Source organism: Mastigoproctus giganteus, chromosome 5, assembly GCF_048544385.1.
Source record: "Mastigoproctus giganteus isolate SK-2022 chromosome 5, ASM4854438v1, whole genome shotgun sequence".
Taxonomy (NCBI): Eukaryota; Metazoa; Arthropoda; class Arachnida; order Uropygi; family Thelyphonidae; genus Mastigoproctus; species Mastigoproctus giganteus.
In genome coordinates, this window is record NC_143579.1 from 133,000,306 (window position 1) to 133,072,394 (window position 72,089).

Consider the following 72,089-nt stretch of genomic DNA (forward strand, 5'->3'; position numbering starts at 1 on the left):
ACTAAAGGGAATTTAAGCGATTGATGTATATTCTCCGAAAAAACGACAGGGGGGCACGTGCCTCGGTGCCCCCACCCTGAATACTGGTAATCTCAAGGTAATGGAAACATTTATGAAAATGGGAATGAATTAATATTAATGTACTATTAATATTAATTACTAAACCAAATGTTTCCTTCATGAATATTCATCTAGACCCCTCCCTGCTTTCTTTGAGGCCTTTCCGCTACATTGAGGTGGATATTGAAGTGATTATGACAACATTTTGCTAGTCAAAATATAACAAGCGATTTCTCGAAGCCTAGGTTTATAATGTATCTGCTGTTTGATATAAACAGGAACAAACTTGCATTAGCTCCAGTCGTGCTTAAGACAGCTTAGAGGTTTTTCTCAGTTTTTCTGGCTGGACTCAGTTATAGGCTCTGAACTTAGGTTCCACCGCTAACGAAAATTCTGCATCTGCTTTCCTGGGTATCAAATAGTGTTATCTTTACTCTGAAGGCTTCCAAATTGGGTTACCTTTCAGTCTGCGTTATTTCATGTTAAATAGTGCCTGGCTTGTTCAAGCGCGACCGAATCCTAGGCTACAAGTGCAGTTCCTTACACGAATTTATCCTCAGAATTGCAACATGTACATTTTTTGGAGGGAATTCGATCAACGGGCCAATAGTGCACTACCACACTAAAATTTCCGAAGCATATATATATAATCTCTTCTCGACCCGTACTTTCCATCCAAAGCTGCTCCTTCACTTTGCCTTGTCATTCTTCCTTTCCCTTGTCAAAATTTCTACTTAACTCCAAATTGCTTCATTCGATTTTTCCTGCCCCTGTCAACCATGACCAATTTGTCCAGGACAAAGGAACCCCACCTGAGGTAGATATCGCGTTGATAAGGAAAAATAAAAGGAAACTAAGGAAAGGACGATTAGATGACGATGGTCGCCTCGTGTACTGTGTGTACTAATTGCGTCAGATAATATCTGGCTTACAAGGTTTGCCTGCTCACAAGTGAAATGCCAAGTTATTGTTCCCAAATTATTCTATTTACTTCAACCTAAGGTGTTTCTAACCTTTTGTTTCAATCACCGAAACACACTGAAAACTACTCGAGAAAGCATTCACTTTTAATCAGAGATTTACTTTCGTCCTCCCAGTACATTCCTCATTAACCTTATGTTAAAACTTTTTATTTCTAATTCCTTAATTAAATTTAGCTGTTACTTAAATTTACAAAATTATATTAATTTTTAGTAACAGTGTGCTCGTAAAATTCCTGCAAATTCTGTTTCTTTAGGGTTTACTTTGAGTGTGTGCTTATTATGTTCATCTATGCGCGTTTGAAATTTTCTTCCGTATTACCTTTGTGTACTATACCACATTTACAGGTATTTTTGTCTATTATGACTTCGATTAGGCTCTAGTGTCCGATCTTTGAACTACCCCTGCCTCATTAACCTGCTTAATTTTTTTACTTTTTACACTTTGCCGATACTTTTATGCATGGAATCCTCTCGTTTATAATCCATATTGCGTGTTCTGCTATGGCTTTTGTTAAAATATTTTTCTATAGTCTTGTTGATCATATTACTAGGGTAGCTGTTATTTAATAACAATAATCCTTTAACATTGCTGATTTTTTTTTTTTTTTTTTTATCGTTATCGAATATTTTCAAACTTCTATTCGGCAAAGTTTGTTTTAATAAATACCTGTTTTAATTTTGTGCGGGTGATTGTACGCGAAGTTCATGTATCGGCCTGAATCCGTTGGCTTTCTGTACACCTGACAGCATAACCTGTCTCTCTCTTTAGTCACTGGGATGTGCAAGAAAGGCAATCACTGGCCTCAATTTCAAGCTGAAACTCAATGGTCTGATGAATTTTGCTTATATAATCTTTGAATTTATGCAATTCTTCATGTTTCCAAATTATGAAACCATTCTTACTAAACGGACCTCATAGGTAAGGCCTTAAAGTGCCCCCCCTCAAAGTTCTCCCATGACAAATCCATGATAATCGATGATTAATAATGCCTTACATTTGTATGTATATTTTATCTTTGAACTTTAAATAACCTGGTTCTAAAGATAATTTGATTAAATGTATAGGGATTCTGTTAGGTAATATCTTATTGGTTTGTGGCACTTTTACTTCCCCTACATGCGATTTTTCTTTCTTTCTTTGATGCTTAGAGCTTGATGTATCAGAATGTTAATAAACACGTAATTAAACTGGCTGAAGTACCAAATACATACAAAAAAGATATTGCGCTGTAAAGTCAAGTGATTATAAAGAATGAGATCAAGTACTTGCGATTGGATGCAGATGGCCATTATAGTTTAAAATGGTTTTGGTTTGAATGCTATTGTAGTGGCAAAAAGATATGTGGGAAAAGGAAATCTTGCACACACTGGTGCGAGATATACGTCGGAAACTTTCTGCAATTAACAGTACGGTTTTTTTTTTCCTTTTTAACTTGCTGTTTACTGCAATGTTATTTGCAAGTTCATAATCTTGGATCAAATGCTAGTACATAAGTGTCTCTGGACTATGTATATATTAAGTGCAATAGCATCATTAATACACAGCCATTTCTGAATAAACAGAATATTTATAAGGCGGCATCGTTTTAAGTTATATCTCATATTGTGAATACCTTGAACTGACATTGCCATGACATTGCACTACTTCGAATAAGTAACGCTTGACCTAAGGAGAAGACTAATGTTACTTATTCTCAGATAGGTACCACCACCCAGACGGAACAGTTTTTGAAAATAGTATTGGATAAAGATGTCTGTTATCCTCAATATCCCTATTAGACTGAGCAAAGAAAAAAGAGGTAGGAAAGTGACAGTAAGAGAGGGAGAGGAAAAGATGCCGTAAAAGAATGAAAGGGATTTTTTAGTTGTGATTCACCTGAACTCAAAATTCCATGCCCCGAATGGACAATGCGTCCCCCTGACGGAGACTAATTATTACCCAATCGGAGTACTACAAGGATGGTTAAATTGTACCCCGGTGCCGTTTCTGGCTATTTGGCCTTCATCAGTGGGTAGGTAGGCTTGCTGGTTAGACCAGACGTGTTTTCCAGTTTCCAGATATTTTATATGGAATTTAACTTCAAGTACCCTATATGGATCCTGCTTTGGGACTAACTAGCGGCCTGTATGGCTGGGGGAAAAAAAAAACTCCCTGTAATGAGCAGACAGGGACAGACACCCTTATCCGCTCATATCTTTACACCTCAACCCGATTGGCTGCTCACTCCCTCACTGATACACTCCGAGGAAAGCCCAGTCCATGTGACCACCTGGTTGGCGGCCGCCTGGATGGGTTCTAGGGTCATCGCCCTCTTCCACACTCCTGTTACTTCAGGCAGCCTTCAAAGCTCGGCTGCCGTTCATCTGGGAGAGAAACCAAATGCCTGCAGCTGACTTAGTCCCTTTCCTCTAATAACTAATCTAATCTGTTTGGTACATACGCTTCCCTAGCCTAGACTGATCATTACCATCTAAGCTGCACATATATGTTGTCATCTATTAGCCGACATAAATGTGTGGGGAAACACCATAATTGTAAGAATCTTTGCTTACCAAGTTGTAGTAATTCTAGTAGCAAAAATCTTGCTATTGCACCATGCATCATTCGAAGGGTGCATTTTGACACCTCCACTATAGAGCCTTCTTTTCTTTTCCTGATTTTCCAAGCCTGATATTTACCTTCATTTAAGAGGTATATCAGGATGCGCGTCGCTCTAGAAATCGGGGCCGGGAACTGTAAGAATAGTACTTGTTCCCTGGTCAAGCGTGGTATTCCCATCATTTTTTATACACTAAGCCAGATGCGCTGAATAACCGGACAAGAGAAGAATGCATGTTCCACTGTTTCACAGTAAAAACACTCAACATGCCTTACAGTAAAAACACTCAACATTCATGTGCCCTCGAAATTTGGCTTTGTTCTTCTCCACTGGCAGGTATCCGTGTATTATTCTCCATGCCAGATCTTTCCGTGACTCATAACCTATATGATGGTGTAGGTTGCCCAACATCTGAGTCACTTCGAGTCTCAGCCAACTGCTTGGCACCGGTACTGGCGATGTATTCATGTCGGATGACTTCCAGTATATTTCCGAAATCTTAAGCTTGGTTCTCATGTGCAAACCCCCTGCAGATAACTCTTGTAAGTGCTTGATTACCAATTTGTAAAAGGGTGTTATTATTTCTGTTGGACCAGTGTGTCCCTCTCCTAGTAGTTCAGTAAACCTTCCCATATTGTACTTTACTAAGGCAGCCGCAGCATGGGCTCCCCATAGGGCAGTCCAAATGTGCTTTAACACATGCCCACCTTAACCGTGGTACTCCATAACCCCCTTCACACTTCCTGCAGTATATATAGCCTCTGCTGCGTCACTTCTTACTGTCTGCTGTTCCAGAAGAACTGAAATAGACTTAGAGTTAGCTTTTTCTGCACGCAGTAATTAAATGATGTAATTGATACGGTATTCATCGGCATCAGGAATCGTTCACATAATACACACCCTTCTGGAGAAAGATAGCATCCCCAGATTCTACTCTGGCAGAGCGTCCTCCCAAGAGTCTAGTAATTGCCGGAACGATACTACCGGATATTTCACAAAAGGGACCCCTAGAATGGTTATAGGTGCTGTTGAGAATGCGAGACCTGCTGGCAATTGTACTGGAGCCTCAGTTCCCCACTGTTGACATTTGGTCTTGCTTTTGTTTAGACATAGGTCACTGGATAAGCTGAAATGACTGAAGGTTTCTAGCGCTCTTTGTAGAGAACTGCTATCCGCCAAAGTTAGGATCACGTCATCCGCATGTGCTACATATTTGCAATCAGAGTGTGGGCCAGGAAGATGAACCCCGCTGAAGTTTTTAGAAATAGCTAATTGCCTTAATATGAGTTCTAATGCCAATGAGAATAGTGCAGGGCTTAGTGGGCACCCCTGTCTAACTTCCCGTTCCTGTTTTATTTTCTCCGAGCTGTAGCCATTAATCAAAAGAGTGGTTTGTGCCCCTTTGTACAGACTTATAATGGCTATTCTTAGCAAAGAACCCATTCGGACTGTATGCAGCAGATTTTTAAGGTACTCATGGGAAAGCTTATCAAAGGCCTTTGCCAAATCCAGTACAGCCACCACTACACTGCATTGTTTCTGCTTACCGTATCCTTTCAAATCTTTTAGAAAGAACAGATTTGCCATCACAGATCTTGTTGGAATTGCATATGTTTGATTGGGACCTATGATGTGCCCTAAATGCCTTTTGAGTCGAGAGTTTAATACTTTGACATACAACTTATAATCTGTATTAAGTAGTGATATTGGCCTCCATTCGCCCACTTCTTTCCCCATTTTACCCTGTTTTTTGAGAAATATGGTTTGGGCTTCTATAAATTCTTCCGGGACAGCCCCTTCCGAGAAGAATTTGGAGAAAATGACAGCCAAGACTGGCCCAATTTCCTCCCAGTACCTCTCATAAAATTCCACTGTTAGCCCATCTGGACCTGGCGCTTTACCTCCTTTCATATCTTTCAATGCTAATGATAGTTCGCTCAGGGAGATAGGGTGATCCTGTTCATGTCTATGAACTGACAAGAACCCTGTCAATTCCCAGCTCTCTAGTAAAGCTGGTCCTTTAAATGCTGTATACATTTCCTTGTAAACATGTACAAAACGCTTAACGATGTCACTAGTGTTCTGATATTGGTGTGGGCTTACCTGTATTTGATGGATTAAACTGCTGTCTCTGTGTGATCTGTTGAATTGCTTGAAAAAGAAAGCAGATGACTTATCAGCTTTCCTGTAACATATGCGCATCTGGATAGCTTCGTTTTCTGCCTGCCTCTCTAATAGCGACAGGATTTCTTTTTGTATTTCCCTTTCTCCCACTTCATCCTGACAAGACTTTAGGAGCCTCCAAACTTCATAGAGGTTCCTTAACTCTTTCTTACTTTCCGTGTTCCTCACCCTTGTTAATTTTTGAAAAACTGTTTTTATTGTATTTTTATAATTCGCCCAGCTTCCTTCTGTCCAGTGATTGGAGTCTCAAATGCTGCGTTAATCTTTTAATGCCCTGCGGGTCACCTTGCAAGAGCACCGGTTTTAATCTCCAGGTGCCCTTCCCCTGTTCTACAGTTAGGCTTAATGGAAAGTCCATTATAACTAATTTGTGATCCATTATTGCGCGGGGCCCCGAAATATTAATGTCTTACCCGATTTATTTTGTCTGCTATCTTACTTGGGACATAGAACCGGTCAATGCGGGTCCCTACCGTTCCCCTAGACCAGGTTGCTCCGTGACTTATGGGATATTTCTTTCTCCACATATCTATCAGGTCGTGTTTTAAGCACAAGCTGTTGAGCTCCAAGGAACCCCCTGGAGCCTCTTGTTGGATCCCCCGTACCTGTCTTATCTTTAACTGGGTCTATCACACAATTCCAGTCTCCTCCAAGTATGATCAATCGGGCCCTCCACCATAAAAAGATGTAAACTACTAAATATCCGCATCCGCTCTGGAGCGGTGTTTGGTGCATATACATTCAGTCTTATTGTGTGAGACCCTATTCTCCAGTCAATGCAGACTATTCTCCCTTCTATGTCCCTTTGAAGATTGCAGAATTTTCCTATAACTGGTGGTAAGACTATGATGCCTACCCCCTTGGCATTCCTTGAGCCAAAACTGCAGAAGCTTAGACATTTGTATCTGTTCTGGAATTTTCGCACTTGGACACTGTTAAAAAAGTGACTTTCTTGGATGAAAGAAATTCTTACCCCTAGTAACAACATGCTTCTCCATACATAATGCTGGACATGCCCTTGAGCAAAGCCCCTTATGTTCCAAGTAGCAACGATTACCATGTAGATACAATTCGTGTTCCCTTAGAAATCTGATCTATTGTGTCAGAGATATGCTTAGAGCATACAGGGTCCTGCCTAACTCTTGCTCATGTCCTAATAACAATGAAATTCGGGAATTGTTTAGCTGCTCCACTATTCCCAGTAACGTCTGTCCTAAGTTTCCAAAGAATGTCTCTCCACATGAATTGGATGTTGTTTACTTTGCCTCTTGGGCATGCTATAACACTATTTTCGGCTTCCCTAGCCGCTGCTCCCATTCTTCTAATTTAACAGTTAATGTTTCCGATCCTACTGGCACGTATTTTTTTAAATGCTCCATCCCCAGTAATTTGTCACTACCCTCGCCTAATATCCCTTCTCTTTCGGAGTCATCTGAACTTAGCTCATTCAGATTTTGTATTGTGTCCTTTCCTTTTTTCTACAATTTGCCTCTTTCTTTTTCCTTCTCCCTCTAGACTTTTTTCGTCTTTGTTGTCCCCCCCTCTTCATACTTCTTGCTATTTCCATCGGTTCCATTAAAGTGGGGGTGTCTTGACTTATGTCTATAACCCTTTTTCTTCCCCTGTTCCTGTAATTAGATTCACTGGTTCAGCTGACAGTATTTTTTTTATAACTCCCTGTGGCCTTAAAATGACCACGTCACCCTTTTCCTTCCCCTCCTCTGATGGCATCTGCATATGACCTAACTGAGCAGCTTCCCGGTTTGTGGCTTGTCTCCCTACATTTATTGCATGCTTTGGGGCAGTCACTACTGATATGCCCCACTTCTTCGCAATTAAAACAACTCCCTTTTGTGCAATTCGCGCCTAAATGATCCAAGCTGCCACATCTTAAGCACTTCTCTACCTCTCTGTAATTCAGAAGTAGTTGATTCCCCATTACATAGATATTTGGAACTGGCTTTCTCATTTCCATTTGCTCTGTTACTTTTCCCGTATACAGCTCTGGAAAGCCCTCCCACGCGTGCGTGTCTATTCTCGAAACTTTTCCATATGCTTCTAATGAAGTTTTTAGATATGTGTTCGGCATTTCATTTGGGTAACGCTCTATGGTGATATATTTCCTGATACTACCCACCAAATGGGGGTGTATCACTTGGTTTTCAAAAGGGAAGCCCCTCAGTAATGTGTCTCTTGTCACGCAGTCTTTACAAACTATCTGGTATTTCCTCATGGGCAGGAGAGTGAACACCTGTAATCTGGATAAATTTACGCTTTTCGCTAAACCCTCAATTACTTGTCTCGGTTCATACTCTGCATCCAGAGTGAATTTCAAGGTTCTCTCACGTATATAAAAACTCATTTTGGAGAAGAGAAAAAAAAATGTAACAACGGTCTTGCCCGCAGGCACTAATCCCACCCTGGAAACTTTCGCATGATCAGTAAAGAAAACTTGACGTTAGAACTTACGGTATGTAGAAGGACCTTGAAGCATCACAACCTCATCAGGCGATTATTCGAAAGAAGAACGTTTATTCGGCCTTTCTTTGATGGGTAGGTAGGTACTCAAGTGATGCTGTAATGGCAAAACAGTTATGAAGTATAACTCCATAATATGAGAGATGCCTGATGGTGTATGATGTATTTAGACTAAGATGCATTTAGGGCTAAAGCCTCAAGCTGCGAGAAAATTTAGACTATGTATATATTAAGTGCAATAGCATCATTAATACACAGCCATTTCTGAATACACAGAATATTTATAAAGCGGCGCCGTTTTAAGTTATATCTCATTGTGAATACCTTCACAACGAGTTGCCATGATATTGCACTACTTCGAATAAGTAACGCTTCACCTAAGGAGAAGACTAATGTTACTTATTCTCAGATAGGTACCACTACCAAGACGGCACCGTTTCAGGGCTATTTGGCCCTTCTTCGGTGAGTAGGTATCACTGCATCACTTGGGTACCTACCCATCACGGCACCGTTTCAGGGCTATTTGGCTCTTAGCATTAGCATATGATGCAAGAAAGCAAGCTTATGCAGCATCAGCCAAAAAAAAAACAAAAAAAAAAAAACTCTTCCACTTCACCCCTCCGTTCGTTCGAAATACCTGTTCAGCTGAGCCTTAAATTTATTTAGGCTATCAACTTCCACAACAAGGGAAGGAAGTCTGTTCCACCAACCAACTACCCGCTGCTTCGTTCTTCGGTAAGTGGGTATCACTGCATCACTTGGGTACCTACCCACTCACCGAAGAAGGGCCAAATAGCCCTGAAACGGTGCCGTCTGGGTGGTGGTGGTACCTCTCTGAGAATAAGTAACATTAGTTTTCTCCTTAGGTGAAGCGTTACTTATTCGGCTCATAGTTATATATCATTAGTTATATCTCATATTGTGAATACCTTCACAACGAGTTACCATGATATTGCACTACTTCGAATAAGTAACGTCTTCTCCTTAGGTGAAGTAGTGCAATATCATGGCAACTCGTTGTGAAGGTATTCACAATATGAGATATAACTTAGAACGATGCCGCCTTATAAATATTCTGTTTATTCAGAAATAGCTGTGTATTAATGATGCTATTGCACTTAATATATACGTAGTCTAAATTTGCACGCAGCTTGAGGCTTTTGCCCTAAATGCATCTTAGTGTCTCTGGACATTAATAGAAAGAAAATATATTTCTATGTCCAGCAACATCCATCATAGACAATACCAGCCACCAATAGATTATGAAATCAAGTCTGAAAGATGGAAAGACTGCGCACGTGCGAAACCGAAAACAATAGTTATTGTCAGGACGTGCAGTAAAGTTGTTGTTTTAGGCGCATCAGTAACTTAGGCCATATTGCACCGTATGTCTGTAAATTGCATGTGTTCTGTGGTAGAGTTGCTTTTGCTGGATGAAACCCCGTGTTTCCGGAAGAAAAACCATGCCTGAGACTGACTAACTCAGTCACGTTGTGAAAGGGACCATTAAATATTCCTCGCGTCATACACAGGAATCGAACTCGAGTCTTTTCCACTCGGTGTGGGGAGCACGGTGATTATACCAACTGTTCTGCCCATGAGGACATTGCCAGAACAGTCGTTCAGAACTGCTCTGAAATAACGTGGTTGGAGCTAAATGACCTTGCTCTTAGTTTGCCAATCCATATATATCTACAACTTTTCTGTAACAGCACCCTAGTCATACAGTCTTGGGGAAATGGGGGACTGGGAATAAAGAGAGAAAAAGAGGAGAGGATATCTACGCTTCTAACAACAATTATCCGTCTTTAAGTACGCAGTTCACTGGGAATCAAAAAGTTTGAAAATTTGCTGAGCGGCGAGTCATCTGACAGAGATTTCTGGATCCCAGCAGTCAGAATTTCAAATTAAATGAATGAATTTTATTTCGGAACGGTTAATAAAATTAACAACGTCAACGCGATATAAGCGAGTGCATAAGTTTTAAATAAACACAGACACAAAGGCTGCGTATACTGCATTTACACGGGCTACCTTCACATGCAGCAAACACCCTTAGCTTATCTTTTAATGTGTTTCACAGCACATTTCAGTTCTCTACTATATTCCAGGGGATGTCATATTTTATTCTAGCCATATTACCCGGAAGTTCTTTTTAATGAGGTTAATAACCAAAGATTATATTGATCGACAAGAACGGGTGTAAGCCGCTAACTGTTAAACCGTGAAAATGTCCAATCGATCACTTATAATTCGTAGTAGCACTTCATTTGTCTTACTTTCTTTGGTTTTCCTAGAACTTCCGTACTACTAAATCTTGGAGCAGTTACCAATAAGCCGCACCACGACCTCCATTGTTATAAAACGACGATACCGGGACAACGCGGTGTGCTGGGTATTGCTTCTCTACTGTTGCGAGTTCCGCTACGTGCCTTCATTCTATCAAATCTTATCGTCATTTACTCTGAACACAACCTCGTAATTTGACCCGACGCCGGTTTGAAGTCTTAAAAAAATAAAAAAGGAAGCTCTTTTTCAGTACAGTTTTTTAGATCTGTGTAATTGTTAAATTAAATTAAAAAACAGTTCGTAGTATGCGCACAAAATATTTTTCTAATAATTTTATGTTTCATACCGAGTATTATAAAGGGAATTTTCTTTATTTAATAACTGAAGATAATAAATTTCGCTTTATATTCCGGGACGGCCATATAGAAACGGGAGTATACAATATGGAGGACAGAAAAAACATTTTTACCGTTTTTGGAAGTAAACACCGTGCAGCGTGACTTCTTCGAAGTTGACTCCTCTTTCAAAAATGCCCTTCAGTTGTTATTGTTGTTATTTGGTTTTTAGGAGCATTAGCAACTAAGGCTATATTGCTCCGGGATATGCGGTGGTCATTCCCTGACCTTTCCGCATCCTCCGTATTTGGTGGTCACGGGCTCGAACCCCGGTCTAATTAAGAAGCGTATGCTACGCACTGCTGCTCCTTCCCACCTGGCTACGGAGGCGCCTTGCCCTTAAGTACATTAAAAGCATAAATATTTTATATTTGTTATTATGATTATATTAAACTATTCAAAATTACACATTTTTAATGATTTTATATTAAAAATCTGCTTAATTTCTTCTTTATGATTGTCAAATTCCGTTCTTCACTATTGCTGCATTTCATATTACATTGTTATAAACACACTGTTTTCAATGTGCTATAATTGCTCAGTTTTTCAGGTAAGCTCGAGCAACGGTTAACTGAAACAAGCCGTTGCCTTGACCACTCGGAGATGTCCGGATAGAAACAATTTAGTGAAACTTTAATGTAAAATAAGTTTTGTTGATATTATGTTATGTTTTTATTACTGAACTTTGAGCCTGCTGTTGGTATTGCATGTTCAACTGATGCATGCAGAACAAGAGTTCTTTTTTTTTTTTTTTTTTTTTTTTGCTTCAAAGAAACTAACGCTAACAGACGTTAGTACATTGTACCTGTGAATTGTATTTATTTTACGGTCGACTCGACAGTTTCACTAGGTGATGAACTGGGGTTTCCGGAGGAAGGGGTAGAACCAGAGAACTATAATCCGAAACCGAATAACTTGGTTACTGTATGCGAAAAGCTGATAAAATTTCTCCCATCTTGACGAGACTCGAACCAAGATAACTGCGAAGTCGAACTGCAGTAGTAATAAAAAAAAAGAAAGAACATCCTCTTTATTGTTTTCAACGTGATTATACTTAATTCAGTGCGTTTATTACACTTATTTTGTGCGTTTCAGCACTTCAGGTGATGGTGGACCCAGACCAGCACATTAGGCTGACACACGAACGCCAACACTTTTTGGGCCTGCTCTGCAGAGGTTCTGCACCACCACCATAGGTGAACAAGGTGGAGATGGGCAAATGCCTAGGAGCGACCAGCGATACCACACACACATTCTTATTTTAAGCCTAATTACTCTTTGCACTTCTGAAGCCTTCTGTAAAAGACGATATCGCAGCAGTTTCTACACACTTACGAATGATTTGGTAAAAATTACAGGATGAATGATTCGACTCATCTAAATGAACTTCTTGAACTCTGCATGACGTTACCCCTACATAGTGGCATGTTTACGTCGCTCGAGTGTGGTGGTTTACCATTTTATTTTTATAAATTCTAGGCTCACTTAATGCGTTTATTATTATATTATGTGTCTCTTTTTCAGGTTTTCTACAGAGATCCGGCCCTCTTTATTCTTGATTATTGTGTCATAATACTTCCCATTTTTTTTTGGAAATGTTCACCGTGTATTTGTAAAATGCCCATGCTTTCGTGAACATTTGGTCTACAATTGTACTTTGTAATTCTGTATATACTTCGCTTACCATATCATTTTATATAGCGCGATTCAAGATGCGTTTAGTGGTAAATTTTCGTGGCAGAATTGAAATTCTTGGCACGACTCGAAGCAGTGCAGAAACAGTGAGCTGTTGATTTATTTTAAAAGGCAAAACGTAACAATCAATGTCACTCATGGCAAAGAATATTAATCTGAGAGTATAAACGACTGTATAATGTAAAAATACTAAACTCATATCTCGTGTTGTGCTGTTGCACATAAAAATAATTTGAGTTATGAGTGTCTCGTTTCAAAATTTTGAAAATGAAAAAAGCGTCATGGGGATCTCTGCGCAATTTAAACTTCCTGTATCCAACATTTTCCAAAACACAAACTTTCTCTTATTAAAAACGCATTTCCATTAGGAATGCAAATCATTTTTACCATTAAAAATGGCCATAATTTCCGTCAACTAGTATTATGTAAGATCATGAGACAAGAATTGTTGTTGGGTTTTTAGGTTTATCAGGGACTTAGACTATATATATTATTCTAGTAATTGCATGGTCGATTTTTCTGTTTGATGGACGAAAAACCCGAGTTTCCGGGAAAAAAAAAACAACTTAATATCCTCGCCTAAGACCAACTGACTCAGCGACGTTGTGAAAAAGGCCCATAAAAACTCGTCACGTCATTGACGAAATTCGAACTGAGCTCTTTTCCACGCGGTGATTATACCAATTGTGCTACAGCGAGGGAACAAGAATCGTGATGATGACGAAATTTAAATTCATAAGCAGGCATTCCCGACCTTAGATTGTACTAAGTCAGGGATAGGAGTCGTGGTCGCTGCTTCCGATAAAAAAAGTCTTCCCTTGAACCTGAGGGAAGTATCTTTAACGTATTAAGCAGATACTAGAACTCATGTTGCTCAACTGAATCAGCTGAGAAAGTGTTTGTTGCTTGTTGTTAGTTAGACTTTCCCAAATTTGAATGGTCGTAATGCTCACATCAGAATGAACTTTGCTTTTACAACGAGTTGATGTGGTGTTGCACGACTTTCAAACAGATGACGTGGCTAAAAGGCTTTGCTTTTTGACCTCGCCAATTGGCTGTTTCTTTAAAAGATACTATCCTGTTTGAGAATTCACAGGTATCGGACCAGATAACAAGTTGTTTCTAACAAAAAAAGCTAAATAAATTTTACCTTTTTTTACCAGTATGCATGTGAACAAGGATTACAAATTGGCCTTGCTGACTACATATCGTATGGGGCGTCCCCAATACAGTGTGTATTGTTCTTACGGCCTCACATTTCCCAGCACGCCATCCATGCTCCATTAGTAAATTTATTGTTAAAAAATCGCATTCCACAGTTCCCCTATATTTTTACCCATGTTTCGGTTTAAAGCCACCTGGCTAAATTCCTTGATGTAAAAAGCTTCATTTATTTTTTTTTTTTCAAAGTCTTTTCTCTCTTACTTACTTTAAAGGTAAGAGAAGTTATCTTGAACTGCTTTGCTGAAAAGTAGTTGAAGAGGATAATTAAGTTCATCTCGATTGTCCTTCAAAAATGTCACAGAAGTATTTCAGGATATCATTAATTAATTAATTATTAAGTGAGTACCAATGATTAAGTTGGTACTCACTCTTCTAATTTCGGGTGCACTGTTGTGAAAGCTGTCTATAAACTGTGAGGTCCTCAAAATCGAACAAAAATCTAATTGCTAGTGATGTGTACAGGAACTGTTATAGTTCATCGAGTAGTGAAAAGTAGCAGGAGAAGAAAATTGCAAATACAAGACTAATCGGAACTCTTCTGCCAAACATGGAGATCGTGTTTGTTAATCAATACAAACAGTTTTATGAACATGGGTCCAATATCGCCTTCTAAAAGGTTTCTAGTCTGTCAATACCAATTAACTTTGTTTTTATTTATTCAGTTTGCAAAAGCCGCAAATCGTAATATCCACGTTACAAAACTATTCTACTACTACCGCATTGGTCATTATCAACCATTCGCAGGCTAACAAGGCTCCAACCAGCACTCGAAAAATTGTGGACATTTCCTGGAAGTTTTTTTCCTTCTTAGGCTACATATCAAAAAGTTGCATCCCTGTCACATTAAATATATTCAAACTCTTAAAATGATGACGCTGAACTTCGCTTACATTTTTGTCAATTGCTTTTTAATGGGCTATCGATAACCTTAACTTTCCGAATAGTGTGTAGGGATGAGGTTCAGCTCAATGCGATATATTAATTTCACAATCACCACACAAGAAGTTATTGTTTAGTAGGATTTTAGCAGCTGTTCTACCTGAATTACGAAAGTCAGACAGTAGTCTTCTGCCTCTTCATGTAAGCACACAATTGAATGATGGCTGATAAGAATGATGGCTTATTTTCTTAAGAAAATCTGTTCACCATTCTTGGAAGGTGTACCACTTATGTACAACTAGAGCTGTGATACCCTCACAAAGATTGGTTGTCTGAATGTTTATAAAAAGCGTCGAGACAAATTGAGAACATAAGGCCGATATCCTGTATTTGAGTTTAATAAAGCAATGCACAGTATTTTGCGGTGCGTTATTACGCACCGGTGCACTGAACTAATAAGACGTAAAAATTAAGCCTTATGTAGTCTTGTAAATCTTTATTTAAATGGTTCTCATTTGTTTTAAGGTATTTGGGATGTGTTAGGGTAACTAATAATAAGGATAGGTACATGTATACCAATGCTAGAAGTACAATAAATAAATTTGATGAATTTGAAGTGTTGGTCAAGACATGAAAGGCGGATATTGTTGGGATATCAGAGACGTGGTGTCACACAAATATAAGGAATGCAGAATTGGAATCTGGGGAATACAATGTGTACAGGAAGGATAGATAGGATAGGAAGGGAGGAGGTGTTATGCTGTTAATTAAGAAAAATATAAAATTAAAAGAAACCAGTTGATATAGATGAACGGTGCACCGTTGAGTCAGTTTGGTGTGACATAAGCACTGCGAAAGCAAAAATTAGAGTAGGAGTGCGTTATAGGCCTAATGACTCGAATGAGTACAATGAACAATTGTACAGAGAAATAGAGTGGGCCAGTAAATCGGAATGTCTTATAATGGGGGATTTCAACTTCCCAGATATTGACTGGAACTTGTGGGTTGGTCACTCACACACTAGTAAGACTTTTGTGGATTTATTGGATGATTGTTTTCTGCAGCAGCATGTTCCAGGGGCAACCAGAGAGGATAATACTCTTGATCTGGTTATCAGCAGTGATCATTCGTATATTAAGAATTGCAGATAAAGGAACCACTAGGTGGCAGTGATCACAGTGTACTGATGTGGGATTTACTTAAAGATATAATTATGATCAAGGGTGAAAGAAAAGGTTTTTGCTTTCGTAAAGGTGAGTACAGTGGTCTCAGACAGTTTTTAAATTCTGTACAGTGGGATCAACTGACGATGTTATCAACAGTAAATTCTAGGTGGGAGCATTCAAGGAATTAATCGTGGAAGCTAATAAAAGTTTCATACCTATTAAGAAATGCTGTTCAAGGTTTAGGCCCTGAACTTAATGCTTTTTTTGCATAGGATGAAATGCATTGCATAGATTGAAATGCATGGGATGCATATAAATTATCAGGCGACACAGAAGCCTATGGCATATATAAGCTAGTCTGTAATCAAGTCACAAAGGAGATTAGGCAGTCGAAGGCAGATTACGAGAAATCTTTGGCAAAGGATGCTAAGAAAAACAGCAAAGATTTCTTTACTCAACTGACTCTAAAAGATAAAATCTAAATGCAAAATGGCAGAAGGTTATCAAATTGTAGCAGGGTGCTTAATGATTTTGTAATAACTAAGAGCAAAGTGGAAGAAATATTGTTGAAGTTAAACATACGAAAGGCCCCTGGGGTGGATGAGATCTATCAAGTTATATTAAAGGAGGCGGCAAAAGAAGTAAGCAAACCTTTAGCCATAATTACCAGATCATCCTTGTACTCAGAGGAGGTCCCCACGGACTGCAGATGTGCAAATGTATCCCCAATTCACAAGGGGGATAGAAGGGTGACACGAGTAATTACAGACTAGTTAGTTTAATTTCTGTTCCCGGTAAAATAATGGAGTCACTGGTTAAAGATGCATTGCACGATCATCTAGACAAGACTGCAGCAATAATTGAGACATACAATGGGTTTATTAAGGGAAAGTCTTGTCTGACAAATTTGATTGGTTATTACGATGTGGTTACAAAGGAACTGGATGCAAAAAATAATTTTGATATCATATACTTGGATTTCAGGAAAGCTTTTGACACTGTTGCGCATTGAAGACTACTGTACAAATTGGAGCAGAATGGTATTAAGGGTAAGTTGCTACAATGGATAAAAGGATGGTTGAGTGGGAGAAGACAGAGGGTGGTAATCAATGGGTGCTGCTCTTCGTGGACTAATGTTATTAGTTGAGTTGCACAGGGTTCGGTTTTGGGTCCACTGCTGTTTTGTATATTTATCAATGATATTGATGAAGGTATGTCAGGCTTAGTGTCGACGTTTGCAGATAATACAAAGGTTGGCAGGGTTGTTAGTGACAGTAATGGCGGTATGCTGCTGAAACAGGATCTAGAAAATTTGGGCAGATGGGCTGAGAAGTGGCAACTGAAGTTTAACCTTGACAAATGCAAAGTACTGCATATGGGTAGAAGTAACCCGAGAGAAACGCACCAACTGTATGGTACGGCACTTAAGGTGGTAGAAAATGAAAACGACCTGGGAGTAATTGTGCAGTCAGATAAGAAGTTTTCTGAGCAATACAGACAAGCTGCCAGGGCAGGTCATGGGTGTTTTGTCAATAATATATAGGAATTTTGCTAGCAGGGAAAAGGAGGTAATTGCCCCTCCGTATAAGGCAATGGTCAGGCACGCCTTGAGTACTGCGTACAGGTCTGGAGGCCTCATTTTAGGAAGGGTGTAGATTTGCATGAGCGTGTATAGAGAAGGGCAACAAGATTGGTGAGGGGAATGAAATGAGCCTCTTGCCAAGAAAGGCTTATGTTCTGCAAATTACAACAGCCGGACACTAGGCACCTGCAAGGTGATCTGATTGCGGTGTATAAAGCCTTGAATGGGTTGAGCACGCTGAATTCTGATGGGATTCTTCCACTTATTCAGATTAAGAACCTAAGGGGCCATAAATTGAAATTGAGGAAGGACAGATGTAGAATAGATGTGCGGAAATTTGCCTTTAGCCTGCGGGTTGTTAATTGCTGGAACAAACTTCCATCTGTCGTTGTGGAAGTTGATTGGTTAAATAAATTTAAGGAGGAACTGGATAAACATTTAGAGGGAATGATTGTGTGAATTTTTTTGGCTGATGCTGCATTAGCTCATGCACTTGCTTTCTTGCATCACATGCCACTACTACTCTTATTTAGTCACTGATAAAATAAACCAGTATTATTCGTGAGTTTCCGAAAAGTCCGAGTTGTAATTAAATTAGTTTAATGCAGTTATTCTTGTCATTTAACCTGCGTTTGTGTATTGTCTCCAGAGAACATACCTAAATTACTGGGTAAATCGCTATTATTAAATCAGTGTTACTAATGTCAGTTTCTTGCTGACCAAGGAAAAAAACAGGAAAAAAAAAAAAAAAAAAAAACTTATTTTCATCTCTGTCTTACAACAAAATTAAAGTATATGATACTTTAAATCAGCGATTTCCAAGGGAGGCGCGAAAAGTTTAACAGAAATGTAATTTTCATAACATAACATACATAAATTAAAAAATATATACATATAAATAAACTTTCATAACATAACATTAAATTTGATAACCTATTTTTTAAAGCATTTACCGCCACCTATCTCACTCTAATTTCGATATAAACGTGAGATAAACCTTTATTTGGAAAAAAAATATATTATATTTTGCTGAAATGGATTGATGAATTATGATTGATATGATGAATTTAGTGCGGCCTTTTGGAGAGGCCATCTGTTTGAAAGTAGTGCAATACCAGGGAAACCTGTTGCAAAAGCAAGCTTGTTCTACAGCGAGAATTAAGTCCAGTGCATTTTCAAGGCAGTTTGAATCCTGCTTCATGTGAAAAGTCGACTGTGTGCGTTTTGTGATGACACTTGTGTTGCCAGTTGGATTTTGTAAAAAGCCTCTGAACCACGTCAAGGTACCAACTGTCTCAGAGGTGTTTCTCTTTGATTTCCCAGGAGAAACCTTTCTTTGATCAGCAGCATGGTAAAGAAAGAAAAGACACTGGGTGGAGTTTTTAACTGAAATGTAAAGCACTACTTGCTGTACCAGTATTCATTTTGTATCAGAGAAACCACAGATAGGTATTATCCTTCTTTGGAAGAACCATTCGCAGATGCGCCTTTTGGGAACAATTACCACTGGCATCCAAAGTTTGCTTCACTGGTATCAAGGGATCCAGTTATCCTGTTTTACCTGGTTGTATAAGGCATTGATTAGAATTCACATTGAATACTGCATACAGGTCTGGAAGGCACATCCCCATTAGTTGAGGCACATGATGCAAGAAAGCAAGCTTATACAGCATCAGCCAAAAAAAAACCTTCTCATTTCCCCCATCCAATCGCTCCAAATGTTTGTCTAGTTCTGCTATTTATTTAAGCTATCAACTTCCACAACAACAAATGGAAGTTTATTCCACCAATCAAATACCCGCTCACTAAAGGCAAACCTCTGCGCATCTATTCTACAGCTGTCTTTTCTCAATTTTAATCTATGTCCCCTCAGGTGCTTAATCTGAGCAAGCGGAAGTATTCCATCAGCATTGAGCCTTATCAATCCATTGAAGTCGTTGTATACCTCAATCAGATCAACTCGCAGTTCAGATGCTGCAACTTGCAGAACTTAAGTCTCTCTTCATAAGAGCACCCCTCTGTTCCTCTCACCAATCTTGTTGCCCTTCTCTGTACTCATTCTAGCAACTCTACATCCTTCCTAAAATGAGGCCTCCAGACCTGTCATTTTAAAATGACGTGGATCTGTTGAAATGGGTGCGGCAGAAGGCAACAATATTAGCCAGGCACACAAAATGGTACCAAGTAAATAAAGCTAATGGATCGGTTGTCCGAATGGTCGATTCGGAAATTCTACATGGTATTATGGATTATTTGAATGAGCCACCCACTTCACAGAACACAGACCTACTTCTTATACGAGCGATGGTCAATCAGTATTTATGTTCGCATAGAAATTTCAGTAAGGAATTTGAAGATTTGCTGGCAAGGGTTTCTTTAACTTGAAAGCCCTCTTTAAACTTCCTCAGGGGGTTTCTGTAACCCTAGTGATGCTGTTGCCTTTTGGGATATAATCTGCATGGATAATACTTTTAAGTCCAAGAAGACTGAAAACATGAACTTACTGGTAGACAATCGAATCTTGGATTTTTGGGGAATTGGTAAAGATGAATGTTTCCATTGTTTGTTAATCAGTTTTGTTGCAGAGCCAAAGCAATGTAGCCAGCATTCTTCCATCGTCGCAATTGGGTGAAAAAAAAATCATCAACATTCTCTACAAAGCTCCAACGGTTAGGTCTTATGAAATAGCGTCAACAATGTTGGAATCCATCAAGCTGCCATCTGAGACACGCGTGGGCACTCGTGCATTGTATAGTGCAAAACAAATACATGGCTAATTTTCATTTGGTATAAAATTTATAGTCACACATCTGTCTTCAAGGGCTAGCTGTTCCACTTTAGCCAAAGTGGTAGGATCTGTGGTGGAGATGGCCGTCTTGCTTTTGTCCACGTGCATACTGGTTCGTCCACATCAGAACTCCCTCTTCCAATTTTTCAGGGTCTCATAAGATGAGCAGCCTTCCTCATGTCCTCGTTGGTAGCACAGTTGGTAGAATCTCTGTCCTCCAACACCGGTTGAAAAGACCCGAGTGCAGTTCTGTCGACGATGAGGACACGAATGGTTGCTGAACACTGAGGTAGGTGGCCATATTTAATTGATTAATGAGTGTACTGCCTTGCATTTTAAAGTCCAAGATCCACCTTTTCTGAGAACTAAACCCAATTGCATTTGGAACACCCATCTGCGCACTATTCGAATAAAGTTGTAGCTAATAAAGTGGCCCTTCAGTGTATTTGAAATAGTTAGGGATGGATTAGGCAGAAATGTTCTCACATCCAATCTCTGTTCACGTATAAGAACACTTACATGTGTGAGACTGAACTTAAAATTGAAACTGCTCTCAGCTGGACGTCATCTCCCTTGGTATTTGATCTGTTTATGATAAGGTCTCATCTACATTCTGGAAAAGTACTTGGCATTACAGGAAGCCTGCTAGAAACCATCAACCGCATCCTTACACCAAGACAACTGATCAGCCATAAATCCTCCCAACAGGATTGCGTTATAACGCGAGGAGGTGTCCTGTCCGGTCTGCTGCTCTTGAACCTTTCCTCACAAGGTACACCAATTTCTCATCATATGCAGAGAACCTCAAATTATACATAACATCTAATGGCGCGGAACAAAAATCAACGAGTTTCAGTCCTGATCATCAGCTTTGTAGCCTGTCTACTGCAAATAGAACTGGGGCTAAACATATCAAATTCAGCTCAAATTAGCTTTAAAAAAAAAAAAATCAAAAATGACATCACACGGCGGATTGCAGATAACGAAAGTAAAGTCTCACACCGACCTCGGCTTGACTTTGGGTCGAGGGCCTCACTTTTCAGAGCCATTTTTCGAACATGAAATCCAAGACGTTCTCAGCGAAGTGGGCAATTGGACAAGAGTTGACGGGGTTACTCAACGTCGATGTAGTTGGAGGATACGTACAGCGGGGCCTACAACTCATTGTGATGATGTGTATGCCTCACCAATCTGGTCTTCTGCCACGACATTTTATATAAACAGATTCCGGGCAGTCGAGTACTGGGTAATGCGATGGATTGGATGAACAGGGTCGTGGGGAACGCATTGACCTTCTGACCCCAGGGCTCTGCATACCAATCTAAAGATCATTCGCGTTGCATCCAGGAATATTCTTCTTCTCTCTCTCTCAGATGCCTACCGGTGTGACTACACCCCCAGTCTTCGAGGACTTATCTGTACTCCACGCGCAGGTCGCAGTAATGACAACCCCTACCTACCGTTGCATGCTATACTGTGCAAACTATATTGTCTGAAGAATTTCTTCCCAAACGAGTCTTACATGTTTTGCGTGACCACGTGAAAATGTCAATTAGAAACGAGTGCACAAATGGAAATTTTAATAAACATTAGTTCAAACCTTTACATGAATACAATTTATTAAATATTTCAATATTTATGAAATATTTAATAAATGGATACAACTGATTAAATAAATAGTAGGTAAATTATGCTGATAAAATAAAAAATTGCAATTTTTTAAATATATGAAAGTGATTTAAAATTAAATAACCATACCATTCTGTGGAATTCATGCATTCTATTGATGATGGAAGACCTAAATGAAAGTATTTGCCACCGCAATAAATAAGGCAAATTTCTATCTCTTGGAAGACGAAAGTCTTCTGATTTTATTGCAAAAGAAAGAATTGGTCTCGTTGAGTCCTCACGTCCTGAGTCCCCTTGTGCTTGCAGTGAAACACGTGTCCAAAGTTAGTACTGAAATGTAAACAAAAAGGAAGCGATTTATTAATGAGATTGCAGTTTTCATTCCTGAAAACAATTCAAATTATACCAACAAATGTGTGTTGTCAGCAATTCTCTATGCACCTTCCAGTTCAGATTACCTATAAAAGTAGGAGTATTACCTATAAAAGTAGAAGTATTACCTGGGGCTATGTTGACACTAATGCAGACGGCCTTGGTGTGTTAGTCTGGTCTGAGGTAGAGGACGTTTTCCTAATGTATGATACAAAAGAGAAAGGCTCCTTTCATTCCGGTAGATGGAACAAAGCCAATCCAGACCTCTGCTTTGTTTCAAGAGACGAGCGTGGAAGAATTTTACAGTGTAGCAGGAAAGTACTGAACAATTTTCCTCGAAGTTAGCATAGACCAATCCTTGTAAAAATTGGCACTGAAGTTCCAATAATAAGATCAAAGTCTGTACCTCGCTGGAATTTTGGAAAAGCCCATTGGGAAGTCTTCACTAATGAGTTGGATTACAATATTCAATGGATTCCATCAAAAATCGCCAATTATAAGCGATATGTTGGTTTAATATGCTCCATAGCAAAGAAGCATATTGCCAGAGGATTTAGGAAAGAATACATTCCTGACTGGAACAGAAGATGTGATGAGTTATATGAAGAATACCAACTCAGCAATAGAACGGAAATTGCCCAAGAACAATTTAATAAAATTTTACTGTTTTTTAATAAAATTGTATTAACAATTTAATAAAATTTTGCACTGCTTAGATTCTGCTAGGAAATAGAAAGGGAACACAATGACAGCAAGCATGAATTTTCAACGTTCAAGTAGAAAAGAATGGACGCTTCTGAGAAAACTCGGAAGTAGTACTTCCAAATATATTAAAAAGTGCTCAGAAGTATCCCCAGGAAATGTAGCCAATAGAACTGTCAGACTATCCAAGAGTTCAACTGATGTCAACAAAGATGAAGCCAAAAAACTCAAGGAGTTAAGGACCACACTATCCTTGATCGAATCACCCTCCCAATTCTCAGGAGAATTTACTGTTGCAGAGATCTCAACAGCTCTTAAGGAAATAAAACCAGTCAGAGCAGCCGGAGTGGACGGAATATATCCAGGGTTCCTGAAATATTGTGGTCCTAGAACTCTGGACTGGCTAGTTAAATTCTTTAATGAACTCTTGAGGAATGGTAGGTTTCCGTCCATGCTCCAGAGAACTAAAATAGTTGCCATCCTAAAGCCTGGGAAAAGTGAAAATAGTCCTGAAGATTATCGTCCAATTGCACTCTTAAACATATGCTATAAACTAATTGAAAGAATGGTTTACAACAGAATCTCAGCCACAACTTTCCAACACATACCAACCGAACAAGCTTCATTCCGACCAAACCGAAGCTGCTGTGACCAGGCATTGGCACTCACCGGCCACATCGAGAATGGATTTAAAGTCAAGAAGTGTGTGTGTGTGTGGGTTTTAGGAGCATTAGCCACTAAGGCCATACTGCTCCGGGAATATGCGATGGTCATTCCCTGACCTTCCCGCATCCTCCGTATTTGGTGGTGACGGGCTCGAACCCCGGTCTAATCAAGAAGCGTGTGCTACGCACTGCTGCTCCTGCCCACCTGGCTACGGAGGCGCCCGTAGCCAGGTTTCGAGTCAACTCGTACTCGAAATGCGTACGAGTTGACTAAAGCAGGCGAGCCACCATTTCTTAAGTTCATTTCTGGCTCTGTTTGTGAACAACTTTGCCTTCAGCCAGCGGGTGGTTGTTTATTGCAAAAGAAAGCATTTTTGTAAATTTTCATCAAAATTAATTTAAATGTTTATATTAAAGGTAATATGATATTAATTTATTAAATAAAGTAGTAAGCGAATTATGTTAATAAAATTAAGAAATTACAATCAAAAATTAAGAAATGAGTGAAAGCGATTTAAAATTATGTAAACATACCTTTCAGCGTCATTTATCCCTTTTTTTGAACTGAAACGAATTATAAAAATTGATTCACTTCTTTTGCACCTGTTCGGAAAATATCTCATGGAAGACAAACGTCTTCTGTTTTCACATGAAAACGAATTCCCTTCGTTGAGTCAAATTCTGTATTATATCCCTATCAACTATAATCAATTTTCTTCTCGTGGAAGAAAAATGTCTTCTGATTTCAATTGAAAATGAATTCCCTTCGTTGAGTCCACTGTTGTATAATATCTTAGAGCCAAAGAAGAGGTTAAAGAGCAAGGAAGAAACCGATTCATTAATGAGACACGAAATGAATTCTCATTTGAAAGATAGAACTTTATTTCTAAATGAACAAACAAACCAATTGCAGGACATCAGAAATTCGTACGATTTGTCTAAAGAAGGCGAGCCACCACTTCTTAAGTGCATTTCTCGCTCTGTTTGTGAACAACTTTGCCTTCAGCCAGCGGGGCGTTGTTTATTGCAAGAGGGTTCCATCTGTCGTTGTAGGAGTGGTTGGGTTGAAGGAAGAATTAGACAACTTTCTTATGGGTACAGATTGAGGAACTGTGTACGTTTTTTTTTTCTTACGCTATATGACTATTTTTACTTGTATTTTGCCCATACTACTAGTAGACGTTGCGATAGCAGGTTGAAACAAATTGACATAAATACCATTGTACCATCCATAACTCTTTTACAACATAATCACCGCACAAAATGAAGCATTTTTGTAAATTTTCATCAAAATTAATTTAAACGTTTATATTAAAGGTAATATGATATTAATTTATTAAATAAAGTAGTAAGCGAATTATGTTAATAAAATTAAGAAACTACAATCAAAAATTAAGAAATAAGTGAAAGCGATTTAAAATTATGTAAACATACCTTTCAGCGTCATTTATCCCTTCTTTTGAACTGAAACGAATTATAAAAATTGATTCACTTCCTTTGCAACTGTTCGGAAAATATATCTCATGGAAGACAAACGTCTTCTGTTTTCACATGAAAACGAATTCTCTTCGTTGAGTCAAATTTTGTATTATATCCATATCAACTATAATCAATATTCTTCTCGTGGAAGAAAAATGTCTTCTGATTTCAATTGAAAATGAATTCTCTTCGTTGAGTCCACTGTTGTATAATATCTTAGAGCCAAAGAAGAGGTTAAAGAGCAAGGAAGAAACCGATTCATTAATGAGACACGAAATGAATTCTCATTTGAAAGATAGAACTTTATTTCTAAATGAACAAACAAACCAATTGCAGGACATCAGAAATTCGTACGATTTGTCTAAAGAAGGCGAGCCACCACTTCTTAAGTGCATTTCTCGCTCTGTTTGTGAACAACTTTGCCTTCAGCCAGCGGGGCGTTGTTTATTGCAAGAGGGTTCCATCTGTCGTTGTGGAAGTGGTTGGGTTGAAGGAAGAATTAGACAACTTTCTTATGGGTATAGATTGAGGAACTGTCTACGTTTTTTTTTTTTACTTACGCTATATGAATATTTTTTCCTGTATTTTGCCCCTATTACTACTACTAGAAGTTGGGATAGCAGGTTGAAACAAATTGACATAAACACCATTGTACCATCCATAACTCTTTTACAACATAATCACCGCACAAAATGAAGCATTTTTGTAAATTTTCATCAAAATTAATTTAAACGTTTATATTAAAGGTAATATGATATTAATTTATTAAATAAAGTAGTAAGCGAATTATGTTAATAAAATTAAGAAATTACAATCAAAAATTAAGAAATAAGTGAAAGCGATTTAAAATTATGTAAACATACCTTTCAGCGTCATTTATCCCTTCTTTTGAACTGAAACGAATTATAAAAATTGATTCACTTCCTTTGCAACTGTTCGGAAAATATATCTCATGGAAGACAAACGTCTTCTGTTTTCACATGAAAACGAATTCCCTTCGTTGAGTCAAATTTTGTATTATATCCATATCAACTATAATCAATATTCTTCTCGTGGAAGAAAAATGTCTTCTGATTTCAATTGAAAATGAATTCCCTTCGTTGAGTCCACTGTTGTATAATATCTTAGAGCCAAAGAAGAAGTTAAAGAGCAAGGAAGAAACCGATTCATTAATGAGACACGAAATGAATTCTCATTTGAAAGATAGAACTTTATTTCTAAATGAACAAACAAACCAATTGCAGGACATCAGAAATTCGTACGATTTGTCTAAAGAAGGCGAGCCACCACTTCTTAAGTGCATTTCTCGCTCTGTTTGTGAACAACTTTGCCTTCAGCCATCGGGGCGTTGTTTATTGCAAGAGGGTTCCATCTGTCGTTGTGGAAGTGGTTGGGTTGAAGGAAGAATTAGACAACTTTCTTATGGGTATAGATTGAGGAACTGTGTACGTTTTTTTTTTTTTTACGCTATATGACTATTTTTACTTGTATTTTGCCCATACTACTACTAGTAGAAGTTGCGATAGCAGGTTGAAACAAATTGACATAAACACCACTGTACCATCCATAACTCTTTTACAACATAATCACCGCACAAAATGAAGCATTTTTGTAAATTTTCATCAAAATTAATTTAAATGTTTATATTAAAGGTAATATGATATTAATTTATTAAATAAAGTAGTAAGCGAATTATGTTAATAAAATTAAGAAATTACAATCAAAAATTAAGAAATGAGTGAAAGCGATTTAAAATTATGTAAACATACCTTTCAGCGTCATTTATCCCTTTTTTTGAACTGAAACGAATTATAAAAATTGATTCACTTCTTTTGCACCTGTTCGGAAAATATCTCATGGAAGACAAACGTCTTCTGTTCTCACATGAAAACGAATTCCCTTCGTTGAGTCAAATTCTGTATTATATCCCTATCAACTATAATCAATTTTCTTCTCGTGGAAGAAAAATGTCTTCTGATTTCAATTGAAAATGAATTCTCTTCGTTGAGTCCACTGTTGTATAATATCTTAGAGCCAAAGAAGAGGTTAAAGAGCAAGGAACAAATCGATTCATTAATGAGACACGAAATGAATTCTCATTTGAAAGATAGAACTTTATTTCTAAATGAACAAACAAACCAATTGCAGGACATCAGAAATTCGTACGATTTGTCTAAAGAAGGCGAGCCACCACTTCTTAAGTGCATTTCTCGCTCTGTTTGTGAACAACTTTGCCTTCAGCCAGCGGGGCGTTGTTTATTGCAAGAGGGTTCCATCTGTCGTTGTGGAAGTGGTTGGGTTGAAGGAAGAATTAGACAACTTTCTTATGGGTACAGATTGAGGAACTGTGTACGTTTTTTTTTTTCTTACGCTATATGACTATTTTTACTTGTATTTTGCCCCTATCACTACTACTAGAAGTTGGGATAGCAGGTTGAAACAAATTGACATAAACACCATTGTACCATCCATAACTCTTTTACAACATAATCACCGCACAAAATGAAGCATTTTTGTAAATTTTCATCAAAATTAATTTAAACGTTTATATTAAAGGTAATATGATATTAATTTATTAAATAAAGTAGTAAGCGAATTATGTTAATAAAATTAAGAAATTACAATCAAAAATTAAGAAATAAGTGAAAGCGATTTAAAATTATGTAAACATACCTTTCAGCGTCATTTATCCCTTCTTTTGAACTGAAACGAATTATAAAAATTGATTCACTTCCTTTGCAACTGTTCGGAAAATATATCTCATGGAAGACAAACGTCTTCTGTTTTCACATGAAAACGAATTCTCTTCGTTGAGTCAAATTTTGTATTATATCCATATCAACTATAATCAATATTCTTCTCGTGGAAGAAAAATGTCTTCTGATTTCAATTGAAAATGAATTCCCTTCGTTGAGTCCACTGTTGTATAATATCTTAGAGCCAAAGAAGAAGTTAAAGAGCAAGGAAGAAACCGATTCATTAATGAGACACGAAATGAATTCTCATTTGAAAGATAGAACTTTATTTCTAAATGAACAAACAAACCAATTGCAGGACATCAGAAATTCGTACGATTTGTCTAAAGAAGGCGAGCCACCACTTCTTAAGTGCATTTCTCGCTCTGTTTGTGAACAACTTTGCCTTCAGCCATCGGGGCGTTGTTTATTGCAAGAGGGTTCCATCTGTCGTTGTGGAAGTGGTTGGGTTGAAGGAAGAATTAGACAACTTTCTTATGGGTATAGATTGAGGAACTGTGTACGTTTTTTTTTTTTTACGCTATATGACTATTTTTCTTGTATTTTGCCCATACTACTACTAGTAGAAGTTGCGATAGCAGGTTGAAACAAATTGACATAAACACCACTGTACCATCCATAACTCTTTTACAACATAATCACCGCACAAAATGAAGCATTTTTGTAAATTTTCATCAAAATTAATTTAAATGTTTATATTAAAGGTAATATGATATTAATTTATTAAATAAAGTAGTAAGCGAATTATGTTAATAAAATTAAGAAATTACAATCAAAAATTAAGAAATGAGTGAAAGCGATTTAAAATTATGTAAACATACCTTTCAGCGTCATTTATCCCTTTTTTTGAACTGAAACGAATTATAAAAATTGATTCACTTCTTTTGCACCTGTTCGGAAAATATCTCATGGAAGACAAACGTCTTCTGTTTTCACATGAAAACGAATTCCCTTCGTTGAGTCAAATTCTGTATTATATCCCTATCAACTATAATCAATTTTCTTCTCGTGGAAGAAAAATGTCTTCTGATTTCAATTGAAAATGAATTCCCTTCGTTGAGTCCACTGTTGTATAATATCTTAGAGCCAAAGAAGAGGTTAAAGAGCAAGGAACAAATCGATTCATTAATGAGACACGAAATGAATTCTCATTTGAAAGATAGAACATTATTTCTAAATGAACAAACAAACCAATTGCAGGACATCAGAAATTCGTACGATTTGTCTAAAGAAGGTGAGCCACCACTTCTTAAGTGCATTTCTCGCTCTGTTTGTGAACAACTTTGCCTTCAGCCAGCGGGGCGTTGTTTATTGCAAGAGGGTTCCATCTGTCGTTGTAGGAGTGGTTGGGTTGAAGGAAGAATTAGACAACTTTCTTATGGGTACAGATTGAGGAACTGTGTACGTTTTTTTTTTTCTTACGCTATATGACTATTTTTACTTGTATTTTGCCCATACTACTAGTAGAAGTTGCGATAGCAGGTTGAAACAAATTGACATAAACACCATTGTACCATCCATAACTCTTTTACAACATAATCACCGCACAAAATGAAGCATTTTTGTAAATTTTCATCAAAATTAATTTAAACGTTTACATTAAAGGTAATATGATATTAATTTATTAAATAAAGTAGTAAGCGAATTATGTTAATAAAATTAAGAAATTACAATCAAAAATTAAGAAATAAGTGAAAGCGATTTAAAATTATGTAAACATACCTTTCAGCGTCATTTATCCCTTCTTTTGAACTGAAACGAATTATAAAAATTGAATCGCTTCCTTTGCAACTGTTCAGAAAATATATCTCATGGAAGACAAACGTCTTCTGTTTTCACATGAAAACGAATTCTCTTCGTTGAGTCAAATTTTGTATTATATCCATATCAACTATAATCAATATTCTTCTCGTGGAAGAAAAATGTCTTCTGATTTCAATTGAAAATGAATTCCCTTCGTTGTGTCCACTGTTGTATAATATCTTAGAGCCAAAGAAGAGGTTAAAGAGCAAGGAAGAAACCGATTCATTAAAGAGACACGAAATGAATTCTCATTTGAAAGATAGAACTTTATTTCTAAATGAACAAACAAACCAATTGCAGGACATCAGAAATTCGTACGATTTGTCTAAAGAAGGCGAGCCACCACTTCTTAAGTGCATTTCTCGCTCTGTTTGTGAACAACTTTGCCTTCAGCCAGCGGGGCGTTGTTTATTGCAAGAGGGTTCCATCTGTCGTTGTGGAAGTGGTTGGGTTGAAGGAAGAATTAGACAACTTTCTTATGGGTATAGATTGAGGAACTGTGTACGTTTTTTTTTTCTTACGCTATATGACTATTTTTACTTGTATTTTGCCCATACTACTACTAGTCGAAGTTGAGTTAGCAGGTTGAAACAAATTGACATAAACACCACTGTACCATCCATAACTCTTTTACAACATAATCACCGCACAAAATGAAGCATTTTTGTAAATTTTAATTAAAATTAATTTAAACTTTTTTATTAAAGGACAAATGGTATTACTTTATTAAATAAAGTAGTAAGCGAATTATGTTAATAAAATTAAGAAATTACAATCAAAGATTAAGAAATAGCTGAAAGTGATTTAAAAGTAAGTAAACATACCTTTCAGCATCATTTATCCCTTTTTTCTTTTACTTGAAACCAATTATTAAAATTGATTCACTTCTTAGCCGCCAACTTGGATGAATATTTAATGGCAGACAAAGATCTTCTGATTTCAAATGAAAACAAATTCCCTTCGTTGAGTCAACTTTTGTATAATATCCCTATCAACTATTTTCAATATCTCGTGAAAGAAAAATGTCTTCTGAATTCAACTGAAAATGAATTCCCTTGGTTGAGTCCACTTTTGCATAATACCTTAGAGCCAAAGAATAGGTTAAAGAGCAAGAAAGAAACCGATTCATTAATGAGACACGAAATGAATTCTCATTTGAAAGATAGAAATTTATTTCTAAAAGAACAAACAAACCAATGGTAGGACATCAGAAATGCGTACGAGTTGACTAAAGCAGGCGAGCCACCATTTCTTAAGTGCATTTCTGGCTCTGTTTGTGAACAACTTTGCCTTCAGCCAGCGGGTGGTTGTTTATTGCAAGAGGGTTCCATCTTTCGTTGTGGAAGTGGATGGGTTGAATGAAGAAATAGACAACTTTTTTGTGGGTAGAGATTGAGGAACTGTCTACGTTTTTTTTTTTTACTTACGCTATATGAATATTTTTTCCTGTATTTTGCCCCTATTACTACTACTAGAAGTTGGGATAGCAGGTTGAAACAAATTGACATAAACACCATTGTACCATCCATAACTCTTTTACAACATAATCACCGCACAAAATGAAGCATTTTTGTAAATTTTCATCAAAATTAATTTAAACGTTTATATTAAAGGTAATATGATATTAATTTATTAAATAAAGTAGTACGCGAATTATGTTAATAAAATTAAGAAATTACAATCAAAAATTAAGGAATAAGTGAAAGCGATTTAAAATTATGTAAACATACCTTTCAGCGTCATTTATCCCTTCTTTTGAACTGAAACGAATTATAAAAATTGATTCACTTCTTTTGCACCTGTTCGGAAAATATCTCATGGAAGACAAACGTCTTCTGTTTTCACATGAAAACGAGTTCCCTTTGTTGAGTCAAATTTTGTATTATATCCCTATCAACTATAATCAATAACTCTTGGAAGAAAAATGTCTTCTGATTTAAATTGAAAATGAATTCCCTTCGTTGTGTCCACTGTTGTATAATATCTTAGAGCCAAAGAAGAGGTTAAAGAGCAAGGAAGAAACCGATTCATTAATGAGACACGAAATGAATTCTCATTTGAAAGATAGAACTTTATTTCTAAATGAACAAACAAACCAATGGTAGGACATCAGAAATGCGTACGAGTTGACTAAAGAAGGCGAGCCACCACTTCTTAATTGCATGTCTGGCTCTGTTTTTGAACAACTTTGCCTTCAGCCAGCGGGGAGTTGTTTATTGCAAGAGTGTTGCATCTGTCGTTGTGGAAGTGGATGGGTTGAAGGATGAATTATACAACTTTCTTGTGGGTACAGATTGAGGAACTGTGTACGTTTTTTTTTTTACTTACGCTATATGACTATTTTTACCTGTATTTTGCCCCTATTACTACTAGTTTAAGTTGCGATAGCAGGTTGAAACAAATTGACATAAACACCATTGTACCATCCATAACTCTTTTACAACATAATCACCGCACAAAATGAAGCATTTTTTTAAATTTTAATCAAAATTAATTCAAATGATACTAATTTATTAAATAAATTAGTAAGCGAATTAACTTAATAAAATTAAGAAATTACAATCAAAGATTAAGAAATAGATGAAAGCGATTTAAAATTATGTAAACATACCTTTCAGCGTCATTTATCCCTTTTTTTTTTACCTGAAACCAATTATTAAAATTGATTCGCTTCTTCGCCATCAACTATAATGAATATTTCGTGGAAGACAAAGGTCTTCCGATTTCAATTAAAAACGAATTCCCTTCGTTGAGTCAACTTTTGTATAATATCCTTATCAATATCTCGTTTAAGAAAAATGTCTTCTAATTTCAATTGAAAATGAATTCTCTTCGGTGAGTCCACTTTTGTATAATATCTTAGAGCGAAAGAAGAGGTGAAAGAGCAAGAAAGAAACAGATTCATTAATGAGACACGAAATGAATTCTCACTTGAAAGATAGAACTTTATTTCTAAATGAACAAACAAATCAATTGTAGGGCTTGAGAAATGCGTACGATTTGACTAATGAAGGCGAGCCAACACTCCTTAAGTGCATTTCTCTCTCTGTTTGTGAACTGTACATACGAATTATGCTTTTTCCTTTTTTGCATAAGATTGTAAATTGGATTTTAGGATTATATACATCGAGTTGAATTGAATAATAGGGTACATTAATCGGATGGGGTTATAATAGTAGGGGCCTTGGCCACCCACCCAGCTCCAATCTTCTTCTACTGAATCACGTCACCAAAGGTTGTTTGTGAAATGGGAGTATAAAGCAAGAGATTTGTTAATGAGACCCAAAAGAAATTCAAAGAATAAATAGAAGAAAAACGGTTTAATTTTATTGTGGTGTAAAAGTTTAGTTCATGTGTATTAATTTTTTTTTTTTTTTTTATGTGAATCCCAAACACGAGATGTAATAGGACCTGTAGTATTTAGTACCGTGCTTGGCTTGGAGTTTTAGAAGACGAAAGAAGATATTTGTTGACATTGGCCTTGAACTTCTGTAGATTGTAATTTTCAGGAAATACGTATGAAGGAAGGTTGTTCCAGAAAACGGCAGTTGAATGAATAAATGATGAAGATGAAAAGTTGTTTCTGTGGTTTTGAAGTTGGACATAAATGGATGTTGGCGGTTGGCACGTATTCGGACTGTTTTGAAAGAGAGAGCGGGAATTATTGAAGCCAATTCAGAAGAAAAGTGCCCATGGAAGTATCTGTAGAAGAGGCATGCAGCAGAAACAGTATGTGTATGAGAAAGCGATTCGAGAGACTCTGTTAGAGATGAATCATTAATTAACCTAACTGCCCTCTTCTGGATGGAATCAAGAAGTCTGAGAGAGGTTTTGGGGGCACCACCCCAGATTTGGTATCGATATTCTTGGCAAACCGGATTTGTGATTTATACAGAGTGAGCATCTGTTTGAAAGAAAGGTAACGCCGAGAGCGACAGAGAAAACTAAGGTTTTTTAGATACAGAGGAGCAATATTTGCAATGTGCTTGTGCCAAGAGAGATTACAAGTCAGGGTAATACCCAAAAGAGATATATCATTTTGCCTAGAAATCGTAGAGTCACTAAACATAAGCATTGGAGCAGAAGAATCATTTTTTAGAGAAATAAAACAAGACTGATTTTTAGATGTGTTGAATTCAACTAAGTTGTCTTTGCCCCACTGTAGTAATACCTGAAGTTCGGCGTTTAAGGAATTGGTAGCAGATTTTCGAGAAGTTGAAGCTGATTGAGCAGGACAAGGTTCTCAAAATGGAAAGTGTAATGCAATGTGCTATCGTCGGCAAAACTATGCATAAGATTTACAGTCAATGGGAGGTCATTAATACACAAAAGGAAAGAGTGGAAGAAAGAACTGAACCTTGGGGGACACCGGCATTAGTGGAGAAGTTAGAAGTCAGAGAGTCATCTACAATCCCCCTCAGTGAGCGATCAGAGAGAAAACTGGATAAACAATTACTAAAAACAGTTGGCAAACCATAAGAAGGAAGCTTGTTTAGAAAAAAAACAAGCTTCCATCTTATGGTTTGGCATAAAGTCTTCCACCTTTATGCCAAACACGATCGAAAGCCTTTGAGATATCCAGAGCAACTACTTGTGTTTCACCGAACCTTTCCATTGAATTAGTCCATAAATGGGTAACATAAACCAGAATATCACCAGTGAATCGACACTGACGGAATGCATACTGGCGATCGTTGATCACATGGAAGGTTTCTAGGTAGTTTAAGAATTGGCGGTTAATTGATTTCTCCATTACTTTAGAAAGAGTAGAAGTAATTGCAATGGGACGATAATTCAATGGGAGGGATTTGTCACCCTTTTTAGGAACTGGCTGGATATGAGCAAATTTCCAAGCAGAAAGAAAAGCACCTTTGGAATAAGAAAGTGAAGACAGGCGGCAGAGAATAGGAGTAAATTCAGGAGTATGAGATTGAGTGTCAACTATACAATGTCCAAGAAGATGAAGGAGTTTACTTCTTAGTTCAGCATCTCTAATTATACGGAAGTTTTATTTATATATCATATTGTGAATACCTTCACAACGAGTTGCCATGGTATTGCACTCGAATAAGTAACCCTTCACGTGCGGAGGCTACTACTTATTTTCGACGGATACCGAAACCCAGACGGTACCGGTTCGAAGCTTATTGGCTTCTCTTCGGTGGGTGAGTGGACAGGTATCATCCCAGCGATGAGAGGCCACATTGTATAATGTCTGAAACTGGCGTGGTTTCTGACCGAAAAACCAGTTTGCGGAAGTAAGAATGTTTGCTACCCTCGCATGACAAAGACAAACTCAGCCGAGTTGTCACAAAAGAGCCCACAGAAATTGTTCACGTCATTGACACCACGATTCGAACCTGAGTGTTTTCCACCGTGTTTGGAGAGAATGGTAATTATGATAGCAACTGTGCAACTCAAGAATGCACCCATGAAACCGCACTCAGCATTATGCAGGTGGTTCTGTTTTGTTGGCCTCTCTGTGTATAAGGGACTACATGCGTACTTGTGGCCCACCTGCCCTTTGGGTTGACGGACATAGTGGCATAGTGTGTTGTGGAAGGTGCCACCGGTGGTTCCCCACATCTGCACCATGGTACTCTGTGAAGAATTTACAGAATCTCTGTAAAAGCCAGAAAAAATGTGGTGTCTGGTTTGTGACAGAGTAGTGCTGTGTTCTGTTGTTGTCCTGTCTCTGGCTGCTTACCCGCAAGGCCCCTAAGGGAACCCCACATTGTCGGCCACAAGCACTGGGAGGTGCGCCAGGTTGCCCATTATACTCTGGCTGGCCTCAGCCAGGGTTGCCTGAGCTTCCGGACGGAGACCAAAAAAAAAAATATAGAGGGAGAGGGGCAAAGAAGAAGAGAGGATTTGAGGGGGATGAATTTGGGTGGGTTGGCAGGGGAGAATAAATCCACCCTAGTTTAGGCGAGGGTTTGACGGACACTGGACGGGCTTTCCAGGTGATCGCCTGCCTGGTGACAAAGAGGCCAGGAACAACTAAACACACACAAACACACGCAATGCAGGAACAGAATATTCACACACTTCTGGCCTTGTACAGATCTGTGCAACCATCACAGTGTACAAGGTGTACCAACTTTGTATCATCGAATAAACATCGCTGACTTCGGATCACCGTTCGTTTTCTAGACAGAGACGCTGTAAGAAATACCTACATTCACGACACCGTCCAAAGTTCACCAAAAGTAAAAAGCGAGACTGTGTTTAAATGATCCCCCAGGACAGTGAAATATGTGCATAGCGAAGAGTGCTGCCTTCGCTTTCTTAATCCAGGGTGGTCCGTTCTCAGCAGTAAAATCAAATTTATGTCAACCACCGAACAGCTCACTAATATGAACGTGTACCTAATGAATTTGTCGCCAGTGTACGCAAACTGGTTATTAGGGACGTATAACAGAGTTAAGAGTCTCACAAGAAACCTTTCTTAATGAGTATTGCTGCGATTATGCTGGTGTGGTAGCTCATAATGCGCCTTGGTCGAGCCCAGTCTTGTTGTAGGTAGGTTTTAGGAGAATCAGCGACTAATATTGCTTCCTCTTTTCTGTCTGTAAATTGCTTGTGTTGTCGGATCGATTTGCTGGACAAAAAAGCATCGTTCCCTCACCTTAGATCCACTAATTCAGCCTCGTTGAGAAAAAGGCCGTACAAAATTGCTGACGTCATCAGACCCAGTGTGCACGAGTGGTTGAAGGAACAGAGCGAGGGTATCACCCATCTGGATCGGTGTTCAGATTCTCCTGACCTCAGCAATCCAGTTGAAGCCTATTTTGCAATATGAAGGGAGTCATATGTACACGCAACTGTCATCAAATCGTACACTGTTGAAAACTTTGCAGAAAACATCTTTTCAGACATCTTTGAGAATGGAAACGGTGCCTCGAAGAATTAGCGCTGTTATTCTTGCGGACGTTGGCGGAACACCTCTGAGGTCATAACTGAGAGATCACCCAGGATGGGCCTCATATTCTTCACTCCAGGATGTGCCTTTCGTTAGGACCAAAGCCAGTTTAATGAGCAACAGCCATGAGCGCGCTACCTCAATGTGTGTGTAGCTAATAAAGTGGAAATGCAGTGTATTTGAAGTAGTTAATGGGGAGGGAAAAGGCACACAACAAACCTGTGATAATGCATAAGGATAATGACACGACCCTTAGGTGTTTTGTGTGATCGTGTGAAATTGAATTAGAAACCTGTGCACGAATGGAAATTTTACTAAACATTAGTTTTAAACCTTTACATGAATACAAGTTATGAAATATTTTTAAATATTTTAGTAATATAATTTATTAAATAAAATAGTAGGTGAATTATGGTAATAAAATTAAAAAAGTTGGAAATAAAGTGGTTTTTTTTTAAATGTATGAAAGTGATTTAAAATTAGATAACCATACGATTCTTTGGAATTCGTGCATTCTATTGAAGACGGAAGACCTAAAAGAAAGCATTTGCCAATGCAGTAAACAAAGCGAATTTATAAATATGTCTTGGAAGACGAAAGTCTTTTGATTTTATTGCAAAAGAAAGAATTGGTGTCGTTGAGTCCTTACGTCCCCTCCTGCTTCTATTGAAACACGTTTGCAAAGTTGGATCTGAAATGTAAACAAAACGGAAGTCATTTATTAATGAGATTGCAGCTTTCATTCCTGAAAAACTTCAAAAAATACCAACAAATACATCATGTTTTTGGTTGGTTTTTTAGGAGAATTAGCAACTAAGGCCATATTGCTACGGGAATATGCGGTGGTTATTCCCTGAACTTTCCGCATCCTCCGTATTTGGTGGTGACGGGTTTGAACCCCCGTGTAATCAAGAAGTGTGTGTTATGCACTGCTGCTGCTCCTTCCCACCTGGCTACGGAGGCGGTACAGTTGCCTTTTCAGCAATTCTGCTATATTTACTTTTATGCACCTTCCAGTTCAGTATTACCTATAAAAGCGTGAGTGGTTCAAAATTGTTAAATCAGCCTACATGGCATATACTGAAAGTACGCAATTCATGGGATATCTGCTTCCTGGGCAACGCGACGGTGTCACTCCTTTCGCTAGTGGACGAACCCACCGCTTGTCAGATATATAAGGACGCTGCTTTCCCGTACACGTTAATTCGATGTCAGTCTGGATAAGCGTCTGACTTTGAAAGAGGGATGATACTTGGTGCCCGACGCATGGGTCACAGTATCGCGGAGGTGGAACAGAAATTGCACTATCCCTGATCGAAAGAGTGTCGAGAATACGCCACCTCCGGTTAAAGATCTCATCGGGGACAGCTTCCATTAGAAACGGAGGCCTTACTTCTTGCCGCTTTTTCCTTGGTTTTGACAGCTGGCCCTTGACAACGACGTTAAAATAATCGAAATTACAGCATCAACTGCTTTTAATATTATTCATTTTTTTTTTTTTTATTTATTTTTTAACTTTTACAGGTTCGAATTGCATTATTGACCTACGGTTAACGATACTACCTCTATTCACTTTGAAATCATTATCGTTTATATTTATACACTGGTGTGCAAAATAAAGGACCCGTCAGGTTTTCACCTGTAGCTTCTCATCGGAGTAGCCTGGGTATGGGAAAAGCGTACCAAAGGAACCTCGTGAGGTATAAAAATGACGATGTAAACAACACCGACACAATAACCAAAACAAAACGGTACAGAGGGACGTTATTCAAAAATTGCAACATAGTATTGGCAGTCATGCAACAGTGCCAAAAGTGGGACAAAGGGAAGAGGTGGTCCTCAGTAGGAGATATGGCCACTCCTAATGTCGATGCAGGCTTTGCACAGCCTGTCCATACTCAGAACAATGTTGTTGATAAGTTCTTGCGGTAACATCGACCATTCCTCTATCAGCGCCATCTTCCAATGATGAAGCTTTTCTGGTGGGTGTGGACGTGCCGCTAGGCGTCTCCCCGGAGCGTCCCATGTGTGTTCGATGGGATTTAGATCGTTCGAAATGGGCAGGCCAATCCAGTCATTGTCTGTAGTACTATATGAACCGTTCCAATGGAATGTCTGTACCAATCGTGCTCACCATTCGGTAATTTGCACATAATTGTTGAACTGCTGCCGCCTCCGTAGCCAGGTGGGCAGGAGCAGCAGTGCGTAGCACACGCTTCTTGATTAGACCGGGGTTCAAGCCTGTCACCACCAAATACGGAGAATGCGGAAATGTCAGAGAATGACTACCGCATATTCCCGGAGCAATATGGCCTTAGTTGCTAATGCTCCTAAATAACAACAACAACTTTGTCCCTAATGCTCCTAAAAACCAGACAACCAATAAACAAACTGCTGAACTGCTACTTTCATCTGTTTATGTGAGTCCTCTCATCACGATTTAAGTTTTCCACGTGCACCAGCTTTCTAGTAAATAAATCGCCACAGGCTAATTCGTTTGATCTTGTGGTTGTAACCTTTAGAAATAGTGTTGGTCCTTACGTTTTGCACACTAGTGTATATTTATTTATGGTCGTTGGGTGTTTCTGCTCTAAATAGTAATACCCCAAGTCTATAATCATTCACATATTCCTCATAATATTACTGCCGGGTTTGGGTTGCGGTGTGGTTAATGTCTGTTGTTATTGTGCATTGTGCCAACAAATAAGTTCGGAGGATGTTGGGTTATGGTTATGTTGCGTCACTGTTTCTGATGGTGTAGCATTCATTATAAATGCCAACGTCTGCTTTTATCTAATGCCACGACCCCGATGACGTACCAGTATTCTTAAAGATACACGTTTTCTTCATCACGGTAATGCTCCGTCGCATGTCCATGTTAATCTTTAATAATGGCTTTGAACCTAATGCAAACCACGAGGATTTCACCTCAAAACACTAATTACGTTTTGGTGCATTCAGCATTCCTGTATATTCCAACTTCTATGAAATCAGGGCAGGAATCTTAGTTTTTTAGCATATCTAACACAAAATAGATTTTGATGAAATGCAAGCATTCCCCTCCCTAAACAAATCAATAACTGCAACAGGATCCATGAAAATTGGTGGATGCGCCAAGATGTGGCAGTTGAAATTGAACATTAACCAATGCAAAGTATTGCATCCTGGTATCAGTAATCCCAGAGCAACGTACCAACTGTGTGGTAGTACATTCAGGGTAGTGGAGAATGAAAAAGGCCTGGGGGTTATTGTGTAGTGGGCCATTAGAATTCTCAGAGCAGTGTAGACATGCTGCCAGGACACCTCATGGGGTGTTGGCAGTAATATCCTTTTGTATAAATAAGGCCATAGTTAGGCGCATCTTGAGTATTGTATACAGGTGTGCTGGCCTCACTTTAAAAAGATGTAGATCTTCTGTAATGGGTGCAGAGAAGGGCAGCGAGATTGGTGAAGCGAGCAAAAGGGTTCTCTTACCTAGAAAAGGCTTCTGTTGTTCAGCATAGTCTGGAGACCAAGCACCTGTGGGGAACTCTGATTCAGGGGTTTAAAGCGGTGAATGGTTTGAGTAAGCTGAATGTCAATGGCGTTCTCCCCCTGCTGATTCTGCACACAAGAGCGGACATCATTTCAAGTTGAGGAAGGATTGGGTAGGATGGATGTTCGGAACTTTGCCTTCAGCCAGCGGGGAGTTGTTTAATGGAAGAGGGTTCCATCTGTCGTTGTGGAAGTGGATGGGTTCAAGGAAGAATTAGACAACTTTCTTGGAGGGATTGATGAACTGTGTGGGTCTTTGTTTTTTTTTTTTCTTACGCTATATGACATTTCTTGCCTGTATTTTGCCCTTTGCCCATTCTACTTCTAGTATAAGTTGAAATAGCAGATTGAAACAAATTTAGATAAACACCACTATACCATCCATAACTCTTTTACAACATAGTCACCGCACAAAATAAAGCATTTTTGTAAATTTTAATCAAAGTTAATTTAAACTTTTATATTAAAAGTGAAATGATATTAATTTATCGTCCTCTGATTTCAATTGAAAACGAATTTCCTTCGTTGAGTCCATTTTTCTTGGAGCGAAAGAAGAACTTAAAGACAAAGAAAGAAACCGATTCATTAATGAGACACGAAATGAATTCTCATTTGAAAGATCGAACTTTATTTCTAAATGAACAAACAAACCAATTGTAGCACTTCAGAAATGCGTACGAGTTGACTAAAGAAGACGAGCCACCACTTCTTAAGTGCACCTCTGGCTCTGTTTTTGAACTGTACAAACAAATTATGCTTTTAACCTTTTTGCATAAGATTGTACATTGGATTTTATGATTATATACATCGGATTGAATTGAATCGAATTGAATAATAGGGTACATTAATCGGATGGATTTATAATAGTCGGGGCCTTGGCCACCCACCGAGCTCCAATCTTCTTCTACTGAAACACATCACCAAAGATTGTTTGTAAAATGGGAGCAGAAAGCAAGAGATTTGTTAATGAGACCCAAAAGGAATTTAAAGAAGAAATAGAAGAAAAACGGTTTAATTTTATTGTGGGGTAAAAGTTTAGTACATGTGTATTAAATGAGATTGAGAGTCATCTATACAATGACCAAGAGGATGAAGGAGTTTACTTATGCGTGGGTACCCCACACACACACACCATTTCTACTTATAAGGAAGTTTTAGTTCTATCTCATATTGTGAATACCTTCACAACGAGTTGTCATGGTATTGCACTCGAATGAGTAACCCTTCACTTATGGGAACGACTACTTATTTTCGGCGGACACCGACACCCAGACGGTACCGATTCGAAGCTTATTGGCTACTCTTCGGTGGGTGGGTGGACAGGTATCCTCCCAGCGATGAGAGGCCACATTGTATAATGTCTGTAAATGGCGTGTTTTCTGACCGAAAAACCATCCGAAGTAAAAATGTGTTGTACTCTCGCATGATAAGGACAAACTGAACCAAGTTGTCAAAAAAGAGCCCACAGAAATTGTTCACGTCATTGACAGCACGATTCGAACCCGAGTGTTTTCCATCGTGTTTGGGGAGGATGGTAATTATAGCAACTGTGCAACTCAAGAATGCACCCATGAAACCACACTCAGCATTATGCAGGCGGTTCTATTTTGTTGTCCTCTCTGTGTATAAGGGACTACATGCGTATTTGTGGCCCACCTCCCGGTGGGGTTGCCGGACGGGCAGGCTTTCCAGGTGATCGCCTGCCTGGTGACAAAGAGGCCAGAAATAACTAAACACACACTCTGCACGAACAGAATATTACACACACTTCTGCCCTTGTACAGAGCTGTTCAACCATCAAGTGTACAAAGGCGGAGTTCAACTGATGTTCAGTTGCCGTCCCACCTAAAGTACTATTCATGTGTAGAATTGACTGCGTTTTGATACTTGAGGTTCTTCGTCATCTTAACCGTACTTCACAAGTTCAGTTTTTGAAGACTCATTGAGGAAATTGCGGCCGTGAGGAGTCGGTATATTTTCAAAAGTGCTTGTATTCCCTGAACCCCTTTGTATTTTGGAAAGACAAGTTCTCGCTCTCTCTCTTCGTTTTAATTTTCTGACTATTACAAAAGGGCATAACGGTCAGAGATTAGTCATGCAAATCAAAACATTTCTACTTTAGAATCTGCATCAGGTGGGGAAGAAGGAACTGATCATGATAGCAAGTGCAAAGAGAATGCACTTTAGCATTAGCATAACTAGAGGCATATGATGCAAGAAAGCAAGCTTATGCAGCATCAGCCAAAAAAAAAAAAAAAAAACTTCCACTTCACCCCTCCGTTCGTTTGGAATACCTATCCAGTTGAGCCGTAAATTTATTTAGGCTATCAAGCTCCACAACAAGGGATGGAAGTCTGTTCCACCAACCCGCTGGCTAAAGGCAAATTTCCACACATCTATCCTACATCTGTCTTTCCTCAATTTGAATTTATGCCCTCTCAGGTGATTACTGTGAGCAAGAGGAGGAATCCCATCAGCATTGAACATGCTCAAACCATTCAAGGCTTTATACACCTCTATCAGGTCATCTTGCCGGTGCCTAGTCTCCAGACATTGTAATTTGCAAAACTTAAGTCTTTCTTAGTAAGAGCAACCCTTTGTTCCATTCACTAATCTTGTTGCCCTTCTCTGTACTTGTTCCAGCCGCTCTATATCTTTCTTGAAATGAGGCCTACAGACCTGTATACAGTACACAAGGTGTGGCCTGACCATTCCCTTATACATTTGTACAAGGGAATAATCACCTCCTAATCCCTGCTAGAAAAATTCCTGTATATCAATGACAAGACACCATGAGCTACTCTTGTAGCCCGTCTGCACTGCTCAGAGAACTTCATATCTGCCTGCACAATTACCCTCAGTTCCTTTTCATTCTCTACCACTGTCAGTCTAGTACCTGACAGTGGGAGAGACAGAGTTGATACGTTGCTCTGGTGTTGCTGTTTACCATATGTAGTACTTTTCATTTGTCAATGTTAAACTCCATTTGCCACCTCTCAGCCCATCTGTTCAAACTTTCCAGATCCTGTTGCAGCAGCTTAGCATCAGTGGTGTCCTTAACAACCCTGCCTACCTTTGTATCGTCTGCAAACTTCGACATTAAGCTTGATATACCATCATCAATATTATTTATAAATACAGAAAACAATAATGTTCCCAGCACTGAACCCTGAGGGACTTCACTAATAACATTAGTCCACGATGAGCAGTGTCCATTGCTTACCACTCTCTGTCTTCTCCCCCTCAACACCCCTTTATTAATAGCAGCAATTTGCCTCCAATGCCACACTGCTCCAATTTGTGCAGCAGTCTTCCATGTGCAACAGTATCAAAAGCCTTTCTAAGATCCAAGTATATAATATCAAAGTTATTCCCTGCATCCAGTTTTTTTTGTGACTGTTTCATAGTATCCAATTAAATTGGTCAGGCAAAACGTTCCCTTAACAAAACCATGCTGTGTTCGAGCTATAACTGATATCTTGTCTAGATGATCCTGCAGTGCGCCTTTAAGCAGTGCCTCCATTAATTTTCCTGGAACAGAAGTTAAGCTCACAGGTCTATAATTACTTGTGCCAGCCTTTGATCCTCCTTCGTGAATTGGGGTCACATTTGCACATCTCCAGTCAATGGGTACCTCCCCTGAGTCCAAGGAAGCTCTCATAATTATGGCTTAGGGTTTACTTACTTCCTTTGTTGTCTCCTTTAATATAACTGGATAGATCCCATCCACCCCAAGTGCCTTTCTTGTGTTTATCTTCAACAATTTCTCCTCCACTTTACTCTCAGTTATTACAAGATTATCTAGCTTACTGCCAGAGCTGAATACACCTCTGGCATTCCCCTCACTGAATAACTCCTCATGTGTGAATGTCGATGCAAAATATTCATTTAGTTTGTTAGCTACCTGAGCATTCATCAACAAATATTCATCAACAGTTGAACCATCGATATCAAGTGCACTAATGTGATTCATCTTTCCTCTTTCTCCTTCTACAGTTTACATAAGTAAAGAACTCTGTTGTTTTTCTTTGAATTCCTTGCAAAAGATTTCTCGTAATTTGCCTTCGTCTGCCTAACCTCATTTGTAACTTGGTTACAGATCAACTTGCATCTATCATAGGCTTCTGTGTCATGTGCTAATTTATATGTATCCCATGCATTTTTCTTCTCTGCCATATGTCTCATTAGTTCATTTGACATCCATTTAGGCCTAAACCTTGAACAATATTTCTTAGTTGGTATGTAAAGCCTAGTAGCTCCCAAGATAAGTTCTTTGAATGCTTCCCATTTTGAATTTGCTGTTGGTAACATCATCAGTTGGTCCCACTGTATAGAATTTAAATACTGTCTCAGACCATCGTAGTCGCCTTTACGAAAGCAATAACCCTTCCCTTTACCCCTAATGGTAGTTACCTCTTTGAGTAAATCCCACTTCAGCACACTGTGATCACTGCCACCTAGTGGTTCCTTTTTCTGCAGATTCTTAATGCATGAAGAATCACTACTGATAATCAAATCAAGAGTATTACTCCCTCTAGTTGCCTCCCGAGCATGCTAATGTAGAAAGCAATCATCCAATAAATCCATAAAAGCCTTGCTAGTGTGTGAGTGACCAGCCCCCAAATTCCAGTCAATATCTGGGAAATTAAAATCCCCCATTATGACTCTGATTTACTGGCCCACTCTATTTCCCTGTACAGTTCTTATTATACTCATCAGGGTCATTAGGCCTATAGCACACTCCTACTCCCAATTTTGATCTTCCAATGCTTACGTCACACCAAACTGCCTCGACACTGCACTGTCCAGCGATGTCGACTGGCTTCACTTCCTTGGTTTTTATGTTTCTTAACTAATAGCATAACCCCTCCTCCCTTCCTATCTGTCCTTTCTGTAGACGTTGTACTCCCCAAATTCCAGTTCTGCATTCCTTATATCTGTGTGACACCACGTCTCTGATATCCCAACAATATAGGCCTTGATGCTTTGAGGAATACCTCAAATTCATCAAATTTATTTACCAAACTCCTAGCATTGGTGTACACGCAAGTATACCTGCACCTGTTTCTATTCTTAGCTACCCTAACACAACCCATGTGTTTACTTGTACCGCAATGGCTCCCAGCAGTCTCTGAAATATCATGCATCTTGTTTTTCAGGCTTCTGCTCATTCCAATAGAAGCAGTGCAAGAATCACTTCCACCTCTGCCAGTGGCTACTGTTAATCTATTAGTCATTGTATCCCCCCAAGCTAGCAGTTTTCCGATCCACCTAACATTGCCTCGATAGCACCAGCAAATATTCTTGCACCCTTTCAATTTAAGTGTATCCCATCCCTGTAGAAGCAGTCTCTCCTGTTAACAAGTACAGACCAGGCTGAAAAAAATTCTACCCCTTGAGCCTTGTACAATCTTTCCAGGGCCAAATTGATCAACAAGGCTCTCATCATATACTCCCTCCTATCGTGTCTGGGCAAAATTGCAGACACTTTCAAATTCAACCCTAATTGACGGCTTTTTTCAATAGTGATCTGTACTTGTTAAGTAATTCTGCCGGTCTCCTACTCATAATATTATTAGTGCCAACGTGTACAACTATATCACCTTTTGTGCCCTTAAAGGATGATATCCGCTCTACAACGTCATCAACCTTTGCCCCTGGCAGACATACTCTGGTCCTGTTCCACCTATCCTTTTTCAAAGCATGTTCCCTGTTTCAATGACAATAGAGCCACCAACTACAAGTTCCTGTGGGACCAACGCTTTCTGCCTTGGGCGTTGCCGCTGTGTTGCGTGATGACCAAGTGCAAGCTCTGGCGTTGATGTGGGCAGCTGAGAGCTTGATGGGCCCCTCAATTTAGATCCTTCGAGGTCATCCACCCTGTCCTTCAAACACTTCAGTAAATTATTTCCACCAGTATTCTTCCTGTGCTCACCTGGAATGGTATCGCCACCATTTGTGCCCCCTCTACTAGTCTCCATTAAAAAAATCTCAATAAATTCCCTATTTATTCAACCATCAGTTCTGTTAGGAATAACATCCATTACCTCTTCTATGCCCTCGTGGGTAGCACAGTTGGTACCATAACTGTGCTACTCCCCCACCTGGGTTGCAGTACGGTTGATGTTCTTTAAAATTAAAAACCAAAGTTGCAAATAAAAATACATTCGATTGAAACTTTAAAAGAGAGATAAAAATGAATGCAATTTGTTTAAATGATGTGCAAAGAGAACTGAAGAATAAAAAAAACTCAGTAACATCCCACTGGAGTAATTTTGAGAGAGACTGCGTACAATTTGATATCAGACTGAATTCGATTGAAGATTGCGATACAAATTAATCTTTTAAATGTCAAATGAACGCAGTTAAATAAGAAATTCCTTTCAGGCGGAAATGATTCCACCCCACCCAGCATCCTCCAAGTCAGCAGCCTACTTTGATTTTCATTGTTCACCAACTTCAAATGGCTTTCTTGGCCTACTGAATAAGAAACAATTATTCCTTTGAATAATTAGCTCAAATGGGCACTGTTCGGCATTTAGACATGTATAGTATCTTTAGTAGGATGGCACCTGAACGGAAGTTTAACTCCGCCTTTGTACACTGTGATGATTACAGAAAGCACTATAGAAAGACAGAAAGTTTGTAATATTATGTTCGTGCAGTCTGTGTGTGTTTTGTTTAGTTGTTTCTGGCTGTTTTATCACCAGGCAGGCGATCACCTGGAAAGCCTGCCCAGTGTCCATCTACCACGGAGAGGTGGGCCATACTATGCATGTGCCATGGGCAACCTCAACACTCACGCACTGAATGTCCAAAGAGAGTTTGGAGCCATTCAAAAGAACCTCGTGCCAGGAAATGAATGGTGCGGTGGAGTTGAAGAAACTCTTATTTGGTAGTCGTTGGTTCACGCGCACTCAATGTCAAGAACGTCGTAGGTTTTCTTAATTGGCGAATCGTGACAAACATCTCGTTCACGTTGACTCCAAAATATGCTGAATTGGGAATTGATTTTAGAAATGCCAAGTTAGACTCTAATCACTCTTTCTAAATTCTTTCGATTCCAGTATAGAACGAGTAATGTTCGCTGTTATTTCTACTGATTTAAATGCAATTTGCAAACTTTCTGCGGTACGCATTCGCAAAATGGCCTTTAAATCAGTCGAATCGAATCGAATGAATTTATAAAGAAGTCATTAGGTCTAACTTGGCATTTCTAAAATCAATTCCCAATTCAGCATATTTTGGAGTCAACGTAAACGAGATGTTTGCCACGATTCGTCAATGAGGAAAGCATACAACGTTATTGACGTTGAGTGCTTTCCTCATTTGTCCACACGCACTCAACGTTATTGACGTTGCGTGTGTGTGGACCAACATGGCCCCTGTTATTACGTACAGTATGTTATACAAATTCAGATATAAACGAGAAATTCCAACTAACGAAGTTATGCATCTGCCTTACATGGAAAGAGCTACATTAATAAATGAACAGCCCATAATGTGGGCCACACAGTTTAATAAAATTGTCGAGAGTATACTCAATTTTAAAATCGAAAACAGCTGACACTGAGCTTCGTTTATGAGAAAGATCATCAACAGCAACTTGTATATCTCGAGTGACCTCATTGCAAGGTTCATATATTACAAATCCCCACGACGGTTTCACCACGGCAAAGCTACTACTAATATAGAACTTCGTGCTGAATTCGATCGCTTGAAAAATAATAAGCTACCGTCTGTACAGGATCGACTGCAAGATTTCATGTAAAGTGGTATATCTCAATGAACGTGCAAAGTTTAGTGGGCCATGTTCAAGATATCGAAACGGACACAATCTTACAGCAATCCAAAATATTGATATTAAGTGAAAGGTGGTTGGATAATGATGAACATATATTACTTAAACCATTTCAATGTGTGACTCAATCTAAAAGGTCGGATGGTGGTGTTCCAATATACCAACGTGAACTATCATCAATACACCACGCATCTTTGCACAACATAATAGTAGCAATGCGACAGCGGTCTCAGATGATACTGGAGACATTTATGCAAATTGAATAGTGAATCTATTTTCATCGTGGGCATATACATCACCCCAGGGATGTTAGATAAAATTCAAAAATTCATAAACAAGAATTCGATGCCTTATTTCATTGAAGGTGCAGAATTATTGGAAGAGCCACTGGATCATTGTACACCCATAGTTTCTCGCCGGTGATTTCAATCTAGAATTAAATTCTGAGGCTGGAAAGACGTTTTGTAAATTTATGAAAGATGGCTTCAATATTAAATTATATATCTTATTTCAGTTACCAATAATTTTAGTGTTGTTATAATATATTTTATACGAATTATTTCATTGTACACTAGCACAGTGAAAAATTCCGTTCATTGTACTTAAATTTTTTCGATAAAAATTATTTTATTTTATATATATTTTTTAATTTTATTTTAACATGTAGGTTAGTGGAAAAGCATTTTAACGTAGCCATCTACTAAAGTAGTTAAATTAATTAATTAAATTTACATCGGTTTGGCTATATCTCATATTCTGAATGCCTTCACAACGAGTTGCCATGGTATTGTACTACCTCGAATAAATAACACTTCACCAGTGGAGAAGACTTTTGTTATTTATTCTCAGGAGATACCATCACCCAGACGGCACCGTTTCAAAGCTTGTTGGCTTCTCTTCGGTGGGTGGCAATAGTGACAACCCAGTTATACTTCATAACTGGGTTGTCGCAATTGCAACACTAGGGTACCTACCCACCCATGGCAACTCGTTGTGAAGGCATTCACAATATGAGATAAAACCAAAACGATGCCAATTTAATTAATTAATTAATTTAATTACTTTGGTAGATGGCTTCGTTAAAATGATGCTTTTGCACTAACCTACGTGTTAGTCCTTCTACCTCGTAGCAGGAGGCCTTTGCCCTTAAATATTTTATAGTTTTTATTTTATTATTTTGGCTGGTTCAGACTAAGCCATAGGCTTCCTTGCACCAAGTGGCCATTACTAATAAACTGGCCATTCAGTGTGTTTGGACTGCTTAATACGGATCGACAAGACAGAAAACACCTCACAATAAACATTTGTTAGTGTGTGTACTGGGTGTGGTGATAAAATAAATTTCCCTATTCAGGGGCGCCTCCGTAGCCAGGTGGGCAGGAGCAGCAGTGCATTAGACCGGGGTTCGAGCCCGTGACCACCATATACGGAGGATGCGGAAAGGTCAAGGAATGACCACTGCATATCATCGGAGCAATATGGCCTTAGTTGCTAATGCTCATAAAAACCAAAATAACAAAATCCCTATTCAGGAGAGCCCCGTGTCAAAACGGTTACAGTTAGCGGTGTGAAAATCATTGTGTGTGTCATTTAGGGTATGGGGGAAGCGATTTGTATAAGAAAAACAACACGTTTTGCCAGTAGGGTCTCCTGAATAGGGAAACTTCTTTTATAACCGCCCCCGGTACACGCACAATAATACAATTACATGTTGTGTGAGCATGCCTGAAAATTTAGGCGCCTCCGTAGCCAGGTGGGAAAGAGTAGCAGTGCGTAGCACACGCTTCTTCATTAGTCCGGGGTTCGAGCCCGTCACCCCAAATACGGAGGATGCGGAAAGGTCAGGGAATGACCAGAGCATATCGCGGAGCAATATGGCCGTAGTTGCTAATGCTCCTAAAAAACCAAATAACAACAACAACAGCCTGAAAATTTCAAATAGAAACCTGTGTATAAGTGTAAATTTTAATAAATATTAATTAACTATATAATATCGGTGTAAATACACCATAGTTAACCCATACATTTGAACTACGTTTGTAACGTAGAAGGCATCGTTTTAATTGTATCTCATGATGTGGTTGCCTTCACAACAAGATAGCTACTATTGAATTACTTCAAATAAATAACGCTTCTCTAGTAGAGAAGACTACTGTTATTTATTTTCAGCGGTACCACCACCCAGACGATCGTTTCGAAGCTGTTTGTATGTATGTATGTATGTGAATATCCACTTGTCCCTATTAGACTTAGAAAAGCAAAAAGTAGAGTTAAAGTTATAGTAGGAGGGGAAGACGACCGATTCAGAAGAATGAAAGGGACAGTAACTCCTTCAACTCCCACCACTCAAAAACTCATAAATTCCTCGAATAGGCAACGCTTCTCCAGTAGAGAAGACTGTTGTTACCTATTCTCGGAAACTCCGTGATTATCTGGCTCCCCTAGCGACCGTTTCAAGACTATTGGTCTATCATCAGTGGGCGGGCAGGTACCCAGGTAATACAACATCTCAGTTGCGAAGTTATATCCACATTATGAGAGATGCCAAAAGGGTGTGGTGGTAATGTATTTGGCATCTCTCATAATGTGGATATAACTTCGCAACTGAGATGGCTTGTTGTATTACCTGGGTACCTACCCGCCCACTGATGACGAAGCCAAACAGCTTCGAAACGACCATCTGGGTGGTGGCACCGCTGAAAATAAATAACAGTAGTCTGAATTATGAATCGGAATTATGAACAAAGCTTTTGGTTACGTGCACGACTGTTGTACCCTTTTGGGTTAGAGTGCATTAAGGGCAAGTTGCTGCTGGGTACAGTGGGATGGTTCAGTGCGACAAGATCAAGAGTGCTTATCAATGGGCTCTTCTTGTACTACCATTATTAGTGAAGTCCCTTAGGGTGCGTTGTTGTGTTCAGTAATTATTAACGGCATTCACCAAGACATATCAAGCTCAAATTTTCACATTATACGAAGAATATCAGGATGGTTAATGACACGAATCAAGGATTACCGCTACCAGAAGTGGAAAAAATAAGTGCTACGACACTGAATGTAGCAGAGAACGAAGGCGATCTACGTGTAAATTGTACAGTCGGACGTGGAGTGCTCTGAACAGTCCAGACATGCTGCTAGACAACTCATGGGTACTCTATATGAAATATGAGCTTGCTCTTTCGCATCATAACCCACTAACTCTCAAGCCATTGAACATCCCGGACGACCTGCAGAAAGGTACTATGGATCTGATGACAACTATATATTTAGGCGTGACGTAGCCCATTGGTCAGGAGCGAGCGTACATAGCACGCGTTCCTTGAGTGGACCGGGGTTCAAGCCGTGATTACTAAATACGATAAATATTTGTATTGACGATTTATTGTAAACTCTACTGACTTGGTTGTCGTGCCAGAGTATAAACAGAAAATTTAAAAATTTATTTTTATCAGTAACCAAGCAATAAGAAAAAAACACCCCCAACTGGGGGCAGTACCCTGATGGACTCGAGAAATTGCCACGCTCCGGCGGCAAACGATAAAAGCAAGGAAGGACTTTCAGAGGGCCCGCAGATCATGGCCGGCAAACGAAGTCGAAGTCCTGAGACAACAATATAGGGAGATAAGAAACCGCTATACTGATGCCATTAAGAAGAGCAAAAGACGATCTTGGGAGCTCTTAGTATCCACAGAAGGAAACACTGACCCCTGGGGCCTAGTCTACAAGGTAACCACCAACAAAATGCCCAGAGAGGAGGTGAATGCCACCATCAGGACCCGGCAGGGAAACCTTACCACGACCTGGGAGCAGTCGATGGACAATATACTGGACACAATCTACCAGAAATCAACGATGCCGATACTACCAGCACAGAGCTAAATATGCGAGAGTAATGCCAGTTACACCAATCAGGCAATGGAGCCCTCCCCTTTACTAATGACGAGCTCAGCGTGGCAGCTAGTCGAGTAAGAAGCAAGAAATGCCCAGGTCTCGACATCATTGAGCCTGAAATCTTAAAGAAAACTGTTGAATACGCACCGTACCTATTGCTCACCCTATACAACAGATGCCACTGCCTGGAAGTGCCTATCCCAGTGCCTGGAAGCCGGCCACTTTCCAAAGGCATGGAAAACGGCCAACTTGAAACTAATTCCAAAAACCAAAAAAAAACCCAAAAAGCCCAGATGCATATCGACCCATCGCACTACTCTCGGTGGTAAGTGAAGTATTCGAAAGACTACTTCACAGAAGAATAATTGCTCACTACGGAAAAGCTGGACTCCATGCCGCGAATCAGTATGGCTTCAAGCCAGGGACCTCGACAGTGGACGCACTGGGAAACCTACTCAGGACGGTGCAAGAATGTAGAAACAAGTACCTGCTTCTCATCTCGGTTGACTTTGCTGGGGCGTTTGACTCACTTTGGTGGCCAAGCGTCCTGGCGAGGTTGAGGGAGCACGGGTGCCAACAAACCTATTCAAGGTCATGAAAAACTATTTTTCACATAGAAGAGTGGAGATCAATGTAGAATACCAGAAGGTCACAAGAGAAGTGCACAGAGGCTGTCCGCAGGGAACGGTGCTGGGACCACTCCTGTGGAATATGAGTTAGATGAGTTCTTGATGATGGATCTGCGACCCGTCAGGACACAAGCATTCGCTGATGACCTGATATTGACCGTGGGAGTGGATTCCCGGGCCCAGTTCGAAACCCAAGCAAACCAGGCGCTGCAGCAACTCCAGCAATGGGCCGCAAAACACCAGCTCACAATTTCACCCATAAAGACCTCTTCAATCCTGCTTAAAAGAACCCTGCAATTGCGACGACCGCCGCAAATAAAAATTGACAATGTCACCATTAAGTTTGTAAACCAACTTAAGTACCTAGGCGTGGTACTGGACAACAACCTCTCGTTCCAGTTGCACCTAAAGTACATAAGAAAAAAAATCAGGAGCTATTCTGCACTGGTAGCCAGAGTTACGAGGAAAGATTGAGGACTCAAAAAAAAAAAAAAGAACCCTGACGCTATATTACAAGACAACGATTCTCCTAGCAATTACTTATGCCTCAGCAATTTGGTTCAAAAATTGCATTGGCAATGAATAGAAGAATCCTGGATATGATCCAAAGGATGATACTCTTAACTACGACGCGTGGATGTAGCACGGTTAGTATCCCAATACTGCAGGTACTTGCTGGAGCGCTTCCTTTGGACCTGGAGGTCGTTCGCATAGGTCTGCTATACTTGCTATCCAGGGAAGTAGCGGCCACACATCTGGACTACACAACTGACCCAGCGAACAACTTAAAAACAGAAAAAACTACACTACAGACCCACCTGCTAAAATTATGACAGAGAAGATGGGCGGAGACCACCAATGGCGAAATAATCAGAAGAGATACCTCCAGAAAATCTACCCAAAACAGCCGACCTGGTACTTCCCAGGGTACCATTTGACATCTCTAATAACAGGACACGGACCCTACAATGAGAAGCTGCACGGATTCAGATTCACTGAGGACCCCCCAACTGTACGTGCGGGGAGAGAGAAAGCTGGAATCACATAGTGTACGAGCGCCCACAATATTAAGACCTCAGAGGGGTACTTATAACAAAAATAAGATACCTACCAAAAGGATTGGAATCCCATTTCATAGATACTGAGGATGAATATTGAGCATTATCCCAGTTCGCAAAAGACCTCTTCGTCAGGAGAAGGACATTAATCACCATCTACAATGACTGACATCAAGTACCACTATTGAGACACCAGCCAGCACAATGTAAAGACTAAAACTAAAAATGAGGGACACAAGCACAAGGACGGAGCTTGCCCCATGAGTAAAGAAACTTGTAAACAGAAATGCAGGAATAGCTGCCAATAGCCATAAGGCGATCTGAAGAGGGCACTCTAGCCCCCTTTACATTTATACCTACTTCCTTGGGGGAGGGGGGATATTTTCGTCCTCCCCTCCTGTCCACCCTATATCTTCTACTCTGGTGGGACATGGGCATGTCCCACTGAAAACTGGGGCTACCTACTCTATTGGCCCCATATTTCTGTCTTTCTCCCCCCAGCCTTCTGCTTCCCCCTCTCTATCTATACGCTAGCGAAAACCCTACACACCAAAAACTTAACATGTCTAAATTACCTTACGCCCATAACTTGGCCTAGCACGTTTCTTTCTTTTCTTTTCTTTTCTTTTTTTTTTTTTTTTAAGGTCCTAGCCGCCGAAATCTCAAGAAACTAAGCGGCAGGACCTGCCAGAGTGAAAAAGACTACTGGGTTCCTGGTCTGCCTCCACGGGGCGTAAGTGGGGCAACGTTGGGTCTCAGGAGGGGCCCAGCGGCTAAATGACCAGATGAACAACGGTACAGAGCATCACACATGTACAAAGTCCATACACTTTTAAATCTCTGGCTTTTCCAGTCAACTGGTTCATCCACAATGTAAACTACGCGGAGATGGGGGGAACCCCTGGTGCCGTTTGACCGTAAACACAGTTTACATTTTACCGCAGTTACCTTTCTTATGTTTAACTTCAACAATTTCTCTTCCTCTCAGTTATTACAAAATCAGTTATCTTCCTGCTAGAGAGCGGTGAACTTCAGCCATCCCCTTCTGTAAAGGTTCCTCATTGCCTTTCTTCTAGTGTTTTTCCATTAGTAAAGAATGCCTGGCTGTTTTTCTTTCCATCTTTGCCAAAGATTTCTCAATCTGCCATGGCTTGCCTAACTTCCTTTGTGACTTGATTACAGACTAGTTGATCTACCACAGGCAAAAATATCAAAAATATCAACAGTTCATCTGATGTCCATTTAGGTCTAATCATGGAATCGTATTTATTAGTTGGTGTCCATGACTACTGCCCGGAATGCTTCCCATTTAGAATATAATTATGTATAATATTTTTCATATTAAACTTTGACACATCTGTGAAGATTGTATTGATATGTACAGGGTGGTTCCAATTAAAGTTCACGTTCCAAGGGCGTTTTCTATCTTTAGTTGTGTTTTGCTATTTAGTATTTGAATTTAATAACTTTAGCTAGAATTCTTTTCATAGTTTAAGAAAAATTGTGTTGTTGGAAAGAGACAAAAAGAAGCCCAGATGGAACCCATGTTCGTGTAAGGAAATTTCGGGAGTTACATCTTTTCTAAGCTGTAACTCCAAAGATGTATTTTAGGAGACTGAAGTTGAGTTCTGAGATCACGCTGGTTTGTGTTTTGTGCCGACTCCAGAACGAGTCCATTTTCAAAAGAAATCCGAAGCGGAAATTTTCCGAACGAGTCCCATTTAGCGAAAGCAGAATATTGATGGTGGAGACCCGAAATAAGCACCACTCTGTGTTGTGCAAATATAGTGCTATAATTGGAATGGGTCCCGATTGGTAAACTACGAAACTACTATGGAATGGCCTGGAACGGCAGAAGAGGGCCACACCAACAGTTTCCTCATTAAGTAGCTCAATTTATAAAAAGTACGGTGAAGGAACGGTGGTAAAATACAGTAGTTGAGTTCCACTAGGGAGATACTATCAGTTTTATTGGGATCCATTGTGGGATATCTTCTTAAAAAGTAAATTATGTTTCTGATTACTCAAAAGTGCCCTACACGATTAGAGATTATCTTCCAGCTTAGAACTTGTATTGTGTGATAGACCTTCGTATTATCGTCAAATTGTCCTTGGTTGTTTGGACAGAATTGAACATCTGAATTTGGTGAAAATGCTGTTTGAAAGCCAGTATAAAACTTAACGACAGATTTAAATGGAACACGAAACAACTGTGGAATGGGCTGGAACGTCGAATGAGGGCCACACCAACGCTGTCTACATCAATTACCTCAACTGGTTATTGTTCTGCAGGGAAAATTAAGGCTTATACCCAGGAGGATGATGTATGTCAGTGACTTACGGTGACCCGCTACTGAGAAAAGTGGCAGCGGAATCAGTGTGAAATCGACATTTGCCCAATACTTTTCGATTGGTAGTGTATTTTTAATTAGTATATTTATGATGAAAATCATGTTGAGTATCGTATCAGACGGTATATAATTGAGTTCGAATATAATGGCAGCCATTATGAGATTTCTTTTTAAATAGTAAACGACGTTTTTGATTACTTACAGTACCCTACGAGATCAGAGATCAATTCCCGATTGGCAACGTAGACAACCTTCCAGTTAGAACCACATTGAATTGTATGACAGACCTTCTTTGTTATCTTCAAATTGCACTTGTCTGTTTGGTAAGAATTGAACGTCTCAGTTTTGTGAAATGCTGATTCCAACACAATCTATCTGAATCTTAACGAAAGGTTTAGATGGAACTAGTATTCAAAATATATAAAGATAACCGGGCGTATTCACTTGCGCAAGGTGGCCAGTTCTTCGAAATGCATCTTTCTGTAGTGAATAGACACAACCTGATGGCATCAGAGAAGACAATGGAGTGAACATATTGTTGATGAAAGTGCATTTAGAAACAGGTACGCGACAATGCTCAACACTTGCTGGACATTGTCTGGTTTGGCTGAAGATCCATTTATTTAACAGTGGTAGCCATCTTCAACAATGCAGCAGAAACTGCGACTGCGTGCTTTCTTTTTTATACCCAGATCCATTTCCAGTGTGGTTAGACTAGTTTTCGACCACCCACAGACTGAAAACGATAGCCACACACTAACAGAGAGGTTATCGATGTGCAATTTAATGGATGCGCCATCTTTATAAATAAACTACTGTTGCCACCTTGGAAAATATTTTAATACCGAATACAAAATAATGTGAGGAGTTTAATTATGAAAATGAAATAAAGCTAATTTGGTTTTTAATTATAATAAATCTTAGATGGAGAAAAAAAAAAAGAAAAAAAAAAGTACTCTTATTTTCTAGTTTGCAAATTATTCCCCGTTTCAGAGGCTTGGTTTTGGGAAAACCAAGTTCAGTACGGTTTATTAAATGAGATGAAAAGACAACTAGAAAATGCCTAAGAGGATTAAGGAGTTTATTTAGGCGTGGGAAATGCACACACAAACTTCCACAACGAGTTGCCATTGTATTGCACTATCTCGAATAAATAACGCTTCACCTGGAGAACACTACTGTTACTTATTCTCGGCAGATACCACCACCCAGAGGGCACTGTTTCGAAGCATATTGGCTTTTTATCAGTGGGTACGCAGTTACCCTCCCACCGATGAGAGGCGCCATTGCGTCGTACGTAATCTCTGAAAATCGCGGGTTTTCTGGACGAAAAACCTGAGTTCCTTGAAGACAAAAAGCAGGCCACCCTTGTATGATACCCACAAACTCAGCTGAGTTGTGAAAAAAGGCCCACAGAAATTCTTCTCGTCGACTAGTGTGGGGAGGATGGCGACTGTAGCAACTGTGCAACCCACGAATGTACCGTTGTAAGCCACACAGCATTTGGCGGGTGGTTCTATTTTGTTGTCCGCTCAGTGTATATATTTTTATTTTTTTATTTTATTTATTTTTTTATTATTTATTTATTTTTCTTTTATTTATTTATTTTTTTATTTATTTATTATTTTATTTTATTTTTTTTTATTATTATTATTTTTTAATTGGTCTCCGTTCAGGAAGCTCAGGCGACCCTGACGGAGACCTGCCAGAGAATAATGGGCAGCCTGGCTACCTCCTAGTGGTGTGTGCGGGCAACGTGGGGTTCCACCAGGGGCCCTGCGGCCAAATGCCAGGCCACACAACAGAACCCAACACAAAACTACACATTCAACACACTACACTTTTTCTGGCATTTACAGTGTTCTGTATTTCTTCACAGTGTACATATGGCGCAGATGTGTGCGACCACAGGTGGCGCCCGACCCTAACACTATGCACACTATGTATAAGAGACTGCATTTTGATACTTGCGGTTCTTCGTCATTGTAATCGTACTTCACTGGTTCTATTGAGGCAGCTGTGGCTATGAGGAATCATTATATCTCCTGACTCATTCAGGCAACTGCAGCCGTGAGGTGTGGTATGTATTCGGAAAAGTGCTTGTATTCCCGGAAGCTATCTTTTGAGAAAAAAACAGAACCCGAACCTAGTATCGGGATAACTTCTCATGTGGGAATTTCTTATCCGGGTTCTACTGTATATAATCTCATTTACATAACTGTGTGAAAGATACTGCTTGCAAATTAACGAAACGCGCTGCTATTCGAATTTAATTGTAAAAAATATTGAAATTTTAAATTTAAGCTCAAATGAGAGTAAATATAATAAATAGAAAGCGAATTATGCCATCAAAATAACACGATTATAAGCAAAGTTTGTTGAAGAAATTTCAAATCGAATCCACATACCATTGAATCGGTGCGATTTTTTATAATCTGATGACCTGGAAGAAATGTTCTGTAAGCAGTAGTAATTTTGAAAGTTGGTTCCGGGACGACCAAACGGTCAGAGGAACACACACATTTTTTGGCTGGTGCAGCATAAGTTAGTTATTTGGTTTTTAGGAGCTCCAGGATATGCGGTGGTCATTCCCTGACCTTTCCGCTTCCTCCGTATTTGGTGATGACGGGCTCGAACCCCGGTCTAATCAAGAAGCGTGTGCTATGCAGCATAAGCTTCAGGCTTCCTTGCACCCTACAGCTAATAATAATCATCGAAAGAACATGAGCTTTCCTGGCTGCCTGTCTACACTGCTTCGAAAAATTCATAACAGCCCGTGTCGTAACAACCACTCCCTTAATTGTTTTTTTCATCAAGTCGTGTAATTTATTTTGGGGCTGCCATTCCCGAAGTGTAAGCTATTCCATTTAGCTGCATTAAAACACGACTGCCAATTCCCTCACCACCTTTGAGATCTGTTCAAGTCACTCTGAAGGAGTGCTTCTTGGCACTGATCAATAACGATTGACCGATCTTTATGTCATCTACGAGTTTTGCAGCATCAAGCCTACTGTCTCTTTTCCGATATTGTTTATGAAAATCAAAAATGGCAATGTTCCAAGAACCGATCCTTAGACCCCCCCCCGCTTCTAACTTAATACCATTCTGAAAAACATCCATCAATCAGAACTTCGGTCTTCCGCCTTGCAGCCACCCAGGAATTCTTCTTAGAATTTTTCCAGTAATACCAACATGATCCAGCTTATACAGTGGCCTTTAATGAGGGCCTGAATCAGATGCCTTATTAAAATCCCAATGAACTCTGTCGAAATTGTTACCTTCATCCAGCGTACAGAATGCCATCTAAATATCCCTGGATTGCACTCTTAATCATAACTAAGATTTCCCTCCCACTGCTGGGCATCTCATAAAAACTACTATTTGTTTCAAAACCACGCAGTTGGATTTGTTCAGTTAAATTCTTGCATGTCTGAGAAAACATTTAAAATAAAGCAAAAGTTGGTATTTAAGAAACCGAGGGGTGTTGTAATTCCACACGAAGGTTGTAAAGGGACTGTTATTACAAGGTACAGTTCAGAAAGCCTATGTTTTTCGTATTTTTGAAATTTATGTTTAATAATCGGTCACATTGTTTGGAAGAAATCACCTTGAATCTCTCCTGTGGATAAGATTCGATCTTATAAGAAAGTCATCTTATAATGATGGCGTTTCATGTTAAAACCTTTAAATAAAAATCGCTCTACCTTTCTGAAATAACTTAGCGAGTGATCTATTTCGCATTCACACCAGACGCGTTTGTATCTGGTGTACTTTTGTTCCTTATTTTATAAAATCTGGCTACCCTATTTTAAAAACGATAACACGTGCTTCCTAAACTGAGGTGAGAGTCATTCGGTGAACAGTTGACTTCGAATAAGGTGATGCTCACAATTTCAATGGGTGCCATTTTGATTAAAGATGGCAGAAAAATACGCTTTTCTTTATTCAAGAGGGTTTAATAAAATAAATATATTTCAGTCGCTTGGAATATCCTAATATTTTCGGGTTTCTCTTTCTATGTACACCGGATACTTTACTTTTTAACTTTTCTTTTTAAAGTAAAGAATGTTTTTCATTACTCACAGTACCGTGATCAGAGATTGTCTCCCCATTGGCATCGTAAAGAACCACACGATTGCTATGCGCAAGACCCTCTCAGTATCTTCCGATTTTCCTTGTCTGTTTGATGAGAATTGAACGTCGAAGATTGATGGAAATGTTGCTTCAAACACTATCTGAATCTTGAAGGATGGTGTAAAAGAAACTAGACATTAAAACCCATAGACGATCGGACTCACGTGTGCAAGGCTTCCCCAGCAATAACACTCCACCAGTTCTTCGACATGCATCTTCCTCAATCTGCAATGGAAAAAAGACCAAAACTGATGACATCAGAGAGGACAATGCAATCACCTTATTGTTGGTGAAAGTCTATTTTGAAGCAGATGTGCGACTTGCTCAACACTAGTTGGGCATTGTTTGGTATAACTGCGGATTCATTCATCTAGTAATAGAAGCCATCTTTAACAATACAGTGGAAACTGCGACTGCGTGGTTTCTTTTTTATACTCAGATCCAAGCGTGGCTAAAAATAAAAGTAAATTAAACTTATTTTCGGGTCATCAGGAGATTATTATTATTGTTGCTCTTATATCATTTCTCCCTGATTGGAGGTTGTTGTTATTTGGTTTTTTAGGAGCATTAGCAACTAAGGCCATATTGCTCAGGAGATATGCGGTGGTCATTCCCTGACCTTTCCGCATCCTCCGTATTTGGTGGTGACGGGCTCGAACCCCGGTCTAATCAAGAAGCGGGTGCTATGCACTGCTGCTCCTTCCCACCTGGCTACGGAGGCGCCCGTGATTGGGGGATTCCACTCCGTGATGGGTACTGCTACCAAGTACACAGGGCGGTTGTAATGTCTGGTGTTACTGTCGGTCGAGGAAATCTCACTAACCTATAGGGGTTCAGGATTGCGACTTTCTGGAGTTCCTTGTAGGTGTTCTCTGGGAGACCTATTGCTGCTAGGCTACTATGCACAGTGTTTGGTACCATACCGGTGGTTGACACGATGATCGGAATTTATTATTATATTTAATGATTTTTTATTATTAAATGATTTAAATTTATAAATGATAAATAACACGATGATTTATCATTAGTAGTATTATTATTATACAGCCGCTAGGACTTGCATTGAAGCTACAGCACAATAAAGAAGGTAGTATGTACACTATTACATACCTAGTATAAGAAAAACAATGACAAAGCTACACTAATTGTGAAATTTTCAAATCATGTGGTAAAGGAAAAATGGATTAGGCAAAGGAGATCCAACTGACGTCAAATAACGTCTGTCAGAACAGTAGCAATATTCCAATCTTTATAAATGACTACTTAACAACTCACCTCAAGCAGTTGTTTTGGGAATAAAAAAAAAATTTGTAAAATCTCAGTTACAAATTTTTATGGTTAAAACATGGAAGGATTTATACGAAGAAGAATGAATCTTCAAGAGCCATAAGAATTTTGAGTTCAAAGGATCTGCAGTATATAAAGTACTCCTTTTTGCGCATAATTGAAATTTCTTGAAATCTAGACTTAAGGTAAAATTAAGACACCAGGTATGCTTTTTGAGGAATCACAGGTTTAATTCACCTTTACATTTTTTAAATAATCCGAATATTCAAGCTCTTATAATTGATAAAAATCAGTTCTTTCTGGTAGCTCTAAATAGTCGGTCATTAAGAAAAAATTGGTTTAACTTTTTGCAATATATAAATGCAATGAAAGAATTTATTTCGTTTAGGTTAACATAAAAAGGAATGAAATTTCTAATTATAACATAACTATATGTTGATAGATTTGAGAAGGGGTGGAGGAATAATAATATACTACAGAACATTCTTTAAGGCAGTACAGGTTTACCACTTAACTCAGTCTTGTGAAAACTGCTGTGTCAAATTATTAGGAGAAGATCCTGAAAACACATTCATGATTTGTGCCTTTATAGGCCACCACCAGATTCTATAAACAGTTTCAAATTGAATTAGATAACACAATTTTGCAGTGGGATGACATACAGGCTGATAAGACCACACTAGTAGAAGATTTTAATATTAATTTACTAACCGATGAAACTGATAATGTGATACTCAGATACTCTGCAATCTTAAACAATTATGGATTTGAACACACCTTATTTGGAATAACTAGGCAACAAAGGATGGAGGGTGATAGAACAGTAAGCTCTTGTTTAGATCACCTTATAACAAATATAAAGTTGAAGTATGCTAATTCTTACATACTATTAAACCAATTTTCAGATCACAGAATATGTATACTAATAGTGGATATGTACTCGAAACTACATCCATGTGAAGATATAAAATTAACAAATATTAGGAAGAAAAATTATTTAACAACAGGTAAACTGAAAAACAATATGGATAATATGTTAATACAAGAGCAAATATATTACACAACAAATGTAAATGTCTTTTCAAATAAGATAATACAAATGATAAACAATTCGAGATTTAATACAGAGAGAAAAGTAAATCACTCGGCTTGCAACATGAATTCTAGGAGTAGCAGGAATAAGCTTAAGAAACCTTGGATGACTAACGAGAAAGAAGAATTAATGGTACTTCAGGCAGTATAAAAATTGTCCATCCAAGATAGAACATTATCAAAATTATAAAAAACACTCAGAAATAAATTGACAGGTATGATTAGAAAACAAAAAAACGCTTATTACAGTCAACTTTTTATGGATAAGCAGATAACTCAAAAGAATAAATGGAACATTATAAATAACCTGTTAAGTACAAGGAAGAAATTATCAAGGGGAAATTAAAACACAATCAGAACAGATTTCTGGTACAAACAAACAATATGAGGCTGCAAATAGGTTTGCCAAAGCTATATTAGATCTCAATATATATTATATTCACTATTGCCAAAATTCCTTTAATCAACAAGATAATCTTCTACAGGTAGTGAACTTGTGGGGGGGGATATTTGATTTATTATTTTTATTCTTTCTTTTTCTTAGATTTATTATATTTTAGACCTTATTTTTAATCTATCCCTTAGCTATTTCTTTCCCCCTTTTCCTTGTAACCATAAAGGCTATTGTTTTTCTTTATTTCATGCCTTTAAACAGGGGGTCCTCAATTTCCTTCCAAGGCCCACATGCTACCTGCTGCATAATATAAATTATCCATTAATTTTATCAGAAGATCCAAGTTCTAAGGACTTTATTTTATTATTTTTCTCTTTACTCTAGCTTCCCAGCTTGGATAGTTCTTACCACTAATTGTTAATAGTTGGTGTCAATATCACACATAAGCTCAAGATAAAACAACAAACTAGATTTATTTTACACAAGATATTTACACACACTTTATAATTCATAATATCGAAATTTTACAACAATAAACTATTACTATACATGTTATGATGTCTACACTCATCTTTGTTCTTCTAACCAGAATTGTAACTTCCTCATCTGCTATACAGAATGCTAATAACTAACCAATACAATCATTTGAGGTTAACACAATCATTTGAGCCTTTTCAGGCTTAATAACTTTCCTTGTTTCTCAGATACTTCTAATCACAGATGAGTAACACACACACTTCCTTTCTCTCTTTCTCCCAAGTTACTGACTCTACTTCCTATCACTTACAATATATTCTGTTCCCCTGGTCTCAGTTCTTTACAAAATGTCCTGTCCATTACCTTTTCTTTCGTTTATTTATTTCTAACACCGTTTCCGTTAATAATTATTCTACATAAACTTACTTGCTTTCCTTTTCTACCACCTGGATGAGTTTTCCTGCTTTGCTTCTTCAGCTATTTCCTCGCTGGACTTGGCCACCGCAAACTCGCTAGATGTGCTCCCGGCTCGACTTCAGACCTTCCAACCGCGCACAGAATCTTTTTCCAGGACTATTGTGTTTAGCCCTCCAAGGGTAACTCGGACGACCTTCCTTACTCAGATCATTCCGCCTTTGCTATTTTCTTTTCCCACTATACTATCATCTTTCCGGAACTTTCTATATGCGTTTCCCACACTCCCAGAATTTCCTTCAGCCACTCTCAAGCGCCTCCCCGAGATTCTCCTCCGGATCTCTCCCTTCCAGGCTTCGGGACTCTACTTTCGGGCTCTCCCTCGTCTTCTTCCTGCATCCGAGTTTTGTTTCCAACTCTCCTTTATTTTTCGTCCAATCATATTTTTCTCTCTCTCTTCATCTTTAATTTCATTCGCTTTTTTTTTTTTTTTCGTCGCCTGGACCGCGTCTGGTAGGTCAAGCTCCCTTCTTTGTGTTGACAACATCCGGGCTCTAACCAATCTCAAAAACTATCTTTGGGATGCCCGCAACCACTTACCTCTTCCTTCACGCTTCCTTCCAAGACACCGTCTGTGAAATTGGTGAGAGTGCCTCCCGTGTGGGCCTGTTTGTACTTTGTTTACAGCTCGAACACGGAGAACTCTCTGATCTGGGTCTTCCCTTTGGATGGGGTACCAAACCACTTTTGGGGTGTGGGCGTTCTTTTGTCTCCCGTTACCGTCAGTAGGCGACAGCCGCTTTTCTGTACACAAGAACTGCGTCAAACTGGCCTATCCATTGTGTCACAGTTCGGTCAGCGTCCCTCCTGCTGCTACGCTAATCTCTCACTTTCGAAGTGTAAACAGACCAGAAATTCTGCTGAGTGCTTGACTGTTTTTAACTCAGTTATTTATTAAAATTTGATAATTTATAAATTCTAAAAAATAAGTGTAAGAATAGTTCTTACAAACTCTTGTGTAGTCTTAACTCCACAACATACTGAGATTCTTAAGATTATTGAACAGTTAAAGAACAAGAAATCTTACGGATTGGACTGTATTACAGTAACCGAAGTGAAGAGAAATAAAGAACAGTTCTCTGTTCTCTTGGTGGAGCTTATAGCAGGGATGTTAGAGTCGGGAAGGTATCCTACAAATTTCTTTCATTTAAGGTAATTCCTATATATAAAAAGGGATCACCAGATGACTTTTGCAATTATAGACCAATAACAATACAGTCAGTTATAATTAAGATAATAGAAAATTATATTTTTTCCCATATAAGCAAATATTTACATCAATATGGGGCGCCTCCGTAGGCAGGCAGCAGCAGTTCGTAGCACACGCTTCTAGATTAGACCAGGATTCGAGCCCGTGACCACCAAATACGGAGGATGCGGAAAGGTCAGGCAATGACCACCGCATTATCCCCAAAGCAATATGGCCTTAGTTGCTAATGCTCCTAAAAACCAAATAACAAACATCAATATGGACTGTTAAACAACCCTATTCTCATATCAGACGGGCAAGAGCACGCAGACATTATTGGAGAATTTAGTATAGACTCTTTTAACTTACATTTAAACAACAATAACTTCATAATGATTTTATTTATAGATTGGACCAAAGCATATGACTTAATTGATATCCGAATATTGCAACAAAAATTACAGAAATATGGTATAAGGGGAAGAATCAATCAACTCAGCGTGTTATTTAACAAAAATAACAGTTGAAGTAGAAAATACAAAGGGAAAATCATATAATGTAAAGAGAGGGATTAATGCAAGACCAATCGTGTTCAACATCTATATAAATTACATATTCGAAGTAATAAAGAACTCTTATATAAAAATTTATGCAGATGATATAATCTTATATACAATTAGAAAGAACCTGACAAAAATGGCTAAAGATTTACAGCAGGATGTAATACATTTACAAACTTCGTTGCATGATAATAAATTAGCACTCAGCTTTGAAAAGACAATTTTTGGTAATTAGACCTCCTCAAACTTTGAACATTCATCCCTCTGTTAAATTACACAAACATGAATGACTACATGATCAGAATTTCCAGAATTGCAAATGTCTAACTGTGGAACAAGTTTCAAATCTTTTACCTTGGGTTAGGGATTGATTACAGTCAATCAGTTGGGCAATGCATATAACAAATTTGTACAAAAATTGAGATTTTATGTGTACTTTTTTTACTACATTAAGAATAAGTTAAATCTTAGAACAAAAGCTACCTTATACTATGCATTAGTGGACTCCCAACTCAATTATTTAGTAAATGTATGAGCACGGGCAAATATAACTGAAATAAATAAATAAATAAATAAATTCTTTATTGCTAATAAGTACAGGACATGTACTAGAGACATTAATACTCAACACGGCGACATATGGCCAGGAGTTTTACATTATAAATGAAATTAATTGGCAAAAAGGAAAAAAATTACCGTTACATGGAAATTAAGAGTTACAAACATGTAAATTATGAGTTACAAACATGTAAATTGTAATAATGAAAAATGAGGACTAAACGTCATATGGAGGAAATTATCCCAGTTCCACAGATGGAATCCACTCGAGGAGCATGTGACGGTATTTGTAGTCGGTAGCTAATTTCTGAAGGTCGACTCCAAGACGGAGCAGTGCCTGAATTTTGGGGAGTGCCTGGGCAGGTAGGAACCGACTACACAGTTTCAACCGGTTGTATTTGAGGATTAGTGTGGGCTCTGACCTCAAGGATGGCGTAGGATTGTGCCACTGACAGAAATCCCAGATGTTTGGGGCGTTTATTACTCCTGTGTACATTTTTACTGAGGTCATTAAATGCCTGCTGTCAATTAACCTCGGGATCCTGGGTACATTTAGCTGCTCAGCCATGTCAGTTGTTCTCAATTGAGGGGGTCGGCGATGCTTATTTGTGGCCCATTTCAGGGTCCAGTATTCACACGAGAACAATAAACAACTTAATTAACAGGAATTGGAGACTTAATGGGGACAAACTCTTGGAATGACCTGAATAAGAGAAGGCAGTTTGTTGAAATATAAAATATTTTATCCAGTGCAAAAACTGAAGTTAAATTTAATCTTGAAAAATCCTACAAAGGAATGTCTCACATAATTTGAAGAACCCAAAAGCAATTGTTTTGCCTCACCCTAAGGTACTAAATAGATTTGGGGATAGGCATATAATGAATATAATAAACAACTTGTTGGCTAGTGTTGATTTCAGGCTCAGGAGACGTTATTCCAGCTCCAAATTAAAATTCTTAATAAGAAAATGTTTGATACTCAATGATACAGTAGATTAGAATTGCTATGCAGATAAATTGCTATCTCTGTTTATAGTGTGGAATGTACCATGTGTTGTGATTTCATCATTTTTCTGTTAGATAACAAATTTGTATGGAAAAACTGTTGTAAATGAAGAACTACAACTTGTTGTCAAGAAATTTAATTTTCTTTAAAGTTCATTTATTGTAAACAAATTCTCTTGATGAAAATAAAGTGTATTGCATTATTAGCCATATGGTGCAAGGAAGCCTAAAGGTTACGCTGCGCCAGTCAAAAAAAACCCGAGTTATCCAGAGAGAGAGAGAGAGAGAGAGAGAGAGAGAGAGAGAGAGAGACAAAAGTAGAAAAGAATCACCAAGGCAGAGAAGAATGGTGATATCCATCTCCATACGCGTGTGTATTATGTGTCTAAATTGCGTGTGTTCTCTAGAATAAAAAACCTTGTTGTGGCGCCTGAGACCAGCTAACTGAACACAATTTACACCAACTGCTATCGTATATATTTGTAATCGTTTTAATACAATGTAAACGTTTAATATGTTTGCATCTGTTTTGTTTAGAATTTTTAATTTAATTTAAAACAACGTAGCAATTAAATAGTACCTGAAAAAATTCAAAAATTTTAAATACAGGTAATTGTCGTATGACGCGGCAGTTTGGTTCCTATAAAATCTCGATAGTGCGAAACCGTGCTATACGGGACTAAGAACCAGTATAAAAAGAGGGTTACGTTCCAAGAGCTCACAAAATACACCATCCTACATTTCGTGTATCGTCTGCTCTTTAAAACATTAATCTGGGTTTGTTTTTGCTTTTGTAAATTTCATGGTATGGAACTAAAGCATTTTCAAAAATTCAAAAGCTCCTTTTTGAACTTTTGAAAATGAACTTTTTAAATTGTGTGTGTTCGGAGATTTTCTATTTTTCTGGATGAAGAATCCGAATTTCCGGGAGAAAAACCCATGCTTCCTCCTGAGACCGACTAACTCAGCCACGTTGTGAAAAATACCCATAAAAATTCTTGCCGTCATCAACGGAATTCGAATTTTGGTCTTTTCTACATGGGTAAAATGACGGCGATTCTAACAACTGTGCTACACACGAGGGCCTCAGTAGTGATATTCATAATAAGCTTCTCCTACCGACTTAGCAAGTTCTATTACCTTAGGGATTCCATTTTCTGTCTGTTCGATCATATTTCCTGAATGAACTGATGCTCTAATGTTGTCGTAGCTGGGGCACTCATACATGAGGTGCCCCCAGGACACCTCACGCAGTAGCAACGTGGATCATTCTCGATTCTCATGGCGGTCAATTTTTGTTGGAAGGATCCACGGCCGGAGATGATAAAGGTCACATGGAGGCCAGGCGAAAACCAGGGTGGAGGTTTTGGGTGAGTTTAACTTATAGATGGAAGGAATCGTTTTGTGATGGCCCCTTTTATTGTAGTATCCCAGTCATGTTGCCATATCTCGTGTAGATGTTGGGTTATCCGTTGTCTTTCCTGCCTGGTGCCGTTTGTGGTGTAAAGTTGAAAATTAAGCAGTTGGGTTGAAACTCCCTTCCTTAAATGATAAAAAAAGCCCTCTTTTAACTGCTTCTAAGTATAGTGGCTGACATCCAGTTAATACCTGCAGAGTAGGGGTACTGACGGTTCGGCACGCCCTGCAAATTGAAAGGAGCATGAACCTCTGGATTGAATCCAGCTTACGTTTATTTCTTGCTAGGATGGCTTTTCGGTACCAGATGGAAGCACCATAACATACAATTACAATTGGCACGTATACCGCTTGGTATATGAGAGTAACAGCTTTGTGCTTCAGCCCCCAGTCTGCCCTGCTGACCCACCTTATCACAGCACTGTACCTTTGAATTTTGTTGGCTAGATACACTTTAGGTGGTGGTGGTGGAAGGTAAGCCCCAAGCCTAAGAAGATACCTAGGAGCTTGACTTCAGTGTGCAGCCGCATGAGTGTAAATTTTAATTTTATTGTAGGTGGTCTTGTGATTTTTAGCCTGCCTTTAAGGAGTATGGATTTTGTTTTCTCTCCTGAAATGGTAAGGTTGTGCAGGGCTGCCCAGTTCTGGAGTTTTACCAGTGCTCCATTTGCCATTTTCTCCAGGGTCGCCCTGCTGTTAGCACATACCCAAAGGCCAGGGTATGTGCTAACAGCAAGGGCTCAACACTTCCCAGGTCCATGCCCAGGAACTCATCCAGGACAATAGACCAGAAGAATGGGCCAAGCACAGAGCCCTGCGGACAGCCTCGATCGATGTACCTAGTCACTGTCTGGAACCTGTTGGTAACTTGGACTTTTCTACCAGTTAAATATGACCTTAAACTGTTGTATAGGTTGTTCGAAACATTTGATTGCCGAAGCCTCCGAAGAATACTGGGCCACCGTAGTCGATCAAAGGCCCCAGCGAAGTCTACCATGATTGCAAGGGAGTACTTAAAGGCTGTGTGAGTTGCTTGAGTGATTAATCTGTTGATGGGATCTTCTGTGCTGCAACCTGCTTTGAATCTAAATTGCTTGTCACTTGGAAGTTTTTGTTCTTCATATCTGGCGGTTAAGCGAAATAGGAGCAGGCGTTCTTGTAAGTTGACCATTACAGAGAGCAAGGCAATCGGGCGGTAGGAGGTTGGAATTTGTGGTGGCTTGTCGGGATTTTTCAATATAAATTTCAGGATTGCCGTTTTCCAGGATGTTGGAAAGGTACCTTTTGTAAGGCACCTATTTAGAAGGCTTAGGAGAGTAACAGCATAGTATTCTGCAATTTTTTTAACCACATCCACTTCTAGCAGATCTGCACCAGGTGTTTTTCCTGCTTTCATTTTGTTTATTGCCAAGTTCATCTCAATGTTAGTGAACGGAGATTACACAGCGGCAGGATGATAGTTGTGATTTTCATCTACTGTTTCTTGTTGTTGTTGAGTCATAGCTGCAGCTTCAATGGGATAAATGGTGTCTGGAATATTGTTAATGCTATCCTTCCAGGTGTAAGTAGAGGAGCCATCCATCTTTAGTGTCGTATCGAGTACCTCTTCTCGCGGAAGCTTGTTTACGATCTTGAAAACTATGCCTCAGGGGTTCTTATTCCCAGAGGTGGATACCAGGGTTTTCCACGTTTGCTCTTATTTATTAGTCTGGCGGCATCTACCTCATGGGGAGGTAGTCTTGATCCAGCCTGCTGGAACATTTTTCTTGCACGGTGGACTCTTCTTCTGAGGTCCTGTAGTTGGGGATTCCACCAGGGAACTGCATACCGGTAGGGCCGTCTGCGTGGGATGGAGAGATCACTAGCAGATCTTAGGGCAGTGGTAATAATCCATACGCAATCGTCTGAAGGGAGTGCTTCAGGGAGTTTTCTTGTTAGCTCAGTCCGAAAGCGTTGCCAGTCTGCCTTTTTTGAATTGTACCGTATCATATCTCGTGCGATCGGAGGGGTCCGTTCCACAGAACGAACCAGAGAAAATGATACCGCTTTGTGGTCCGACGTGGTCCAGGCTTCTTGTACAGTCCATTTGGCTAGTTTGTTGGCAACATCTATGGTGCTCTTCCAAAGTGGGCTGCTGTAACTTGGAAGTTGATCTAGGCGGTTTATTACTTGGAGGCCTGTGGCTAAGAAGAATTCTAGTTTTACACTATTTCTTTGTGCAGATTTGTCAGGCAATGCGACTGTGCCAGTCAAGAGGGGTCTCTTCCAGCGCCTGAAGAAGAGAATCCCAACTCAATTGTTAAACCTGCAATTGAACCATGCAAATGATCCTAAGAAGGAAAGAAGAAAAATTGCAGACCACCTACCCTGGTGGTCTGCAATTTTTCACTGCAATTTACACTGCACCCAGGGTAAATGAAATTTACCCTGGGTGCAGGATACTCACAGGAGCACCTGCTCCTGTAATTTCCAACTCCCTTCTCCATCCTCTTCCTTAGAGTGGACTGCCTTCCCTCTTTGGTCCACTCCAACTACTGTTCCCCACATGTGACCTCTTCTCCTCTTACTCCTCCCATATGCGCTCTTATCTTTTTATTATTTTTTTACAGCATCAACTTTTTTTTTTTCACTCTTCATTTTTTTAAATTTTATTTTTTATTATATATATTTTTTTATGGCTTTTGTCAGGTAGCTCAGGCAACCCTGGCAGAGGCAGCCAGAGTACAAAGTATAATGGGCAGCCTGGATCACCTCCCAGTTGTTGTGGCGGGCAACTTGGAGTCCTAGTAGGGGCCCCGCGGCCAAGCAGCCAGACACAACAACAGAACAAAGCACAATACTACATTAACCAGACATTACGCTTTTCTGGCTGTGCAGTAGTTCTGCATTTCATCACAGAGTACATATGGTGCAGATGTGGGAAACCACCGGTGGCGTCTGAACCTAAATACTATGCTACTATGTGCCAGAGCAGATATCTGCTGTTTGCATCCATGGCTATTAGTCCCATGGGGTGAGTCTCAAGAGCCGCCTGAATGGTTGAGATCGCTGGGGTGATGTCTTTATCAACTTGAGTATATATTGTTAACAGGAACAAGGACCCTAACCTGAGTTAGAATTTGTGCACAGGCACTGTTTGCAGTGCAGAGCGGTGTAATCTTTGTTGTGCTGATTTCTGATGATTCTTGCCCATGGATTTTCGTTTTTACAGTAGACCATTTTATAGGATGCAGTGTAACCTGTGACTACACCTGAGCAAACATACGGTTCCTGTAATAAGGCCACATCAATTTGGTTTTCTACTATTTTCACTTTTAGTTGGTCAGCTACCAGCTTCGCTCTATGGGCGTTCAGTTGAACTATCAAATTTGAAATTTAAATGAATATATTTCAAAAGATGCAGAAGACGATTCAAGTATAAAACATCGAATAAAACTATCATCGCCAGAGAGATAAAACATCGAATAAAACTATCATCGCCAGAGAGATAGGTTTTATTCGATGTTTGTCACATGTCCGTTGCTTGTGAAAGGTAGCAGTAGTAGTAATGGACGCAGGTGATGTAAGAAAGCAAGTGTATGAGCTTAT